The sequence below is a fragment of the Camelus dromedarius genome, chromosome 22 (assembly GCF_036321535.1).
Source record: "Camelus dromedarius isolate mCamDro1 chromosome 22, mCamDro1.pat, whole genome shotgun sequence".
In the NCBI taxonomy this organism is placed as follows: domain Eukaryota; kingdom Metazoa; phylum Chordata; class Mammalia; order Artiodactyla; family Camelidae; genus Camelus; species Camelus dromedarius.
In genome coordinates this window covers 5131810-5203898 of record NC_087457.1, presented here as the reverse complement: position 1 = coordinate 5203898, position 72089 = coordinate 5131810, and positions in this window count along the sequence as shown.

Genomic DNA, 72089 nt, shown 5'->3' with positions numbered 1-72089 from the left:
AACAGACTGAGAAACCAGAGTAAAAGTTTCTCCTGCAACCCGTTCCCTTTGTGCTAGATGAACGAACGTCTCTCCACATGCTCAGTTCTGAGAGATAAGTGTGCGTGAAAGCCATCCTTCAACTAGCTTGTTGGGAACACATAGTTTCTTTTCACTTGCAAAATCCACTCCATACATATATATGGGAATGTACGAGCTCCAACTCGGTTTTACAGTGAAAACTGCAGGAACTTCAATCCGGCACTAGGAAACAGACTGAGAAACCAGATTAAAAGTTTCTCCTGCAACCCCTTATCTTTGTGCTAGATGAACGAACGTCTCTCCACATGCTCAGTTCTGAGAGATAAGTGTGTGTTAAAGCCGTCCTTCACCTAGCTTGTTGGGAACACAAAGTTTCTTTTCACTAGCAAACCCCACTCCATATATATATATGGGGAGGTATTAGCTCCAACTCGGTTTTACAGTGCAAACTGCAGGAACTTCAAACCGGCACTAGGAAACAGACTGAGAAACCAGAGTATAAGTTTCTCCAGCAAACCGTTCCCTTTGTGCTAGATGAACGAACGTCTCTCCACATGCTCAGTTCTGAGAGACAAGTGTGTGTGAAAGCCGTACTTCACCTAGCTTGTTGGGAACACAAAGTTTCTTTTCACTTGCATACTCCAATCCATACATATATATGGGGAGGTACTTGCTCCAACTCGGTTTTACAGTGAAAACTGCAGGAACTTCAAACCGGCACAAGGAAACAGACTGAGAAACCAGAGTAAAAGTTTCTCCTGCAACCCGTTCCCTTTGTGCTAGATGAACGAACGTCTCTCCACATGCTCAGTTCTGAGAGATAAGTGCGTGTGAGAGCCGTCCTTCACCTAGCTTGTTGGGAACACAAAGATCTTTTCAGTTGCAAAATCCACTCCATACATATATATGGGAAGTTACGAGCTCCAACTCGTTTTACAGATAAAACTGCAGGAACTTCAAACCGGCACAAGGAAACAGACTGAGATACCAGAGTAAAAGTATGTCCTGCAACCCGTTCCCTTTGTGCTAGATGAAAGAATGTCTCTCCACATGCTCAGTTCTGAGAGATAAGTGTGTGTGAAAGCCGTCCTTCACCTAGCTTGTTGGGAAAAGAAAGTTCTTTTCAGTTGCAAACACCATTCCATACATATATATGGGAAGGTACGAGCTCCAACTCGGTTTTACAGTGAAAACTGCAGGAACTTGAAACCGGCACTAGGAAACAGTCTGAGATACCAGAGTAAAAGTTTCTCCTGCAACCCGTTCCCTTTTTGCTAGATGAACGAAGGTCTCGCCACATGCTCAGTTCTGAGAGACAAGTGTGTGTGAAAGTCGTCCTTCACCTAGCTTGTTGGGAACAAAAAGTTTCTTTTACTTGCAAACTCCACTCCATACATATATATGGGGAGGTACTAGCTCCAACTCGGTTTTACAGTGAAAACTGCAGGAACTTCAAACCGGCACTAGGAAACAGACTGAAAAACCAGAGTAAAAGTTTCTCCTGTAACCCGTTATCTTTGTGCTAGATGAACGAACGTCTCTCCACATGCTCAGTTCTGATAGATATGTGTGTGTGAAAGCCGTCCTTCACCTAGCTTGTTGGGAACACAAAGTTTCTTTACACTTGCAAACCCCACCTATACATATATATGGGTAGGTTTAGCTCCAACTTGGTTTTACAGTGCAAACGGCAGGAACTTTAAACCGGCACTAGGAAACAGACTGAGAAACCAGAGTATAAGTTTCTCCAGCAAACCGTTCCCTTTGTGCTAGATGAACGAACGTCTCTCCACATGCTCAGTTCTGAGAGATAAGTGTGTTTGAAGCCGTCCTTCACCTAGCTTGTTGGGAACACAAAGTTGTTTTCAGTTGCAAAATCCACTCCATACATATATATGGGGAGGTACGAGCTCCAACTCGCATTTACATTGAAAACTGCAGGAACTTCAAACTGGCACTAGGAAACAGACTGAGATACCTGAGAAAAAGTTTGTCCTGCAAACCGTTCCCTTTGTGCTAGATGAACGAACGTCTCTCCACATGCTCAGTTCTGAGAGACAAGTGTGTGTGAAAGCCGTACTTCACATAGCTTGTTGGGAACACAAAGATTCTTTTACATGCAAACTCCACTCCATACATATATATGGGGAGGTACTAGCTCCAACTCGGTTTTACAGTGAAAACTGCAGGAACTTCAAACCGGCACTAGGAAACAGACTGAAAAACCAGAGTAAAAGTTTCTCCTACAACCCGTTATCTTTGTGCTAGATGAACGAACGTCTCTCCACATGCTCAGTTCTGAGAGATATGTGTGTGTGAAAGCCGTCCTTCACCTAGCTTGTTGGGAACACAAAGTTTCTTTTCACTTGCAAACTCCACTCCATACATATATATGGGGAGGTTTAGCTCCAACTCGGTTTTACAGTGCAAACTGCAGGAACTTTAAACCGGCACTAGTAAACAGACTGAGAAACCAGAGTAAAAGTTTCTCCTGCAAACCGTTCCCTTTGTGCTAGATGAACGAACGTCTCTCCACATGCTCTGTTCTGAGAGATAAGTGTGTGTGAAAACCGTCCTTCAACTAGCTTGATGGGAACACAAAGTATCTTTTCACTTGCAAACTCCACTCCATACATATATATGGGGAAGTACTAGCTCCAACTCGATTTTACAGTGCAAACTGCAGGAACTTCAAACCGGCACTAGGAAACAGACTGAGAAACAAGAGTAAAAGTTTCTCCTGCAACCCATTCCCTTTGTGCAGGATGAACGAACGTCTCTCCACATGCTCAGTTCTGAGAGATATTTGTGTGTGAAAGCCGTCCTTCACCTAGCTTGTTGGGAACACAAAGTTACTTTTCACTTGCAAACTCCACTCCATACATATATATGGGGAGGTTTTGCTCCAACTCGGTTTTACAGTGCAAACTGCAGGAACTTTAAACAGGCACTAGTAAACAGAGTGAGAAACCAGAGTAAAAGTTTCTCCTGCAAACCGTTCCCTTTGTGCTAGATGAACGAACGTCTCTCCACATGCTCTGTTCTGAGAGATAAGTGTGTGTGAAAACCGTCCTTCAACTAGCTTGATGGGAACACAAAGTATCTTTTCACTTGCAAACTCCACTCCATACATATATATGGGTAGGTATTAGCTCCAAATCGGTTTTACAGTGCAAACTGCAGGAACATCAAACCGGCACTAGGAAACAGACTGAGAAACCAGAGTAAAAGTTTCTCCTGCAACCCGTTCCCTTTGTGCTAGATGAACGAATGTCTCTCCACATGCTCAGTTCTGAGAGATAAGTGTGTGTGAAAGCCGTCCTTCACCTAGCTTGTTGGGAACACAAAGTTTCTTTTCACTAGCAAACTCCACTCCATATATATATATGGGGAGGTATTAGCTCCATCTCGGTTTTACAGTGCAAACTGCAGGAACTTCAAACCGGCACTAGGAAACAGACTGAGAAACCAGAGTATAAGTTTCTCCAGCATACCGTTCCCTTTGTGCTAGATGAACGAACGTCTCGCCACATGCTCAGTTCTGAGAGATAAGTGTGTGTGAAAGTCGTCCTTCAACTAGCTTGTTGGGAACAAAAAGTTTCTTTTACTTGCAAACTCCACTCCATACATATATATGGGGAGGTACTAGCTCCAACTCGGTTTTACAGTGAAAACTGCAGGAACTTCAAACCGGCACTAGGAAACAGACTGAAAAACCAGAGTAAAAGTTTCTCCTGCAAACCGTTCCCTTTGTGCTAGATGAACGAACGTCTCTCCACATGCTCATTTCTGAGAGATAAGTGTGAGTGAAAGCCGTCCTTCACATAGCTTTTTGGGAACACAAAGTATCTTTTCACTTGCAAACTCCACTCCATACATATATATGGGGAGGTACTAGCTCCAACTCGGTTTTACAGTGAAAATTGCAGGAACTTCAAACCGGCACAAGGAAACAGACTGAGAAACCAGAGTAAAAGTTTCTCCTGCAACCCGTTCCCTTTGTGCTAGATGAACGAACGTCTCTCCACATGCTCAGTTCTGAGAGATAAGTGTGCGTGAAAGCCATCCTTCAACTAGCTTGTTGGGAACACATAGTTTCTTTTCTCTTGCAAACTCCACTCCATACATATATATGGGGATGTACGAGCTCCAACTCGGTTTTACAGTGAAAACTGCAGGAACTTCAATCCGGCACTAGGAAACAGACTGAGAAACCAGAGTAAAAGTTTCTCCTGCAACCCGTTATCTTCGTGCTAGATGAACGAACGTCTCTCCACATGCTCAGTTCTGAGAGATAAGTGTGTGTGAAAGCCGTCCTTCACCTAGCTTGTTGGGAACACAAAGTTTCTTTTCACTAGCAAACTCCACTCCATATATATATATGGGGAGGTATTAGCTCCATCTCGGTTTTACAGTGCAAACTGCAGGAACTTCAAACCGGCACTAGGAAACAGACTGAGAAACCAGAGTATAAGTTTCTCCAGCAAACCGTTCCCTTTGTGCTAGATGAACGAACGTCTCGCCACATGCTCAGTTCTGAGAGATAAGTGTGTGTGAAAGTCGTCCTTCAACTAGCTTGTTGGGAACAAAAAGTTTCTTTTACTTGCAAACTCCACTCCATACATATATATGGGGAGGTACTAGCTCCAACTCGGTTTTACAGTGAAAACTGCAGGAACTTCAAACCGGCACTAGGAAACAGACTGAAAAACCAGAGTAAAAGTTTCTCCTGCAAACCGTTCCCTTTGTGCTAGATGAACGAACGTCTCTCCACATGCTCAGTTCTGATAGATATGTGTGTGTGAAAGCCGTCCTTCACCTAGCTTGTTGGGAACACAAAGTTTCTTTTCACTTGCAAACTCCACCTATACATATATATGGGGAGGTTTAGCTCCAACTTGGTTTTACAGTGCAAACGGCAGGAACTTTAAACCGGCACTAGGAAACAGACTGGGAAACCAGAGTATAAGTTTCTCCAGCAAACCTTTCCCTTTGTGCTAGATGAACGAACGTCTCTCCACATGCTCAGTTCTGAGAGACAAGTGTGTGTGAAAGCCGTAATTCACCTAGCTTGTTGGGAACACAAAGTTTCTTTTCACTTGCAAACTCCACTCCATACATATATATGGGGAGGTACTTGCTCCAACTCGGTTTTACAGTGAAAACTGCAGGAACTTCAAACCGGCACTAGGAAACAGACTGAGAAACCAGAGTAAAATTTCTCCTGCAACCCGTTCCCTTTGTGCAAAATGAACGAACGTCTCTCCACATGCTCAGTTCTGAGAGATAAGTGTGTTTGAAAGCCGTCCTTCACCTAGGTTGTTGGGAACACAAAGTTGTTTTCAGTTGCAAAATCCAGTCCATACATATATATGGGGAGGTACGAGCTCCAACTCGCATTTACATTGAAAACTGCAGGAACTTCAAACTGGCACTAGGAAACAGACTGAGATACCTGAGAAAAAGTTTGTCCTGCAACCCGTTCCCTTTGTGCTAGATGAACGAATGTCTCTCCACATGCTCAGTTCTGAGAGATAAGTGTGTGTGAAAGCCGTCCTTCACCTAGATTGTTGGGAACAGAAAGTTCCTTTCAGTTGCAAACACCATTCCATACATATATATGGGAATGTACGAGCTCCAACTCGGTTTTACAGTGAAAACTGCAGGATCTTCAAACCGGAACAAGGAAACAGACTGAGATACCAGAGTAAAAGTTTCTCCTGCAACCCGTTCCCTTTGTGCTAGATGAACGAACGTCTCTCCACATGCTCAGTTCTGAGAGACAAGTGTGTGTGAAAGCCGTACTTCACATAGCTTGTTGGGAACACAAAGTTTCTTTTACATGCAAACTCCACTCCATACATATATATGGGGAGGTACTAGCTCCAACTCGGTTTTACAGTGAAAACTGCAGGAACTTCAAACCGGCACTAGGAAACAGACTGAGAAACCAGAGTAAAAGTTTCTCCTACAACCCGTTATCTTTGTGCTAGATGAACGAACGTCTCTCCACATGCTCTGTTCTGAGAGATAAGTGTGTGTGAAAACCGTCCTTCAACAAGCTTGATGGGAACACAAAGTATCTTTTCACTTGCAAACTCCACTCCATACATATATATGGGGAAGTACTAGCTCCAACTCGATTTTACAGTGCAAACTGCAGGAACTTCAAACAGGCACTAGGAAACAGACTGAGAAACAAGAGTAAAAGTTTCTCCTGCAACCCATTCCCTTTGTGCTAGATGAACGAACGTCTCTCCACATGCTCAGTTCTGAGAGATATTTGTGTGTGAAAGCCGTCCTTCACCTAGCTTGTTGGGAACACAAAGTTACTTTTCTCTTGCAAACTCCACTCCATAAATATATATGGGGAGGTACTAGCTCCAACTCGGTTTTAAAGTGCAAACTGCAGGAACTTCAAACCGGCACTAGGAAACAGACTGAGATACCAGAGTAAAAGTTTCTCCTGCAAACCGTTCCCTTTGTGCTAGATGAACGAACGTCTCTCCACATGCTCATTTCTGAGAGATAAGTGTGTGTGAAAGCCATCCTTCACCTAGCTTGTTGGGAACACAAAGTTTCTTTTCACTTGCAAACTCCACTCCATACATATATATGGGGAGGTACTAGCTCAAAAACGGTTTTACAGTGAAAACTGCAGGAACTTCAAACCGGCATTAGGAAACAGACTGAGAAACCAGAGTAAAAGTTTCTCCTGCAACCCGTTCCCTTTGTGCTAGATGAATGAACGTCTCTCCACATGCTCAGTTCTGAGAGATAAGTGTGTGTGAAAGCCGTCCTTCACCTAGCTTGTTGGGATCACAAAGTTCTTTTGAGTTGCAAAATCCACTCCATACATATATATGAGGAGGTACGAGCTCCAACTCGGTTTTACAGTGAAAACTGCAGGAACTTCAAACCGGCACTAGGAAACAGACTGAGAAACCAGAGTAAAAGTTTCTCCTGCAAACCGTTCCCTTTGTGCTAGATGAACGAACGTCTTTCCACATGCTCAGTTCTGAGAGATAAGTGTGTGTGAAAGCCGTCCTTCACCTAGCTTGTTGGGAACACATAGTTTCTTTTCTCTTGCAAACTCCACTCCATACATATATATGGGCAGATACTAGCTCCAACTCGGTTTTACAGTGCAAACTGCAGGGACTTCAAACCGGCACTAGGAAACAGACTGAGAAACGAGAGGAAAAGTTTCTGCTACAACCCATTCCCTTTGTGCTAGATGAACGAACGTCTCTACACATGCTCAGTTCTGAGAGATAAGTGTGTGTGAAAGCCGTCCTTCACCTAGTTTGTTGGGAACACATAGATTCTTTTCACTTGCAAACTCCACTCCATATATATATATGGGTAGGTTCTAATTCCAACTCGGTTTTAGAGTGAAAACTGCAGGAACTTCAAACCGGCACTAGGAAACAGACTGAGAAACCAGAGTAAAAGTTTCTCCTGCAACCCGTTCCCTTTGTGCTAGATGAACGAACGCCTCTCCACATGCTCAGTTCAGAGAGATAATTGTGTGTGAAAGCCGTCCTTCACCTAGCTTGTTGGGAACACAAAGTTTCTTTTCACTTGCAAACTTCACTCCATACATATATATGGGGAGGTATTAGCTCCAAATCGGTTTTACAGTGCAAACTGCAGGAACTTCAAACTGGCACTATGAAACAGACTGAGAAACCAGAGTAAAAGTTTCTCCTGCAATCCGTTATCTTTGTGCTAGATGAACGAATGTCTTTCCACATGCTCAGTTCTGAGAGATAAGTGTGTGTGAAAGCCGTCCTTCACCTAGCTTGTTGGGAACACAAAGTTCTTTTCAGTTGCAAACACCATTCCATACATATATATGGGAAGGTACGAGCTCCAACTCGGTTTTACAGTGCAAACTGCAGGAACTTCAAACCGGCACTAGGAAACAGACTGAGAAACCAGAGTAAAAGTTTCTCCTGCAACCCGATCCCTTTGTGCTAGATGAACGAACGTCTCTACACATGCTCAGTTCTGAGAGATAAGTGTGTGTGAAAGCCGTCCTTCACCTAGCTTGTTGGGAACACATAGTTTCTTTTCACTTGCAAACTCCACTCCATACATATATATGGGTAGGTACTAGCTCCAACTCGGTTTTACAGTGCAAACGGCAGGAACTTCAAACCGGCACTAGGAAACAGACTGAGAAACCAGAGTAAAAGTTTCTCCTGCAACCCGTTCCCTTTGTGCTAGATGAACGAACGTCTCTCCACATGCTCAGTTCTGAGAGATAAGTGTGTGTGAAAGCCGTCCTTCACCTAGCTTGTTGGGAACACAAAGTTCCTTTTCACTTGCAAACTCCACTCCATACATATATATGGGGAGGTACTAGCTCCAACTCGGTTTTACAGTGAAAATTGCAGGAACTTCAAACCGGCACAAGGAAACAGACTGAGAAACCAGAGTAAAAGTTTCTCCTGCAACCCGTTCCCTTTGTGCTAGATGAACGAACGTCTCTCCACATGCTCAGTTCTGAGAGATAAGTGTGCGTGAAAGCCATCCTTCAACTAGCTTGTTGGGAACACATAGTTTCTTTTCACTTGCAAACTCCACTCCATACATATATATGGGAATGTACGAGCTCCAACTCGGTTTTACAGTGAAAACTGCAGGAATTTCAATCCGGCAATAGGAAACAGACTGAGAAACCAGATTAAAAGTTTCTCCTGCAACCCGTTATCTTTGTGCTAGATGAACGAACGTCTCTCCACATGCTCAGTTCTGAGAGATAAGTGTGTGTGAAAGCCGTCCTTCACCTAGCTTGTTGGGAACACAAAGTTTCTTTTCACTAGCAAACTCCACTCCATATATATATATGGGTAGGTACTAGCTCCAACTCGGTTTTACAGTGCAAACGGCAGGAACTTCAAACCGGCACTAGGAAACAGACTGAGAAACCAGAGTAAAAGTTTCTCCTGCAACCCGTTCCCTTTGTGCTAGATGAACGAACGTCTCTCCACATGCTCAGTTCTGAGAGATAAGTGTGTGTGAAAGCCGTCCTTCACCTAGCTTGTTGGGAACACAAAGTTCCTTTTCACTTGCAAACTCCACTCCATACATATATATGGGGAGGTACTAGCTCCAACTCGGTTTTACAGTGAAAATTGCAGGAACTTCAAACCGGCACAAGGAAACAGACTGAGAAACCAGAGTAAAAGTTTCTCCTGCAACCCGTTCCCTTTGTGCTAGATGAACGAACGTCTCTCCACATGCTCAGTTCTGAGAGATAAGTGTGCGTGAAAGCCATCCTTCAACTAGCTTGTTGGGAACACATAGTTTCTTTTCACTTGCAAACTCCACTCCATACATATATATGGGAATGTACGAGCTCCAACTCGGTTTTACAGTGAAAACTGCAGGAATTTCAATCCGGCACTAGGAAACAGACTGAGAAACCAGATTAAAAGTTTCTCCTGCAACCCGTTATCTTTGTGCTAGATGAACGAACGTCTCTCCACATGCTCAGTTCTGAGAGATAAGTGTGTGTGAAAGCCGTCCTTCACCTAGCTTGTTGGGAACACAAAGTTTCTTTTCACTAGCAAACTACACTCCATATATATATATGGGGAGGTATTAGCTCCAACTCGGTTTTACAGTGCAAACTGCAGGAACTTCAAACCGGCACTAGGAAACAGACTGAGAAACCAGAGTATAAGTTTCTCCAGCAAACCGTTCCCTTTGTGCTAGATGAACGAACGTCTCTCCAAATGCTCAGTTCTGAGAGACAAGTGTGTGTGAAAGCCGTACTTAACCTAGCTTGTTGGGAACACAAAGTTTCTTTTCACTTGCATACCCCAATCCATACATATATATGGGGAGGTACTTGCTCGAACTCGGTTTTACAGTGAAAACTGCAGGAACTTCAAACCGGCACAAGGAAATAGACTGAGAAACCAGAGTAAAAGTTTCTCCTGCAACCCGTTCCCTTTGTGCTAGATGAACGAGCGTCTCTCCACATGCTCATTTCTGAGAGATAAGTGCGTGTGAGAGCCGTACTTCACCTAGCTTGTTGGGAACACAAAGTTCTTTTCAGTTGCAAAATCCACTCCATACATATATATGGGAAGGTACGAGCTCCAACTCGTTTTACAGATAAAACTGCAGGAACTTCAAACCGGCACTAGGAAACAGACTGAGAAACCAGAGTAAAAGTTTCTCCTGCAACCCGATCCCTTTGTGCTAGATGAACGAACGTCTCTACACATGCTCAGTTCTGAGAGATAAGTGTGTGTGAAAGCCGTCCTTCACCTAGTTTGTTGGGAACACATAGATTCTTTTCACTTGCAAACTCCACTCCATATATATATATGGGTAGGTTCTAATTCCAACTCGGTTTTAGAGTGAAAACTGCAGGAACTTCAAACCGGCACTAGGAAACAGACTGAGAAACCAGAGTAAAAGTTTCTCCTGCAACCCGTTCCCTTTGTGCTAGATGAACGAACGCCTCTCCACATGCTCAGTTCAGAGAGATAATTGTGTGTGAAAGCCGTCCTTCACCTAGCTTGTTGGGAACACAAAGTTTCTTTTCACTTGCAAACTTCACTCCATACATATATATGGGGAGGTATTAGCTCCAAATCGGTTTTACAGTGCAAACTGCAGGAACTTCAAACTGGCACTATGAAACAGACTGAGAAACCAGAGTAAAAGTTTCTCCTGCAATCCGTTATCTTTGTGCTAGATGAACGAATGTGTTTCCACATGCTCAGTTCTGAGAGATAAGTGTGTGTGAAAGCCGTCCTTCACCTAGCTTGTTGGGAACACAAAGTTCTTTTCAGTTGCAAACACCATTCCATACATATATATGGGAAGGTACGAGCTCCAACTCGGTTTTACAGTGCAAACTGCAGGAACTTCAAACCGGCACTAGGAAACAGACTGAGAAACCAGAGTAAAAGTTTCTCCTGCAACCCGTTCCTTTTGTGCTAGATGAACGAACGTCTCTACACATGCTCAGTTCTGAGAGATAAGTGTGTGTGAAAGCCGTCCTTCACCTAGCTTGTTGGGAACACATAGTTTCTTTTCACTTGCAAACTTCACTCCATACATATATATGGGTAGGTACTAGCTCCAACTCGGTTTTACAGTGCAAACGGCAGGAACTTCAAACCGGCACTAGGAAACAGACTGAGAAACCAGAGTAAAAGTTTCTCCTGCAACCCGTTCCCTTTGTGCTAGATGAACGAACGTCTCTCCACATGCTCAGTTCTGAGAGATAAGTGTGTGTGAAAGCCGTCCTTCACCTAGCTTGTTGGGAACACAAAGTTCCTTTTCACTTGCAAACTCCACTCCATACATATATATGGGGGGGTACTAGCTCCAACTCGGTTTTACAGTGAAAATTGCAGAAACTTCAAACCGGCACAAGGAAACAGACTGAGAAACCAGAGTAAAAGTTTCTCCTGCAACCCGTTCCCTTTGTGCTAGATGAACGAACGTCTCTCCACATGCTCAGTTCTGAGAGATAAGTGTGCGTGAAAGCCATCCTTCAACTAGATTGTTGGGAACACATAGTTTCTTTTCACTTGCAAACTCCACTCCATACATATATATGGGAATGTACGAGCTCCAACTCGGTTTTACAGTGAAAACTGCAGGAATTTCAATCCGGCAATAGGAAACAGACTGAGAAACCAGATTAAAAGTTTCTCCTGCAACCCGTTATCTTTGTGCTAGATGAACGAACGTCTCTCCACATGCTCAGTTCTGAGAGATAAGTGTGTGTGAAAGCCGTCCTTCACCTAGCTTGTTGGGAACACAAAGTTTCTTTTCACTAGCAAACTCCACTCCATATATATATATGGGTAGGTACTAGCTCCAACTCGGTTTTACAGTGCAAACGGCAGGAACTTCAAACCGGCACTAGGAAACAGACTGAGAAACCAGAGTAAAAGTTTCTCCTGCAACCCGTTCCCTTTGTGCTAGATGAACGAACGTCTCTCCACATGCTCAGTTCTGAGAGATAAGTGTGTGTGAAAGCCGTCCTTCACCTAGCTTGTTGGGAACACAAAGTTCCTTTTCACTTGCAAACTCCACTCCATACATATATATGGGGAGGTACTAGCTCCAACTCGGTTTTACAGTGAAAATTGCAGGAACTTCAAACCGGCACAAGGAAACAGACTGAGAAACCAGAGTAAAAGTTTCTCCTGCAACCCGTTCCCTTTGTGCTAGATGAACGAACGTCTCTCCACATGCTCAGTTCTGAGAGATAAGTGTGCGTGAAAGCCATCCTTCAACTAGCTTGTTGGGAACACATAGTTTCTTTTCACTTGCAAACTCCACTCCATACATATATATGGGAATGTACGAGCTCCAACTCGGTTTTACAGTGAAAACTGCAGGAATTTCAATCCGGCACTAGGAAACAGACTGAGAAACCAGATTAAAAGTTTCTCCTGCAACCCGTTATCTTTGTGCTAGATGAACGAACGTCTCTCCACATGCTCAGTTCTGAGAGATAAGTGTGTGTGAAAGCCGTCCTTCACCTAGCTTGTTGGGAACACAAAGTTTCTTTTCACTAGCAAACTCCACTCCATATATATATATGGGGAGGTATTAGCTCCAACTCGGTTTTACAGTGCAAACTGCAGGAACTTCAAACCGGCACTAGGAAACAGACTGAGAAACCAGAGTATAAGTTTCTCCAGCAAACCGTTCCCTTTGTGCTAGATGAACGAACGTCTCTCCAAATGCTCAGTTCTGAGAGACAAGTGTGTGTGAAAGCCGTACTTAATCTAGCTTGTTGGGAACACAAAGTTTCTTTTCACTTGCATACCCCAATCCATACATATATATGGGGAGGTACTTGCTCGAACTCGGTTTTACAGTGAAAACTGCAGGAACTTCAAACCGGCACAAGGAAATAGACTGAGAAACCAGAGTAAAAGTTTCTCCTGCAACCCGTTCCCTTTGTGCTAGATGAACGAGCGTCTCTCCACATGCTCAGTTCTGAGAGATAAGTGCGTGTGAGAGCCGTACTTCACCTAGCTTGTTGGGAACACAAAGTTCTTTTCAGTTGCAAAATCCACTCCATACATATATATGGGAAGGTACGAGCTCCAACTCGTTTTACAGATAAAACTGCAGGAACTTCAAACCGGCACTAGGAAACAGACTGAGAAACCAGAGTAAAAGTTTCTCCTGCAACCCGATCCCTTTGTGCTAGATGAACGAACGTCTCTACACATGCTCAGTTCTGAGAGATAAGTGTGTGTGAAAGCCGTCCTTCACCTAGTTTGTTGGGAACACATAGATTCTTTTCACTTGCAAACTCCACTCCATATATATATATGGGTAGGTTCTAATTCCAACTCGGTTTTAGAGTGAAAACTGCAGGAAATTCAAACCGGCACTAGGAAACAGACTGAGAAACCAGAGTAAAAGTTTCTCCTGCAACCCGTTCCCTTTGTGCTAGATGAACGAACGCCTCTCCACATGCTCAGTTCAGAGAGATAATTGTGTGTGAAAGCCGTCCTTCACCTAGCTTGTTGGGAACACAAAGTTTCTTTTCACTTGCAAACTTCACTCCATACATATATATGGGGAGGTATTAGCTCCAAATCGGTTTTACAGTGCAAACTGCAGGAACTTCAAACTGACACTATGAAACAGACTGAGAAACCAGAGTAAAAGTTTCCCCTGCAATCCGTTATCTTTGTGCTAGATGAACGAATGTCTTTCCACATGCTCAGTTCTGAGAGATAAGTGTGTGTGAAAGCCGTCCTTCACCTAGCTTGTTGGGAACACAAAGTTCTTTTCAGTTGCAAACACCATTCCATACATATATATGGGAAGGTACGAGCTCCAACTCGGTTTTACAGTGCAAACTGCAGGAACTTCAAACCGGCACTAGGAAACAGACTGAGAAACCAGAGTAAAAGTTTCTCCTGCAACCCGTTCCCTTTGTGCTAGATGAACGAACGTCTCTACACATGCTCAGTTCTGAGAGATAAGTGTGTGTGAAAGCCGTCCTTCACCTAGCTTGTTGGGAAAACATAGTTTCTTTTCACTTGCAAACTCCACTCCATACATATATATGGGTAGGTACTAGCTCCAACTCGGTTTTACAGTGCAAACGGCAGGAACTTCAAACCGGCACTAGGAAACAGACTGAGAAACCAGAGTAAAAGTTTCTCCTGCAACCCGTTCCCTTTGTGCTAGATGAACGAACGTCTCTCCACATGCTCAGTTCTGAGAGATAAGTGTGTGTGAAAGCCGTCCTTCACCTAGCTTGTTGGGAACACAAAGTTCCTTTTCACTTGCAAACTCCACTCCATACATATATATGGGGAGGTACTAGCTCCAACTCGGTTTTACAGTGAAAATTGCAGGAACTTCAAACCGGCACAAGGAAACAGACTGAGAAACCAGAGTAAAAGTTTCTCCTGCAACCCGTTCCCTTTGTGCTAGATGAACGAACGTCTCTCCACATGCTCAGTTCTGAGAGATAAGTGTGCGTGAAAGCCATCCTTCAACTAGCTTGTTGGGAACACATAGTTTCTTTTCACTTGCAAACTCCACTCCATACATATATATGGGAATGTACGAGCTCCAACTCGGTTTTACAGTGAAAACTGCAGGAATTTCAATCCGGCAATAGGAAACAGACTGAGAAACCAGATTAAAAGTTTCTCCTGCAACCCGTTATCTTTGTGCTAGATGAACGAACGTCTCTCCACATGCTCAGTTCTGAGAGATAAGTGTGTGTGAAAGCCGTCCTTCACCTAGCTTGTTGGGAACACAAAGTTTCTTTTCACTAGCAAACTCCAATCCATATATATATATGGGTAGGTACTAGCTCCAACTCGGTTTTACAGTGCAAACGGCAGGAACTTCAAACCGGCACTAGGAAACAGACTGAGAAACCAGAGTAAAAGTTTCTCCTGCAACCCGTTCCCTTTGTGCTAGATGAACGAACGTCTCTCCACATGCTCAGTTCTGAGAGATAAGTGTGTGTGAAAGCCGTCCTTCACCTAGCTTGTTGGGAACACAAAGTTCTTTTTCACTTGCAAACTCCACTCCATACATATATATGGGGAGGTACTAGCTCCAACTCGGTTTTACAGTGAAAATTGCAGGAACTTCAAACCGGCACAAGGAAACAGACTGAGAAACCAGAGTAAAAGTTTCTCCTGCAACCCGTTCCCTTTGTGCTAGATGAACGAACGTCTCTCCACATGCTCAGTTCTGAGAGATAAGTGTGCGTGAAAGCCATCCTTCAACTAGCTTGTTGGGAACACATAGTTTCTTTTCACTTGCAAACTCCACTCCATACATATATATGGGAATGTACGAGCTCCAACTCGGTTTTACAGTGAAAACTGCAGGAATTTCAATCCGGCACTAGGAAACAGACTGAGAAACCAGATTAAAAGTTTCTCCTGCAACCCGTTATCTTTGTGCTAGATGAACGAACGTCTATCCACATGCTCAGTTCTGAGAGATAAGTGTGTGTGAAAGCCGTCCTTCACCTAGCTTGTTGGGAACACAAAGTTTCTTTTCACTAGCAAACTCCACTCCATATATATATATGGGGAGGTATTAGCTCCAACTCGGTTTTACAGTGCAAACTGCAGGAACTTCAAACCGGCACTAGGAAACAGACTGAGAAACCAGAGTATAAGTTTCTCCAGCAAACCGTTCCCTTTGTGCTAGATGAACGAACGTCTCTCCAAATGCTCAGTTCTGAGAGACAAGTGTGTGTGAAAGCCGTACTTAACCTAGCTTGTTGGGAACACAAAGTTTCTTTTCACTTGCATACCCCAATCCATACATATATATGGGGAGGTACTTGCTCGAACTCGGTTTTACAGTGAAAACTGCAGGAACTTCAAACCGGCACAAGGAAATAGACTGAGAAACCAGAGTAAAAGTTTCTCCTGCAACCCGTTCCCTTTGTGCTAGATGAACGAGCGTCTCTCCACATGCTCAGTTCTGAGAGATAAGTGCGTGTGAGAGCCGTACTTCACCTAGCTTGTTGGGAACACAAAGTTCTTTTCAGTTGCAAAATCCACTCCATACATATATATGGGAAGGTACGAGCTCCAACTCGTTTTACAGATAAAACTGCAGGAACTTCAAACCGGCACTTGGAAACAGACTGAGATACCAGAGTAAAAGTATGTCCTGCAACCCGTTCCCTTTGTGCTAGATGAACGAACGCCTCTCCACATGCTCAGTTCAGAGAGATAAGTGTGTGTGAAAGCCGTCCTTCACCTAGCTTGTTGGGAACACAAAGTTTCTTTTCACTTGCAAACTCCACTCCATACATATATATGGGGAGGTATTAGCTCCAAATCGGTTTTACAGTGCAAACTGCAGGAACTTCAAACCGGCACTAGGAAACAGACTGAGAAACCAGAGTAAAAGTTTCTCCTGCAATCCGTTATTTTTGTGCTAGATGAACGAATGTCTCTCCACATGCTCAGTTCTGAGAGATAAGTGTGTGTGAAAGCCGTCCTTCACCTAGCTTGTTGGGAACAGAAAGTTCTTTTCAGTTGCAAACACCATTCCATACATATATATGGGAAGGTACGAGCTCCAACTCGGTTTTACAGTGCAAACTGCAGGAACTTCAAACCGGCACTAGGAAACAGACTGAGAAACCAGAGTAATAGTTTCTCCTGCAACCCGATCCCTTTGTGCTAGATGAACGAACGTCTCTACACATGCTCAGTTCTGAGAGATAAGTGTGTGTGAAAGCCGTCCTTCACCTAGCTTGTTGGGAACACATAGTTTCTTTTCACTTGCAAACTCCACTCCATACATATATATGGGGAGGTACTAGCTCCAACTCGGTTTTACAGTGCAAACGGCAGGAACTTCAAACCGGCACTAGGAAACAGACTGAGAAACCAGAGTAAAAGTTTCTCCTGCAACCCGTTCCCTTTGTGCTAGATGAAAGAACGTCTCTCCACGTGCTCAGTTCTGAGAGATAAGTGTGTGTGAAAGCCGTCCTTCACCTAGCTTGTTGGGGACACAAAGTTCCTTTTCACTTGCAAACTCCACTCCATACATATATATGGGGAGGTACTAGCTCCAACTCGGTATTACAGTGCAAATTGCAGGAACTTCAAACCGGCACTAGGAAACAGACTGAGAAACCACAGTAAAAGTTTCTCCTGCAAACCGTTCCCTTTGTGCTAGATGAACGAACGTCTCTCCACATGCTCATTTCTGAGAGATAAGTGTGAGTGAAAGCCGTCCTTCACATAGCTTGTTGGGAACACAAAGTATCTTTTCACTTGCAAACTCCACTCCATACATATATATGGGGAGGTACTAGCTCCAACTCGGTTTTACAGTGAAAATTGCAGGAACTTCAAACCGGCACAAGGAAACAGACTGAGAAACCAGAGTAAAAGTTTCTCCTGCAAACCGTTCCCTTTGTGGTAGATGAACGAATGTCTCTCCACATGCTCAGTTCTGAGAGATAAGTGTGCGTGAAAGCCATCCTTCAACTAGCTTGTTGGGAACACATAGTTTCTTTTCACTTGCAAACTCCACTCCATACATATATATGGGAATGTACGAGCTCCAACTCGGTTTTACAGTGAAAACTGCAGGAACTTCAATCCGGCACTAGGAAACAGACTGAGAAACCAGAGTATAAGTTTCTCCAGCAAACCGTTCCCTTTGTGCTAGATGAACGAACGTCTCTCCACATGCTCAGTTCTGAGAGACAAGTGTGTGTGAAAGCCGTACTTCACCTAGCTTGTTGGGAACACAAAGTTTCTTTTCACTTGCATACTCCAATCCATACATATATATGGGGAGGTACTTGCTCCAACTCGGTTTTACAGTGAAAACTGCAGGAACTTCAAACCGGCACAAGGAAACAGACTGAGAAACCAGAGTAAAAGTTTCTCCTGCAACCCGTCCCTTTGTGCTAGATGAACGAACGTCTCTCCACATGCTCAGTTCTGAGAGATAAGTGCGTGTGAGAGCCGTCCTTCACCTAGCTTGTTGGGAACACAAAGTTCTTTTCAGTTGCAAAATCCACTCCATACATATATATGGGAAGGTACGAGCTCCAACTCGTTTTACAGATAAAACTGCAGGAACTTCAAACCGGCACTAGGAAACAGACTGAGATACCAGAGTAAAAGTATGTCCTGCAACCCGTTCCCTTTGTGCTAGATGAAAGAATGTCTCTCCACATGCTCAGTTCTGAGAGATAAGTGTGTGTGAAAGCCGTCCTTCACCTAGCTTGTTGGGAAAAGAAAGTTCTTTTCAGTTGCAAACACCATTCCATACATATATATGGGTAGGTACGAGCTCCAACTCGGTTTTACAGTGAAAACTGCAGGAACTTGAAACCGGCACTAGGAAACAGTCTGAGATACCAGAGTAAAAGTTTCTCCTGCAACCCGTTCCCTTTTTGCTAGATGAACGAAGGTCTCGCCACATGCTCAGTTCTGAGAGAGAAGTGTGTGTGAAAGTCGTCCTTCACCTAGCTTGTTGGGAACAAAAAGTTTCTTTTACTTGCAAACTCCACTCCATACATATATATGGGGAGGTACTAGCTCCAACTCGGTTTTACAGTGAAAACTGCAGGAACTTCAAACCGGCACTAGGAAACAGACTGAAAAACCAGAGTAAAAGTTTCTCCTGCAACCCGTTATCTTTTTGCTAGATGAACGAACGTCTCTCCACATGCTCAGTTCTGATAGATATGTGTGTGTGAAAGCCGTCCTTCACCTAGCTTGTTGGGAAGACAAAGTTTATTTCACTTGCAAACCCCACCTATACATATATATGGGGAGGTTTATCTCCAACTTGGTTTTACAGTGCAAACTGCAGGAACTTTAAACCGGCACTAGGAAACAGACTGAGAAACCAGAGTATAAGTTTCTCCAGCAAACATTTCCCTTTGTGCTAGATGAACGAACGTCTCTCCACATGCTCAGTTCTGAGAGACAAGTGTGTGTGAAAGCCGTACTTCACCTAGCTTGTTGGGAACACAAAGTTTCTTTTCACTTGCATACTCCACTCCATACATATATATGGGGAGGTACTTGCTCCAACTCGGTTTTACAGTGAAAACTGCAGGAACTTCAAACTGGCACAAGGAAACAGACTGAGAAACCAGAGTAAAAGTTTCTCCTGCAACCCGTTCCCTTTGTGCTAGATGAACGAACGTCTCTCCACATGCTCAGTTCTGAGAGATAAGTGTGTGTGAAAGCCGTCCTTCACCTAGCTTGTTGGGAAAAGAAAGTTCTTTTCAGTTGCAAACACCATTCCATACATATATATGGGAAGGTACGAGCTCCAACTCGGTTTTACAGTGAAAACTGCAGGAACTAGAAACCGGCACTAGGAAACAGTCTGAGATACCAGAGTAAAAGTTTCTCCTGCAACCCGTTCCCTTTGTGCTAGATGAACGAACGTCTCTCCACATGCTCAGTTCTGATAGATATGTGTGTGTGAAAGCCGTCCTTCACCTAGCTTGTTGGGAACACAAAGTTTCTTTTCACTTGCAAACTCCACTCCATACATATATATGGGGAGGTACTTGCTCCAACTCGGTTTTACAGTGAAAACTGCAGGAACTTCAAACTGGCACTAGGAAACAGACTGAGAAACCAGAGTAAAATTTCTCCTGCAACCCGTTCCCTTTGTGCAAAATGAACGAACGTCTCTCAACATGCTCAGTTCTGAGAGATAAGTGTGTTTGAAAGCCGTCCTTCACCTAGCTTGTTGGGAACACAAAGTTGTTTTAGGTTGCAAAATCCACTCCATACATATATATGGGGAGGTACGAGCTCCAACTCGCATTTACATTGAAAACTGCAGGAACTTCAAACTGGCACTAGGAAACAGACTGAGATACCTGAGAAAAAGTTTGTCCTGCAACCCGTTCCCTTTGTGCTAGATGAACGAATGTCTCTCCACATGCTCAGTTCTGAGAGATAAGTGTGTGTGAAAGCCGTCCTTCACCTAGATTGTTGGGAACAGAAAGTTCCTTTCAGTTGCAAACATCATTCCATACATATATATGGGAATGTACGAGCTCCAACACGGTTTTACAGTGAAAACTGCAGGATCTTCATACCGGAACAAGGAAACAGACTGAGATACCAGAGTAAAAGTTTCTCCTGCAACCCGTTCCCTTTGTGCTAGATGAACGAACGTCTCTCCACATGCTCAGTTCTGAGAGACAAGTGTGTGTGAAAGCCGTACTTCACATAGCTTGTTGGGAACACAAAGTTTCTTTTACATGCAAACTCCACTCCATACATATATATGGGGAGGTACTAGCTCCAACTCGGTTTTACAGTGAAAACTGCAGGAACTTCAAACCGGCACTAGGAAACAGACTGAAAAACCAGAGTAAAAGTTTCTCCTGCAACCCGTTATCTTTTTGCTAGATGAACGAACGTCTCTCCACATGCTCAGTTCTGATAGATATGTGTGTGTGAAAGCCGTCCTTCACCTAGCTTGTTGGGAAGACAAAGTTTATTTCACTTGCAAACCCCACCTATACATATATATGGGGAGGTTTATCTCCAACTTGGTTTTACAGTGCAAACTGCAGGAACTTTAAACCGGCACTAGGAAACAGACTGAGAAACCAGAGTATAAGTTTCTCCAGCAAACATTTCCCTTTGTGCTAGATGAACGAACGTCTCTCCACATGCTCAGTTCTGAGAGACAAGTGTGTGTGAAAGCCGTACTTCACCTAGCTTGTTGGGAACACAAAGTTTCTTTTCACTTGCATACTCCACTCCATACATATATATGGGGAGGTACTTGCTCCAACTCGGTTTTACAGTGAAAACTGCAGGAACTTCAAACTGGCACAAGGAAACAGACTGAGAAACCAGAGTAAAAGTTTCTCCTGCAACCCGTTCCCTTTGTGCTAGATGAACGAACGTCTCTCCACATGCTCAGTTCTGAGAGATAAGTGTGTGTGAAAGCCGTCCTTCACCTAGCTTGTTGGGAAAAGAAAGTTCTTTTCAGTTGCAAACACCATTCCATACATATATATGGGAAGGTACGAGCTCCAACTCGGTTTTACAGTGAAAACTGCAGGAACTAGAAACCGGCACTAGGAAACAGTCTGAGATACCAGAGTAAAAGTTTCTCCTGCAACCCGTTCCCTTTGTGCTAGATGAACGAACGTCTCTCCACATGCTCAGTTCTGATAGATATGTGTGTGTGAAAGCCGTCCTTCACCTAGCTTGTTGGGAACACAAAGTTTCTTTTCACTTGCAAACTCCACTCCATACATATATATGGGGAGGTACTTGCTCCAACTCGGTTTTACAGTGAAAACTGCAGGAACTTCAAACTGGCACTAGGAAACAGACTGAGAAACCAGAGTAAAATTTCTCCTGCAACCCGTTCCCTTTGTGCAAAATGAACGAACGTCTCTCAACATGCTCAGTTCTGAGAGATAAGTGTGTTTGAAAGCCGTCCTTCACCTAGCTTGTTGGGAACACAAAGTTTCTTTTCACTTGCAAACTCCACTCCATACATATATATGGGGAGGTTTAGCTCCAACTCGGTTTTACAGTGCAAACTGCAGGAACTTTAAACCGGCACTAGTAAACAGACTGAGAAACCAGAGTAAAAGTTTCTCCTGCAAACCGTTCCCTTTGTGCTAGATGAACGAACGTCTCTCCACATGCTCTGTTCTGAGAGAAAAGTGTGTGTGAAAACCGTCCTTCAACTAGCTTGATGGGAACACAAAGTATCTTTTCACTTGCAAACTCCACTCCATACATATATATGAGGAAGTACTAGCTCCAACTCGATTTTACAGTGCAAACTGCAGGAACTTCAAACAGGCACTAGGAAACAGACTGAGAAACAAGAGTAAAAGTTTCTCCTGCAACCCATTCCCTTTGTGCTAGATGAACGAACGTCTCTCCACATGCTCAGTTCTGAGAGATATTTGTGTGTGAAAGCCGTCTTTCACCTAGCTTGTTGGGAACACAAAGTTACTTTTCACTTGCAAACTCAACTCCATAAATATATATGGGGAGGTACTAGCTCCAACTCAGTTTTACAGTGCAAACTGCAGGAACTTCAAACCGGCACTAGGAAACAGACTGAGATACCAGAGTAAAAGTTTCTCCTGCAAACCGTTCCCTTTGTGCTAGATGAACGAACGTCTCTCCACATGCTCATTTCTGAGAGATAAGTGTGTGTGAAAGCCATCCTTCACCTAGCTTGTTGGGAACACAAAGTTTCTTTTCACTTGCAAACTCCACTTCATACATATATATGGGGAGGTACTAGCTCAAAAACGGTTTTACAGTGAAAACTGCAGTAACTTCAAACCGGCATTAGGAAACAGACTGAGAAACCAGAGTAAAAGTTTCTCCTGCAACCCGTTCCCTTTGTGCTAGATGAACGAACGTCTCTCCACATGCTCAGTTCTGAGAGATAAGTGTGTGTGAAAGCCGTCCTTCACCTAGCTTGTTGGGAACACAAAGTTTCTTTTCTCTTGCAAACTCCACTCCAAACATATATATGGGCAGATACTAGCTCCAACTCGGTTTTACAGTGCAAACTGCAGGAACTTCAAACCGGCACTAGGAAACAGACTGAGAAACCAGAGGAAAATTTTCTGCTACAACCCATTCCCTTTGTGCTAGATGAACGAACGTCTCTCCACATGCTCAGTTCTGAGAGATGAGTGTGTGTGAAAGCCGTACTTCACATAGCTTGTTGGGAACACAAAGTTTCTTTTAACTTGCAAACCCCAATCCATACAAATATATGGGGAGGTACGAGCTCCAACTCGGTTTAAGAGTGAAAACTGCAGGAAATTCAAATCGGCACTAGGAAACAGACTGAGATACCAGAGTAAAAGTTTCCCCTGCATCCCGTTCCCTTTGTGCTAGATGAACGAACGTCTCTCCACATGCTCAGTTCTGAGAGATAAGTGTGTGTGAAAGCCGTCCTTCACCTAGCTTGTTGGGAACACAAAGTTTCTTTTCACTTGCAAACTCCACTCCATACATATATATGGGGAGGTATTAGCTCCAAATCGGTTTTACAGTGCAAACTGCAGGAACTTCAAACTGGCACTATGAAACAGACTGAGAAACCAGAGTAAAAGTTTCTCCTGCAATCCGTTATCTTTGTGCTAGATGAACGAATGTCTCTCCACATGCTCAGTTCTGAGAGATAAGTGTGTGTGAAAGCCGTCCTTCACCTAGCTTGTTGGGAACAGAAAGTTCTTTTCAGTTGCAAACACCATTCCATACATATATATGGGAAGGTACGAGCTCCAACTCGGTTTTACAGTGAAAACTGCAGGAACTTCAAACCGGCACAAGGAAACAGATTGAGAAACCAGAGTAAAAGTTTCTCCTGCAACCCGTTCCCTTTGTGCTAGATGAACGAACGTCTCTCCACATGCTCAGTTCTGAGAGATAAGTGCGTGTGAGAGCCGTCCTTCACCTAGCTTGTTGGGAACACAAAGTTCTTTTCAGTTGCAAAATCCACTCCATACATATATATGGGAAGGTACGACCTCCAACTCGTTTTACAGATAAAACTGCAGGAACTTCAAACCGGCACTAGGAAACAGACTGAGATACCAGAGTAAAAGTATGTCCTTCAACCCGTTCCCTTTGTGCTAGATGAACGAACGCCTCTCCACATGCTCAGTTCAGAGAGATAAGTGTGTGTGAAAGCCGTCCTTCACCTAGCTTGTTGGGAACACAAAGTTTCTTTTCACTTGCAAACTCCACTCCATACATATATATGGGGAGGTATTAGCTCCAAATCGGTTTTACAGTGCAAACTGCAGGAACTTCAAACTGGCACTATGAAACAGACTGAGAAACCAGAGTAAAAGTTTCTCCTGCAATCCGTTATCTTTGTGCTAGATGAACGAATGTCTCTCCACATGCTCAGTTCTGAGAGATAAGTGTGTGTGAAAGCCGTCCTTCACCTAGCTTGTTGGGAACAGAAAGTTCTTTTCAGTTGCAAACACCATTCCATACATATATATGGGAAGGTACGAGCTCCAACTCGGTTTTACAGTGCAAACTGCAGGAACTTCAAACCGGCACTAGGAAACAGACTGAGAAACCAGAGTAAAAGTTTCTCCTGCAACCCGTTCCCTTTGTGCTAGATGAACGAACGTCTCTACACATGCGCAGTTCTGAGAGATAAGTGTGTGTGAAAGCCGTCCTTCACCTAGCTTGTTGGGAACACATAGTTTCTTTTCACTTGCAAACTCCACTCCATACATATATATGGGGAGGTACTAGCTCCAACTCGGTTTTACAGTGCAAACGGCAGGAACTTCAAACCGGCACTAGGAAACAGACTGAGAAACCAGAGTAAAAGTTTCTCCTGCAACCCGTTCCCTTTGTGCTAGATGAACGAACGTCTCTCCACATGCTCAGTTCTGAGAGATAAGTGTGTGTGAAAGCCGTCCTTCACCTAGCTTGTTGGGAACACAAAGTTCCTTTTCACTTGCAAACTCCACTCCATACATATATATGGGGAGGTACTAGCTCCAACTCGGTATTACAGTGCAAATTGCAGGAACTTCAAACCGGCACTAGGAAACAGACTGAGAAACCAGAGTAAAAGTTTCTCCTGCAAACCGTTCCCTTTTTGCTAGATGAACGAACGTCTCTCCACATGCTCATTTCTGAGAGATAAGTGTGAGTGAAAGCCGTCCTTCACATAGCTTGTTGGGAACACAAAGTATCTTTTCACTTGCAAACTCCACTCCATACATATATATGGGGAGGTACTAGCTCCAACTCGGTTTTACAGTGAAAATTGCAGGAACTTCAAACCGGCACAAGGAAACAGACTGAGAAACCAGAGTAAAAGTTTCTCCTGCAACCCGTTCCCTTTGTGCTAGATGAACGAACGTCTCTCCACATGCTCAGTTCTGAGAGATAAGTGTGCGTGAAAGCCATCCTTCAACTAGCTTGTTGGGAACACATAGTTTCTTTTCACTTGCAAACTCCACTCCATACATATATATGGGAATGTACGAGCTCCAACTCGGTTTTACAGTGAAAACTGCAGGAACTTCAATCCGGCACTAGGAAACAGACTGAGAAACCAGATTAAAAGTTTCTCCTGCAACCCGTTATCTTTGTGCTAGATGAACGAACGTCTCTCCACATGCTCAGTTCTGAGAGATAAGTGTGTGTGAAAGCCGTCCTTCACCTAGCTTGTTGGGAACACAAAGTTTCTTTTCACTAGCAAACTCAACTCCATATATATATATGGGGAGGTATTAGCTCCAACTCGGTTTTACAGTGCAAACTGCAGGAACTTCAAACCGGCACTAGGAAACAGACTGAGAAACCAGAGTATAAGTTTCTCCAGCAAACCGTTCCCTTTGTGCTAGATGAACGAACGTCTCTCCACATGCTCAGTTCTGAGAGACAAGTGTGTGTGAAAGCCGTACTTCACCTAGCTTGTTGGGAACACAAAGTTTCTTTTCACTTGCATACACCAATCCATACATATATATGGGGAGGTACTTGCTCCAACTCGGTTTTACAGTGAAAACTGCAGGAACTTCAAACCGGCACAAGGAAACAGACTGAGAAACCAGAGTAAAAGTTTCTCCTGCAACCCGTTCCCTTTGTGCTAGATGAACGAACGTCTCTCCACATGCTCAGTTCTGAGAGATAAGTGCGTGTGAGAGCCGTCCTTCACCTAGCTTGTTGGGAACACAAAGTTCTTTTCAGTTGCAAAATCCACTCCATACATATATATGGGAAGGTACGAGCTCCAACTCGTTTTACAGATAAAACTGCAGGAACTTCAAACCGGCACTAGGAAACAGACTGAGATACCAGAGTAAAAGTATGTCCTGCAACCCGTTCCCTTTGTGCTAGATGAAAGAATGTCTCTCCACATGCTCAGTTCTGAGAGATAAGTGTGTGTGAAAGCCGTCCTTCACCTAGCTTGTTGGGAAAAGAAAGTTCTTTTCAGTTGCAAACACCATTCCATACATATATATGGGAAGGTACGAGCTCCAACTCGGTTTTACAGTGAAAACTGCAGGAACGTGAAACCGGCACTAGGAAACAGTCTGAGATACCAGAGTAAAAGTTTCTCCTGCAACCCGTTCCCTTTTTGCTAGATGAACGAAGGTCTAGTCACATGCTCAGTTCTGAGAGATAAGTGTGTGTGAAAGTCGTCCTTCACCTAGCTTGTTGGGAACAAAAAGTTTCTTTTACTTGCAAACTCCACTCCATACATATATATGGGGAGGTACTAGCTCCAACTCGGTTTTACAGTGAAAACTGCAGGAACTTTAAACCGGCACTAGGAAACAGACTGAAAAACCAGAGTAAAAGTTTCTCCTGTAACCCGTTATCTTTGTGCTAGATGAACGAACGTCTCTCCACATGCTCAGTTCTGATAGATATGTGTGTGTGAAAGCCGTCCTTCACCTAGCTTGTTGGGAACACAAAGTTTCTTTTCACTTGCAAACCCCACCTATACATATATATGGGGAGGTTTAGCTCCAACTTGGTTTTACAGTGCAAACGGCAGGAACTTTAAACCGGCACTAGGAAACAGACTGAGAAACCAGAGTATAAGTTTCTCCAGCAAACCGTTCCCTTTGTGCTAGATGAACGAACGTCTCTCCACATGCTCAGTTCTGAGAGATAAGTGTGTTTGAAGCCGTCCTTCACCTAGCTTGTTGGGAACACAAAGTTGTTTTCAGTTGCAAAATCCACTCCATACATATATATGGGGAGGTACGATCTCCAACTCGCATTTACATTGAAAACTGCAGGAACTTCAAACTGGCACTAGGAAACAGACTGAGATACCTGAGAAAAAGTTTGTCCTGCAACCCGTTCCCTTTGTGCTAGGTGAACGAATGTCTCTCCACATGCTCAGTTCTCAGAGATAAGTGTGTGTGAAAGCCGTCCTTCACCTAGATTGTTGGGAACAGAAAGTTCCTTTCAGTTGCAAACACCATTCCATACATATATATGGGAATGTACGAGCTCCAACTCGGTTTTACAGTGAAAACTGCAGGATCTTCAAACCGGAACAAGGAAACAGACTGAGATACCAGAGTAAAAGTTTCTCCTGCAACCCGTTCCCTTTGTGCTAGATGAACGAACGTCTCTCCACATGCTCAGTTCTGAGAGACAAGTGTGTGTGAAAGCCGTACTTCACCTAGCTTGTTGGGAACAAAAAGTTTCTTTTACTTGCAAACTCCACTCCATACATATATATGGGGAGGTACTAGCTCCAACTCGGTTTTACAGTGAAAACTGCAGGAACTTTAAACCGGCACTAGGAAACAGACTGAAAAACCAGAGTAAAAGTTTCTCCTGTAACCCGTTATCTTTGTGCTAGATGAACGAACGTCTCTCCACATGCTCAGTTCTGATAGATATGTGTGTGTGAAAGCCGTCCTTCACCTAGCTTGTTGGGAACACAAAGTTTCTTTTCACTTGCAAACCCCACCTATACATATATATGGGGAGGTTTAGCTCCAACTTGGTTTTACAGTGCAAACGGCAGGAACTTTAAACCGGCACTAGGAAACAGACTGAGAAACCAGAGTATAAGTTTCTCCAGCAAACCGTTCCCTTTGTGCTAGATGAACGAACGTCTCTCCACATGCTCAGTTCTGAGAGATAAGTGTGTTTGAAGCCGTCCTTCACCTAGCTTGTTGGGAACACAAAGTTGTTTTCAGTTGCAAAATCCACTCCATACATATATATGGGGAGGTACGATCTCCAACTCGCATTTACATTGAAAACTGCAGGAACTTCAAACTGGCACTAGGAAACAGACTGAGATACCTGAGAAAAAGTTTGTCCTGCAACCCGTTCCCTTTGTGCTAGGTGAACGAATGTCTCTCCACATGCTCAGTTCTGAGAGATAAGTGTGTGTGAAAGCCGTCCTTCACCTAGATTGTTGGGAACAGAAAGTTCCTTTCAGTTGCAAACACCATTCCATACATATATATGGGAATGTACGAGCTCCAACTCGGTTTTACAGTGAAAACTGCAGGATCTTCAAACCGGAACAAGGAAACAGACTGAGATACCAGAGTAAAAGTTTCTCCTGCAACCCGTTCCCTTTGTGCTAGATGAACGAACGTCTCTCCACATGCTCAGTTCTGAGAGACAAGTGTGTGTGAAAGCCGTACTTCACATAGCTTGTTGGGAACACAAAGTTTCTTTTACATGCAAACTCCACTCCATACATATATATGGGGAGGTACTAGCTCCAACTCGGTTTTACAGTGAAAACTGCAGGAACTTCAAACCGGCACTAGGAAACAGACTGAAAAACCAGAGTAAAAGTTTCTCCTACAACCCGTTATCTTTGTGCTAGATGAACGAACGTCTCTCCACATGCTCAGTTCTGATAGATATGTGTGTGTGAAAGCCGTCCTTCACCTAGCTTGTTGGGAACACAAAGTTTCTTTTCACTTGCAAACCCCACCTATACATATATATGGGGAGGTTTAGCTCCAACTTGGTTTTACAGTGCAAACGGCAGGAACTTTAAACCGGCACTAGGAAACAGACTGAGAAACCAGAGTATAAGTTTCTCCAGCAAACCGTTCCCTTTGTGCTAGATGAACGAACGTCTCTCCACATGCTCAGTTCTGAGAGATAAGTGTGTTTGAAGCCGTCCTTCACCTAGCTTGTTGGGAACACAAAGTTGTTTTCAGTTGCAAAATCCACTCCATACATATATATGGGGAGGTACGATCTCCAACTCGCATTTACATTGAAAACTGCAGGAACTTCAAACTGGCACTAGGAAACAGACTGAGATACCTGAGAAAAAGTTTGTCCTGCAACCCGTTCCCTTTGTGCTAGGTGAACGAATGTCTCTCCACATGCTCAGTTCTCAGAGATAAGTGTGTGTGAAAGCCGTCCTTCACCTAGCTTGTTGGGAACACAAAGTTCCTTTTCACTTGCAAACTCCACTCCATAAATATATATGGGGAGGTACTAGCTCCAACTCGGTTTTACAGTGCAAACTGCAGGAACTTCAAACCGGCACTAGGAAACAGACTGAGATACCAGAGTAAAAGTTTCTCCTGCAAACCGTTCCCTTTGTGCTAGATGAACGAACGTCTCTCCACATGCTCATTTCTGAGAGATAAGTGTGTGTGAAAGCCATCATTCACCTAGCTTGTTGGGAACACAAAGTTTCTTTTCACTTGCAAACTCCACTCCATTCATATATATGGGGAGGTACTAGCTCAAAAACGGTTTTACAGTGAAAATTGCAGGAACTTCAAACCGGCATTAGGAAACAGACTGAGAAACCAGAGTAAAAGTTTCTCCTGCAACCCGTTCCCTTTGTGCTAGATGAACGAACGTCTCTCCACATGCTCAGTTCTGAGAGATAAGTGTGTGTGAAAGCCGTCCTTCACCTAGCTTGTTGGGATCACAAAGTTCTTTTGAGTTGCAAAATCCACTTCATACATATATATGAGGAGGTACGAGCTCCAACTCGGTTTTAAAGTGAAAACTGCAGGAACTTCAAACCGGCACTAGGAAACAGACTGAGAAACCAGAGTAAAAGTTTCTCCTGCATCCCGTTCCCTTTGTGCTAGATGAACGAACGTCTCTCCACATGCTCAGTTCTGAGATATAAGTGTGTGTGAAAGCCGTCCTTCACCTAGTTTGTTGGGAACACATAGATTCTTTTCACTTGCAAACTCCACTCCATATATATATATGGGTAGGTTCTAATTCCAACTCGGTTTTAGAGTGAAAACTGCAGGAACTTCAAACCGGCACTAGGAAACAGACTGAGAAACCAGAGTAAAAGTTTCTCCTGCAACCCGTTCCCTTTGTGCTAGATGAACGAACGTCTCTCCACATGCTCAGTTCTGAGAGATAAGTGTGTGTGAAAGCCGTCCTTCACCTAGCTTGTTGGGAACACAAAGTTTCTTTTCACTTGCAAACTCCACTACATACATATATATGGGGAGGTATTAGCTCCAAATCGGTTTTACAGTGCAAACTGCAGGAACATCAAACCGGCACTAGGAAACAGACTGAGAAACCAGAGTAAAAGTTTCTCCTGCAACCCGTTCCATTTGTGCTAGATGACCGAACGTCTCTCAACATGCTCATTTCTGAGAGATAAGTGTGTGTGAAAGCCGTCCTTCACCTAGCTTGTTGGGAACACAAAGTTTCTTTTCACTTGCAAACTCCACTCCATACATATATATGGGGAGATACTAGCTCCAACTCGGTTTTGCAGTGCAAACTGCAGGAACTTCAAACCGGCACTAGTAAACAGACTGAGAAACCAGAATAAAAGTTTCTCCTACAAACCATTCCCTTTGTGCTAGATGAACGAACGTCTCTCCACATGCTCAGTTCTGAGAGATGAGTGTGTGTGAAAACCGTCTTTCACATAGCTTGTTGGGAACACAATGTTTCTTTTCACTTGCAAACTCCACTCCATACATATATATGGGGAGGTACTAGCTCCAACTCGGATTTACAGTGCAAACTGCAGGAACTTCAAAACGGCACTAGGAAACAGACTGAGAAACCAGAGTAAAAGTTTCTCCTGCATCCCTTTCCCTTTGTGCTAGATGAACGAACGTCTCTCCACATGCTCATTTCTGAGAGATAAGTGTGTGTGAAGCCGTCCTTCACCTAGCTTGTTGGGAACACAAAGTTTCTTTTAACTTGCAAACCCCAATCCATACAAATATATGGGGAGGTACGAGCTCCAACTCGGTTTTAGAGTGAAAACTGCAGGAAATTCAAATCGGCACTAGGAAACAGACTGAGATACCAGAGTAAAAGTTTCTCCTGCATCCCGTTCCCTTTGTGCTAGATGAACGAACGTCTCTCCACATGCTCATTTCTGAGAGATAAGTGTGTGTGAAAGCCGTCCTTCACCTAGCTTGTTTGGAACACAAAGTTTCTTTTCACTTGCAAACTCCACTCCATACATATATATGGGGAGGTATTAGCTCCAAATCTGTTTTACAGTGCAAACTGCAGGAACTTCAAACCGGCACTAGGAAACAGACTGAGAAACCAGAGGAAAAGTTTCTCCTACAACCCATTCCCTTTGTGCTAGATGAACGAACGTCTCTCAACATGCTCAGTTCTGAGAGATGAGTGTGTGTGAAAGCCGTCCTTCACATAGCTTGTTGGGAACACAAAGTTTCTTTTAACTTGCAAACCCCAATCCATACAAATATATGGGGAGGTACGAGCTCCAACTCGGTTTAAGAGTGAAAACTGCAGGAAATTCAAATCGGCACTAGGAAACAGACTGAGATACCAGAGTAAATGTTTCTCCTGCATCCCGTTCCCTTTGTGCTAGATGAACGAACGTCTCTCCACATGCTCAGTTCTGAGAGATAAGTGTGTGTGAAAGCCGTCCTTCACCTAGTTTGTTGGGAACACATAGATTCTTTTCACTTGCAAACTCCACTCCATATATATATATGGGTAGGTTCTAATTCCAACTCGATTTTAGAGTGAAAACTGCAGGAACTTCAAACCGGCACTAGGAAACAGACTGAGAAACCAGAGTAAAAGTTTCTCCTGCAACCCGTTCCCTTTGTGCTAGATGAACGAACGCCTCTCCACATGCTCAGTTCAGAGAGATAAGTGTGTGTGAAAGCCGTCCTTCACCTAGCTTGTTGGGAACACAAAGTTTCTTTTCACTTGCAAACTCCACTCCATACATATATATGGGGAGGTATTAGCTCCAAATCGGTTTTACAGTGCAAACTGCAGGAACAACAAACCGGCACTAGGAAACAGACTGAGAAACCAGAGTAAAAGTTTCTCCTGCAACCCGTTCCATTTGTGCTAGATGACCGAACGTCTCTCCACATGCTCAGTTCTGAGAGATAAGTGTGTGTGAAAGCCGTCCTTCACCTAGCTTGTTGGGAACACAAAGTTTCTTTTCACTTGCAAACTCCACTCCATACATATATATGGGGAGATACTAGCTCCAACTCGGTTTTGCAGTGCAAACTGCAGGAACTTCAAACCGGAACAAGGAAACAGACTGAGATACCAGAGTAAAAGTTTCTCCTGCAACCCGTTCCCTTTGTGCTAGATGAACGAACGTCTCTCCACATGCTCAGTTCTGAGAGACAAGTGTGTGTGAAAGCCGTACTTCACCTAGCTTGTTGGGAACAAAAAGTTTCTTTTACTTGCAAACTCCACTCCATACATATATATGGGGAGGTACTAGCTCCAACTCGGTTTTACAGTGAAAACTGCAGGAACTTTAAACCGGCACTAGGAAACAGACTGAAAAACCAGAGTAAAAGTTTCTCCTGTAACCCGTTATCTTTGTGCTAGATGAACGAACGTCTCTCCACATGCTCAGTTCTGATAGATATGTGTGTGTGAAAGCCGTCCTTCACCTAGCTTGTTGGGAACACAAAGTTTCTTTTCACTTGCAAACCCCACCTATACATATATATGGGGAGGTTTAGCTCCAACTTGGTTTTACAGTGCAAACGGCAGGAACTTTAAACCGGCACTAGGAAACAGACTGAGAAACCAGAGTATAAGTTTCTCCAGCAAACCGTTCCCTTTGTGCTAGATGAACGAACGTCTCTCCACATGCTCAGTTCTGAGAGATAAGTGTGTTTGAAGCCGTCCTTCACCTAGCTTGTTGGGAACACAAAGTTGTTTTCAGTTGCAAAATCCACTCCATACATATATATGGGGAGGTACGATCTCCAACTCGCATTTACATTGAAAACTGCAGGAACTTCAAACTGGAACTAGGAAACAGACTGAGATACCTGAGAAAAAGTTTGTCCTGCAACCCGTTCCCTTTGTGCTAGGTGAACGAATGTCTCTCCACATGCTCAGTTCTCAGAGATAAGTGTGTGTGAAAGCCGTCCTTCACCTAGATTGTTGGGAACAGAAAGTTCCTTTCAGTTGCAAACACCATTCCATACATATATATGGGAATGTACGAGCTCCAACTCGGTTTTACAGTGAAAACTGCAGGATCTTCAAACCGGAACAAGGAAACAGACTGAGATACCAGAGTAAAAGTTTCTCCTGCAACCCGTTCCCTTTGTGCTAGATGAACGAACGTCTCTCCACATGCTCAGTTCTGAGAGACAAGTGTGTGTGAAAGCCGTACTTCACCTAGCTTGTTGGGAACAAAAAGTTTCTTTTACTTGCAAACTCCACTCCATACATATATATGGGGAGGTACTAGCTCCAACTCGGTTTTACAGTGAAAACTGCAGGAACTTTAAACCGGCACTAGGAAACAGACTGAAAAACCATAGTAAAAGTTTCTCCTGTAACCCGTTATCTTTGTGCTAGATGAACGAACGTCTCTCCACATGCTCAGTTCTGATAGATATGTGTGTGTGAAAGCCGTCCTTCACCTAGCTTGTTGGGAACACAAAGTTTCTTTTCACTTGCAAACCCCACCTATACATATATATGGGGAGGTTTAGCTCCAACTTTGTTTTACAGTGCAAACGGCAGGAACTTTAAACCGGCACTAGGAAACAGACTGAGAAACCAGAGTATAAGTTTCTCCAGCAAACCGTTCCCTTTGTGCTAGATGAACGAACGTCTCTCCACATGCTCAGTTCTGAGAGATAAGTGTGTTTGAAGCCGTCTTTCACCTAGCTTGTTGGGAACACAAAGTTGTTTTCAGTTGCAAAATCCACTCCATACATATATATGGGGAGGTACGATCTCCAACTCGCATTTACATTGAAAACTGCAGGAACTTCAAACTGGCACTAGGAAACAGACTGAGATACCTGAGAAAAAGTTTGTCCTGCAACCCGTTCCCTTTGTGCTAGGTGAACGAATGTCTCTCCACATGCTCAGTTCTCAGAGATAAGTGTGTGTGAAAGCCGTCCTTCACCTAGATTGTTGGGAACAGAAAGTTCCTTTCAGTTGCAAACACCATTCCATACATATATATGGGAATGTACGAGCTCCAACTCGGTTTTACAGTGAAAACTGCAGGATCTTCAAACCGGAACAAGGAAACAGACTGAGATACCAGAGTAAAAGTTTCTCCTGCAACCCGTTCCCTTTGTGCTAGATGAACGAACGTCTCTCCACATGCTCAGTTCTGAGAGACAAGTGTGTGTGAAAGCCGTACTTCACATAGCTTGTTGGGAACACAAAGTTTCTTTTACATGCAAACTCCACTCCATACATATATATGGGGAGGTACTAGCTCCAACTCGGTTTTACAGTGAAAACTGCAGGAACTTCAAACCGGCACTAGGAAACAGACTGAAAAACCAGAGTAAAAGTTTCTCCTACAACCCGTTATCTTTGTGCTAGATGAACGAACGTCTCTCCACATGCTCAGTTCTGAGAGATATGTGTGTGTGAAAGCCGTCCTTCACCTAGCTTGTTGGGAACACAAAGTTTCTTTTCACTTGCAAACTCCACTCCATACATATATATGGGTAGGTTTAGCTCCAACTCGGTTTTACAGTGCAAACTGCAGGAACTTTAAACCGGCACTAGTAAACAGACTGAGAAACCAGAGTAAAAGTTTCTCCTGCAAACCGTTCCCTTTGTGCTAGATGAACGAACGTCTCTCCACATGCTCTGTTCTGAGAGATAAGTGTGTGTGAAAACCGTCCTTCAACTAGCTTGATGGGAACACAAAGTATCTTTTCACTTGCAAACTCCACTCCATACATATATATGGGGAAGTACTAGCTCCAACTCGATTTTACAGTGCAAACTGCAGGAACTTCAAACCGGCACTAGGAAACAGACTGAGAAACAAGAGTAAAAGTTTCTCCTGCAACCCATTCCCTTTGTGCTAGATGAACGAACGTCTCTCCACATGCTCAGTTCTGAGAGATATTTGTGTGTGAAAGCCGTCCTTCACCTAGCTTGTTGGGAACACAAAGTTACTTTCCACTTGCAAACTCCACTCCATAAATATATATGGGGAGGTACTAGCTCCAACTCGGTTTTACAGTGCAAACTGCAGGAACTTCAAACCGGCACTAGGAAACAGACTGAGATACCAGAGTAAAAGTTTCTCCTGCAAACCGTTCCCTTTGTGCTAGATGAACGAACGTCTCTCCACATGCTCATTTCTGAGAGATAAGTGTGTGTGAAAGCCATCATTCACCTAGCTTGTTGGGAACACAAAGTTTCTTTTCACTTGCAAACTCCACTCCATTCATATATATGGGGAGGTACTAGCTCAAAAACGGTTTTACAGTGAAAATTGCAGGAACTTCAAACCGGCATTAGGAAACAGACTGAGAAACCAGAGTAAAAGTTTCTCCTGCAACCCGTTCCCTTTGTGCTAGATGAACGAACGTCTCTCCACATGCTCAGTTCTGAGAGATAAGTGTGTGTGAAAGCCGTCCTTCACCTAGCTTGTTGGGATCACAAAGTTCTTTTGAGTTGCAAAATCCACTTCATACATATATATGAGGAGGTACGAGCTCCAACTCGGTTTTAAAGTGAAAACTGCAGGAACTTCAAACCGGCACTAGGAAACAGACTGAGAAACCAGAGTAAAAGTTTCTCCTGCATCCCGTTCCCTTTGTGCTAGATGAACGAACGTCTCTCCACATGCTCAGTTCTGAGATATAAGTGTGTGTGAAAGCCGTCCTTCACCTAGTTTGTTGGGAACACATAGATTCTTTTCACTTGCAAACTCCACTCCATATATATATATGGGTAGGTTCTAATTCCAACTCGGTTTTAGAGTGAAAACTGCAGGAACTTCAAACCGGCACTAGGAAACAGACTGAGATACCAGAGTAAAAGTTTCTCCTGCAACCCGTTCCCTTTGTGCTAGATGAACGAACGTCTCTCCACATGCTCAGTTCTGAGAGATAAGTGTGTGTGAAAACCGTCTTTCACATAGCTTGTTGGGAACACAATGTTTCTTTTCACTTGCAAACTCCACTCCATACATATATATGGGGAGGTACTAGCTCCAACTCGGATTTACAGTGCAAACTGCAGGAACTTCAAAACGGCACTAGGAAACAGACTGAGAAACCAGAGTAAAAGTTTCTCCTGCATCCCTTTCCCTTTGTGCTAGATGAACGAACGTCTCTCCACATGCTCATTTCTGAGAGATAAGTGTGTGTGAAGCCGTCCTTCACCTAGCTTGTTGGGAACACAAAGTTTCTTTTAACTTGCAAACCCCAATCCATACAAATATATGGGGAGGTACGAGCTCCAACTCGGTTTTAGAGTGAAAACTGCAGGAAATTCAAATCGGCACTAGGAAACAGACTGAGATACCAGAGTAAAAGTTTCTCCTGCATCCCGTTCCCTTTGTGCTAGATGAACGAACGTCTCTCCACATGCTCATTTCTGAGAGATAAGTGTGTGTGAAAGCCGTCCTTCACCTAGCTTGTTGGGAACACAAAGTTTCTTTTCACTTGCAAACTCCACTCCATACATATATATGGGGAGGTATTAGCTCCAAATCTGTTTTACAGTGCAAACTGCAGGAACTTCAAACCGGCACTAGGAAACAGACTGAGAAACCAGAGGAAAAGTTTCTCCTACAACCCATTCCCTTTGTGCTAGATGAACGAACGTCTCTCAACATGCTCAGTTCTGAGAGATGAGTGTGTGTGAAAGCCGTCCTTCACATAGCTTGTTGGGAACACAAAGTTTCTTTTAACTTGCAAACCCCAATCCATACAAATATATGGGGAGGTACGAGCTCCAACTCGGTTTAAGAGTGAAAACTGCAGGAAATTCAAATCGGCACTAGGAAAGAGACTGAGATACCAAAGTAAATGTTTCTCCTGCATCCCGTTCCCTTTGTGCTAGATGAACGAACGTCTCTCCACATGCTCAGTTCTGAGAGATAAGTGTGTGTGAAAGCCGTCCTTCACCTAGTTTGTTGGGAACACATAGATTCTTTTCACTTGCAAACTCCACTCCATATATATATATGGGTAGGTTCTAATTCCAACTCGATTTTAGAGTGAAAACTGCAGGAACTTCAAACCGGCACTAGGAAACAGACTGAGAAACCAGAGTAAAAGTTTCTCCTGCAACCCGTTCCCTTTGTGCTAGATGAACGAACGCCTCTCCACATGCTCAGTTCAGAGAGATAAGTGTGTGTGAAAGCCGTCCTTCACCTAGCTTGTTGGGAACACAAAGTTTCTTTTCACTTGCAAACTCCACTCCATACATATATATGGGGAGGTATTAGCTCCAAATCGGTTTTACAGTGCAAACTGCAGGAACAACAAACCGGCACTAGGAAACAGACTGAGAAACCAGAGTAAAAGTTTCTCCTGCAACCCGTTCCATTTGTGCTAGATGACCGAACGTCTCTCCACATGCTCAGTTCTGAGAGATAAGTGTGTGTGAAAGCCGTCCTTCACCTAGCTTGTTGGGAACACAAAGTTTCTTTTCACTTGCAAACTCCACTCCATACATATATATGGGGAGATACTAGCTCCAACTCGGTTTTGCAGTGCAAACTGCAGGAACTTCAAACCGGCACTAGGAAACAGACTGAGAAACCAGAATAAAAGTTTCTCCTACAAACCATTCCCTTTGTGCTAGATGAACGAACGTCTCTCCACATGCTCAGTTCTGAGAGATGAGTGTGTGTGAAAACCGTCTTTCACATAGCTTGTTGGGAACACAATGTTTCTTTTCACTTGCAAACTCCACTCCATACATATATATGGGGAGGTACTAGCTCCAACTCGGATTTACAGTGCAAACTGCAGGAACTTCAAAACGGCACTAGGAAACAGACTGAGAAACCAGAGTAAAAGTTTCTCCTGCATCCCTTTCCCTTTGTGCTAGATGAACGAACGTCTCTCCACATGCTCATTTCTGAGAGATAAGTGTGTGTGAAGCCGTCCTTCACCTAGCTTGTTGGGAACACAAAGTTTCTTTTAACTTGCAAACCCCAATCCATACAAATATATGGGGAGGTACGAGCTCCAACTCGGTTTTAGAGTGAAAACTGCAGGAAATTCAAATCGGCACTAGGAAACAGACTGAGATACCAGAGTAAAAGTTTCTCCTGCATCCCGTTCCCTTTGTGCTAGATGAACGAACGTCTGTCCACATGCTCAGTTCTGAGAGATAAGTGTGTGTGAAAGCCGTCCTTCACCTAGCTTGTTGGGAACACAAAGTTTCTTTTCACTTGCAAACTCCACTCCATACTTATATATGGGGAGGTATTAGCTCCAAATCTGTTTTACAGTGCAAACTGCAGGAACTTCAAACCGGCACTAGGAAACAGACTGAGAAACCAGAGGAAAAGTTTCTCCTACAACCCATTCCCTTTGTGCTAGATGAACGAACGTCTCTCAACATGCTCAGTTCTGAGAGATGAGTGTGTGTGAAAGCCGTCCTTCACATAGCTTGTTGGGAACACAAAGTTTCTTTTAACTTGCAAACCCCAATCCATACAAATATATGGGGAGGTACGAGCTCCAACTCGGTTTAAGAGTGAAAACTGCAGGAAATTCAAATCGGCACTAGGAAACAGACTGAGATACCAGAGTAAATGTTTCTCCTGCATCCCGTTCCCTTTGTGCTAGATGAACGAACGTCTCTCCACATGCTCAGTTCTGAGAGATAAGTGTGTGTGAAAGCCGTCCTTCACCTAGTTTGTTGGGAACACATAGATTCTTTTCACTTGCAAACTCCACTCCATATATATATATGGGTAGGTTCTAATTCCAACTCGATTTTAGAGTGAAAACTGCAGGAACTTCAAACCGGCACTAGGAAACAGACTGAGAAACCAGAGTAAAAGTTTCTCCTGCAACCCGTTCCCTTTGTGCTAGATGAACGAACGCCTCTCCACATGCTCAGTTCAGAGAGATAAGTGTGTGTGAAAGCCGTCCTTCACCTAGCTTGTTGGGAACACAAAGTTTCTTTTCACTTGCAAACTCCACTCCATACATATATATGGGGAGGTACTAGCTCCAACTCGGATTTACAGTGCAAACTGCAGGAACTTCAAAACGGCACTAGGAAACAGACTGAGAAACCAGAGTAAAAGTTTCTCCTGCATCCCTTTCCCTTTGTGCTAGATGAACGAACGTCTCTCCACATGCTCATTTCTGAGAGATAAGTGTGTGTGAAGCCGTCCTTCACCTAGCTTGTTGGGAACACAAAGTTTCTTTTAACTTGCAAACCCCAATCCATACAAATATATGGGGAGGTACGTGCTCCAACTCAGTTTTAGAGTGAAAACTGCAGGAAATTCAAATCGGCACTAGGAAACAGACTGAGATACCAGAGTAAAAGTTTCTCCTGCATCCCGTTCCCTTTGTGCTAGATGAACGAACGTCTCTCCACATGCTCAGTTCTGAGAGATAAGTGTGTGTGAAAGCCGTCCTTCACCTAGCTTGTTGGGAACACAAAGTTTCTTTTCACTTGCAAACTCCACTCCATACATATATATGGGGAGGTACTAGCTCCAACTCGGTATTACAGTGCAAATTGCAGGAACTTCAAACCGGCACTAGGAAACAGACTGAGAAACCAGAGTAAATGTTTCTCCTGCATCCCGTTCCATTTATGCTAGATGAACGAACTTCTCTCCACATGCTCAGTTCTGAGAGAAAAGTGTGTGTTAAAGCCATTCTTCACCTAGCTTGTTGGGAACACATAGTTTCTTTTCAGTTGCAAACTCCACTCCATACATATATATGGGGATGTACGAGCTCCAACTCGGTTTTACAGTGAAAACTGCAGGAACTTCAAACCGGCACTAGGAAACAGACTGAGAAACCAGAGTAAAAGTTTCTCCTGCAACCCGTTCCCATTGTGCTAGATGAACGAACGTCTCTCCACATGCTCAGTTCTGAGAGATAAGTGTGCGTGAAAGCCATCCTTCAACTAGCTTGTTGGGAACACATAGTTTCTTTTCAGTTGCAAACTCCACCCCATACATATATATGGGGATGTACGAGCTCCAAATCGGTTTTACAGTGAAAACTGCAGGAACTTCAATCCGGCACTAGGAAACAGACTGAGAAACCAGAGTAAAAGTTTCCCCTGCAACCCGTTATCTTTGTGCTAGATGAACGAACGTCTCTCCACATGCTCAGTTCTGAGAGATAAGTGTGTGTGAAAGCCGTCCTTCACCTAGCTTGTTGGGAACACAAAGTTTCTTTTCACTTGCAAACTCCACTCCATACATATATATGGGGAGGTACTAGCACCAACTCGGTTTTACAGTGCAAACTGCAGGAAATTCAAACCGGCACTAGGAAACAGACTGAGAAACCACAGTAAAAGTTTCTCCTGCAACCCGTTCCCTTTGTGCTAGATGAACGAACGTCTCTCCACATGCTAAATTCTGAGATATAAGTGTGTGTGAAAGCCGTCCTTCACCTAGCTTGTTGGGAACACAAAGTTTCTTTTCACTTGCAAACTCCACTCCATACATATATATGGGGATGTACTAGCTCCAACTCGGTTTTACAGTGAAAACTGCAGGAACTTTAAACCGGCACTAGGAAACAGACTGAGAAATCAGAGTAAAATTTTCTCCTGCAACCCGTTCCCTTTGTGCTAGATGAACGAACGTCTCTCCACATGCTCAGTTCTGAGAGATAAGTGTGGGTGAAAGCCAACCTTCAACTAGCTTGTTGGGAACACATAGTTTCTTTTCAGTTGCAAAATACACTCCATACATATATATGGGGAGGTACGAGTTCCAACTCGGTTTTACAGTGAAAACTGCAGGAACTTCAAACCGGCACAAGGAAACAGACTGAGAAACCAGAGTAAAAGTTTCTCCTGCAACCCGTTCCCTTTGTGCTAGATGAACGTACGTCTCTCCACATGCTAAATTCTGAGATATAAGTGTGTGTGAAAGCCGTCCTTCACCTAGCTTGTTGGGAACACATAGATTCTTTTCACTTGCAAACTCCACTCCATATATATATACGGGTAGGTTCTAATTCCAACTCGGTTTTAGAGTGAAAACTGCAGGAACTTCAAAACGGCACTAGGAAACAGACTGAGAAGCCAGAGTAAAAGTTTCTCCTGCAATCCGTTATCTTTGTGCTAGATGAACGAATGTCTCTCCACATGCTCAGTTCTGAGAGATAAGTGTGTGTGAAAGCCGTCCTTCACCTAGCTTGTTGGGAACAGAAAGTTCTTTTCAGTTGCAAACACCATTCCATACATATATATGGGAAGGTACGAGCTCCAACTCGGTTTTACAGTGCAAACTGCAGGAACTTCAAACCGGCACTAGGAAACAGACTGAGAATCCAGAGTAAAAGTTTCTCCTGCAACCCGTTCCCTTTGTGCTAGATGAACGAACGTCTCTCCACATGCTCAGTTCTGAGAGATAAGTGTGTGTGAAGCCGTCCTTCACCTAGCTTGTTGGGAACACAAAGTTTCTTTTAACTTGCAAACCCCAATCCATACAAATATATGGGGAGGTACGAGCTCAAACTCGGTTTTAGAGTGAAAACTGCAGGAAATTCAAATCGGCACTAGGAAACAGACTGAGATACCAGAGTAAAAGTTTCTCCTGCATCCCGTTCCCTTTGTGCTAGATGAACGAACGTCTCTCCACATGCTCAGTTCTGACAGATAAGTGTGTGTGAAAGCCGTCCTTCACCTAGCTTGTTGGGAACACAAAGTTTCTTTTCACTTGCAAACTCCACTCCATACATATATATGGGGAGGTACTAGCTCCAACTCGGTTTTACAGTGCAAACTGCAGGAACTTCAAACCGGCACTAGGAAACAGACTGAGAAACCAGAGTAAAAGTTTCTCCTGCAATCCGTTATCTTTGTGCTAGATGAACGAATGTCTCTCCACATGCTCAGTTCTGAGAGATAAGTGTGTGTGAAAGCCATTCTTCAACTAGCTTGTTGGGAACACATAGTTTCTTTTCACTTGAAAACTCCACTCCATACATATATATGGGAAGGTACGAGCTCCAACTCTGTTTTACAGTGAAAACTGCAGGAACATCAAACCGGCACTAGGAAACAGACAGAGATACCGGAGTAAAAGTTTCTTCTGCAAACCGTTCCCTTTATGCTAGATGAACGAACTTCTCTCCACATGCTCAGTTCTGAGAGATAAGTGTGTGTTAAAGCCATTCTTCACCTAGCTTGTTGGGAACACATAGTTTCTTTTCAGTTGCAAACTCCACTCCATACATATATATGGGGATGTACGAGCTCCAACTCGGTTTTACAGTGAAATCTGCAGGAACTTCAAACCGGCACTAGGAAACAGACTGAGAAACCAGAGTAAAAGTTTCTCCTGCAACCCGTTCCCTTTGTGCTAGATGAACGAATGTCTCTCCACATGCTCAGTTCTGAGAGATAAGTGTGTGTGAAAGCCGTCCTTCACCTAGCTTGTTGGGAACACAAAGTTTCTTTTCTCTTGCAAACTCCACTCCATACATATATATGGGGAGGTACTAGCTACAACTCTGTTTTACAGTGCAAACTGCAGGAACTTCAAACCGGCACTAGGAAACAGACTGAGAAACCAGAGTAAAAGTTTCTCCTGCAACCCGTTCCCTTTGTGCTAGATGAACGAAAGTCTCTCCACATGCTCAGTTCTGAGAGATGAGTGTGTGTGAAATCCGTCCTTCACCTAGCTTGTTGGGAACACAAAGTTTCTTTTCACTTGCAAACTCCACTCCATACATATATATGGGGAGGTACTAGCTCCAAAACCATTTTACAGTGCAAACTTCAGGAACTTCAAACCGGCATTAGGAAACAGACTGAGAAACCAGAGTAAAAGTTTCTCCTGCAAACCGTTCCCTTTGTGCTAGATGAACGAACGTCTCTCCACATGCTCAGTTCTGAGAGATAAGTGTGTGTGAAAGCCGTCCTTCACCTAGCTTGTTGGGAACACAAAGTTTCTTTTCACTTGCAAAATCCACTCCATACATATATATGGGGAGGTACTAGCTCCAACTCGGTTTTACAGTGAAAACTGCAGGAACTTCAAACCGGCACTAGGAAACAGACTGAGAAACCAGAGTAAAAGTTTCTCCTGCAAACCGTTCCCTTTGTGCTAGATGAACGAACGACTCTCCACATGCTCAGTTCAGAGAGATAAGTGTGTTTGAAAGCCGTACTTCACCTAGCTTGTTGGGAACACAATCTTTCTTTTCACTTGCAAACTCCACTCCATACATATATATGGGGATGTACAAGCTCCAACTCGGTTTTACAGTGCAAACTGCAGGAACTTCAAACCGGCACTAGGAAACAGTCTGAGAAACCAGAGTAAAAGTTTCTCCTTCAACCCGTTCCCTTTGTGCTAGATGAACGAAAGTCTCTCCACATGCTCAGTTCTGAGAGATAAGTGTGTGTGAAAGCCGTCCTTCACCTAGCTTGTTGGGAACACAAAGATCCTTTTCACTTGCAAACTTCACTCCATAAATATATATGGGGAGGTACTAGCTCCAACTCGGTTTTACAGTGCAAAATGCAGGAACTTCAAACCGGCACTAGGAAACAGACTGAGAATCCAGAGTAAAAGTTTCTCCTGCAACCCGTTCCCTTTGTGCTAGATGAACGAACGTCTCTCCACATGCTCAGTTCTGAGAGATAAGTGTGTGTGAAGCCGTCCTTCACCTAGCTTGTTGGGAACACAAAGTTTCTTTTAACTTGCAAACCCCAATCCATACAAATATATGGGGAGGTACGAGCTCAAACTCGGTTTTAGAGTGAAAACTGCAGGAAATTCAAATCGGCACTAGGAAACAGACTGAGATACCAGAGTAAAAGTTTCTCCTGCATCCCGTTCCCTTTGTGCTAGATGAACGAACGTCTCTCCACATGCTCAGTTCTGACAGATAAGTGTGTGTGAAAGCCGTCCTTCACCTAGCTTGTTGGGAACACAAAGTTTCTTTTCACTTGCAAACTCCACTCCATACATATATATGGGGAGGTACTAGCTCCAACTCGGTTTTACAGTGCAAACTGCAGGAACTTCAAACCGGCACTAGGAAACAGACTGAGAAACCAGAGTAAAAGTTTCTCCTGCAATCCGTTATCTTTGTGCTAGATGAACGAATGTCTCTCCACATGCTCAGTTCTGAGAGATAAGTGTGTGTGAAAGCCATTCTTCAACTAGCTTGTTGGGAACACATAGTTTCTTTTCACTTGAAAACTCCACTCCATACATATATATGGGAAGGTACGAGCTCCAACTCTGTTTTACAGTGAAAACTGCAGGAACATCAAACCGGCACTAGGAAACAGACAGAGATACCGGAGTAAAAGTTTCTTCTGCAAACCGTTCCCTTTATGCTAGATGAACGAACTTCTCTCCACATGCTCAGTTCTGAGAGATAAGTGTGTGTTAAAGCCATTCTTCACCTAGCTTGTTGGGAACACATAGTTTCTTTTCAGTTGCAAACTCCACTCCATACATATATATGGGGATGTACGAGCTCCAACTCGGTTTTACAGTGAAATCTGCAGGAACTTCAAACCGGCACTAGGAAACAGACTGAGAAACCAGAGTAAAAGTTTCTCCTGCAACCCGTTCCCTTTGTGCTAGATGAACGAATGTCTCTCCACATGCTCAGTTCTGAGAGATAAGTGTGTGTGAAAGCCGTCCTTCACCTAGCTTGTTGGGAACACAAAGTTTCTTTTCTCTTGCAAACTCCACTCCATACATATATATGGGGAGGTACTAGCTACAACTCTGTTTTACAGTGCAAACTGCAGGAACTTCAAACCGGCACTAGGAAACAGACTGAGAAACCAGAGTAAAAGTTTCTCCTGCAACCCGTTCCCTTTGTGCTAGATGAACGAAAGTCTCTCCACATGCTCAGTTCTGAGAGATGAGTGTGTGTGAAATCCGTCCTTCACCTAGCTTGTTGGGAACACAAAGTTTCTTTTCACTTGCAAACTCCACTCCATACATATATATGGGGAGGTACTAGCTCCAAAACCATTTTACAGTGCAAACTTCAGGAACTTCAAACCGGCATTAGGAAACAGACTGAGAAACCAGAGTAAAAGTTTCTCCTGCAAACCGTTCCCTTTGTGCTAGATGAACGAACGTCTCTCCACATGCTCAGTTCTGAGAGATAAGTGTGTGTGAAAGCCGTCCTTCACCTAGCTTGTTGGGAACACAAAGTTTCTTTTCACTTGCAAAATCCACTCCATACATATATATGGGGAGGTACTAGCTCCAACTCGGTTTTACAGTGAAAACTGCAGGAACTTCAAACCGGCACTAGGAAACAGACTGAGAAACCAGAGTAAAAGTTTCTCCTGCAAACCGTTCCCTTTGTGCTAGATGAACGAACGACTCTCCACATGCTCAGTTCAGAGAGATAAGTGTGTTTGAAAGCCGTACTTCACCTAGCTTGTTGGGAACACAATCTTTCTTTTCACTTGCAAACTCCACTCCATACATATATATGGGGATGTACAAGCTCCAACTCGGTTTTACAGTGCAAACTGCAGGAACTTCAAACCGGCACTAGGAAACAGTCTGAGAAACCAGAGTAAAAGTTTCTCCTTCAACCCGTTCCCTTTGTGCTAGATGAACGAAAGTCTCTCCACATGCTCAGTTCTGAGAGATAAGTGTGTGTGAAAGCCGTCCTTCACCTAGCTTGTTGGGAACACAAAGATCCTTTTCACTTGCAAACTTCACTCCATAAATATATATGGGGAGGTACTAGCTCCAACTCGGTTTTACAGTGCAAAATGCAGGAACTTCAAACCGGCACTAGGAAACAGACTGAGAAACCAGAGTAAAAGTTTCTCCTGCAATCCGTTCCCTTTGTGCTAGATGAACGAACGACTCTCCACATGCTCATTTCTGAGAGATAAGTGTGAGTGAAAGCCGTCCATCACATAGCTTGTTGGGAACACAAAGTATCTTTTCACTAGCAAACTCCACTCCATACATATATATGGGGAGGTACTAGCTCCAACTCGGTTTTACAGTGAAAACTGCAGGAACTTCAAACCGGCACTAGGAAACAGACTGAGAAACCAGAGTAAAAGTTTCTCCTGCAAACCGTTCCATTTGTGCTAGATGAACGAACGTCTCTCCACATGCTCAGTTCTGAGAGATAAGTGTGCGTGAAAGCCATCCTTCAACTAGCTTGTTGGGAACACATAGTTTCTTTTCAGTTGCAAACTCCACCCCATACATATATATGGGGATGTACGAGCTCCAAATCGGTTTTACAGTGAAAACTGCAGGAACTTCAATCCGGCACTAGGAAACAGACTGAGAAACCAGAGTAAAAGTTTCTCCTGCAACCCGTTATCTTTGTGCTAGATGAACGAACGTCTCTCCACATGCTCAGTTCTGAGAGATAAGTGTGTGTGAAAGCCGTCCTTCACCTAGCTTGTTGGGAACACAAAGTTTCTTTTCACTTGCAAACTCCACTCCATACATATATATGGGGAGGTACTAGCACCAACTCGGTTTTACAGTGCAAACTGCAGGAAATTCAAACCGGCACTAGGAAACAGACTGAGAAACCAGAGTAAAAGTTTCTCCTGCAACCCGTTCCCTTTGTGCTAGGTGAACGAACGCCTCTCCACATGCTCAGTTCAGAGAGATAAGTGTGTGTGAAAGCCGTCCTTCACCTAGCTTGTTGGGAACACAAAGTTTCTTTTCACTTGCAAACTCCACTCCATACATATATATGGGGAGGTATTAGCTCCAAATCGGTTTTACAGTGCAAACTGCAGGAATATCAAACCGGCACTAGGAAACAGACTGAGAAACCAGAGTAAAAGTTTCTCCTGCAACCCGTTCCATTTGTGCTAGATGACCGAACGTCTCTCCACATGCTCATTTCTGAGAGATAAGTGTGTGTGAAGCCGTCCTTCCCCTAGCTTGTTGGGAACACAAAGTTTCTTTTAACTTGCAAACCCCAATCCATACAAATATATGGGGAGGTACGAGCTCCAACTCGGTTTTAGAGTGAAAACTGCAGGAAATTCAAATCGGCACTAGGAAACAGACTGAGATACCAGAGTAAAAGTTTCTCCTGCATCCCGTTCCCTTTGTGCTAGATGAACGAACGTCTCTCCACATGCTCAGTTCTGAGAGATAAGTGTGTGTGAAAGCCGTCCTTCACCTAGCTTGTTTGGAACACAAAGTTTCTTTTCACTTGCAAACTCCACTCCATACATATATATGGGGAGGTACTAGCTCCAACTCGGTTTTACAGTGCAAACTGCAGGAACTTCAAACCGGCACTATGAAACAGAATGAGAAACCAGAGTAAAAGTTTCTCCTGCAATCCGTTATCTTTGTGCTAGATGAACGAATGTCTCTCCACATGCTCAGTTCTGAGAGATAAGTGTGTGTGAAAGCCGTCCTTCACCTAGCTTGTTGGGAACAGAAAGTTCTTTTCAGTTGCAAACACCATTCCATACATATATATGGGAAGGTACGAGCTCCAACTCGGTTTTACTGTGCAAACTGCAGGAACTTCAAACCGGCACTAGGAAACAGACTGAGAAACCAGAGTAAAAGTTTCTCCTGCAACCCGTTCCCTTTGTGCTAGATGAACGAACGTCTCTCCACATGCTCAGTTCTGAGAGATAAGTGTGTGTGAAAGCCGTCCTTCACCTAGCTTGTTGGGAACACATAGTTTCTTTTCACTTGCAAACTCCACTCCATACATATATATGGGGAGGTACTAGCTCCAACTCGGTTTTACAGTGCAAACTGCAGGAACTTCAAACGGGCACTAGGAAACAGACTGAGAAACCAGAGTAAAAGTTTCTCCTGCAACCCGTTCCCTTTGTGCTAGATGAACGAACGTCTCTCCACATGTTCACTTCTGAGAGATAAGTGTGTGTGAAAGCCGTCCTTCTCCTAGCTTGTTGGGAACACAAAGTTCCTTTTCACTTGCAAACTCCACTCCATACATATATATGGGGAGGTACTAGCTCCAACTCGGTATTACAGTGCAAACTGCAGGAACTTCAAACCGGCACTAGGAAACAGACTGAGAAACCAGAGTAAATGTTTCCCCTGCAACCCGTTCCCTTTGTGCTAGATGAACGAACGTCTCTCCACTTGCTCAGTTCTGAGAGATAAGTGTGTGTGAAAGCCATTCTTCAACTAGCTTGTTGGGAACACATAGTTTCTTTTCACTTGCAAACTCCACTCCATACATATATATGGGAAGGTACGAGCTCCAACTCGGTTTTACAGTGAAAACTGCAGGAACATCAAACCGGCACTAGGAAACAGACTGAGATACCAGAGTAAAAGTTTCTCCTGCAACCCGTTCCCTTTATGCTAGATGAACGAACTTCTCTCCACATGCTCAGTTCTGAGAGATAAGTGTGTGTTAAAGCCATTCTTCACCTAGCTTGTTGGGAACACATAGTTTCTTTTCAGTTGCAAACTCCACTCCATACATATATATGGGGATGTACGAGCTCCAACTCGGTTTTACAGTGAAAACTGCAGGAACTTCAAACCGGCACTAGGAAACAGACTGAGAAACCAGAGTAAAAGTTTCTCCTGCAACCCGTTCCCTTTGTGCTAGATGAACGAACGTCTCTCCACATGCTCAGTTCTGAGAGATAAGTGTGTGTGAAAGCCGTCCTTCACCTAGCTTGTTGGGAACACATAGTTTCTTTTCTCTTGCAAACTCCACTCCATACATATATATGGGGAGGTACTAGCTCCAACTCGGTTTTACAGTGAAAACTGCAGGAACTTCAAACCGGCACTAGGAAACAGACTGAGAAAACAGGGTAAAAGTTTCTCCTGCAAACCGTTCCCTTTGTGCTAGATGAACGAAAGTCTCTCCACATGCTCAGTTCTGAGAGATGAGTGTGTGTGAAAGCCGTCCTTCACCTAGCTTGTTGGGAACACAAAGTTTCTTTTCACTTGCAAACTCCACTCCATACATATATATGGGGAGGTACTAGTTCCAAAACGGTTTTAGAGTGCAAACTTCAGAAACTTCAAACCGGCATTAGGAAACAGACTGAGAACCCAGAGTAATAGTTTCTCCTGCAACCGTTCCCTTTGTGCTAGATGAACGAACGTCTCTCCACATGCTCAGTTCTGAGAGATAAGTGTGTGTGAAAGCCGTCCTTCACCTAGCTTGTTGGGAACACAAAGTTTCTTTTCACTTGCAAACTCCACTCCATACATATATATGGGGAGGTACTAGCTCCAACTCGGTTTTACAGTGCAAACTGCAGGAACTTCAAACCGGCACTAGGAAACAGACTGAGAAACCAGAGTAAAAGTTTCTCCTGCAACCCGTTCCCTTTGTGCTAGATGAACGAAAGTCTCTCCACATGCTCAGTTCTGAGAGATAAGTGTGTGTGAAAGCCGTCCTTCACCTAGCTTGTTGGGAACACAAAGATCCTTTTCACTTGCAAACTCCACTCCATACATATATATGGGGAGGTACTAGCTCCAACTCGGTTTTACAGTGCAAAATGCAGGAACTTCAAACCGGCACTAGGAAACAGACTGAGAATCCAGAGTAAAAGTTTCTCCTGCAACCCGTTCCCTTTGTGCTAGATGAACGAACGTCTCTCCACATGCTCAGTTCTGAGAGATAAGTGTGTGTGAAGCCGTCCTTCACCTAGCTTGTTGGGAACACAAAGTTTCTTTTAACTTGCAAACCCCAATCCATACAAATATATGGGGAGGTACGAGCTCAAACTCGGTTTTAGAGTGAAAACTGCAGGAAATTCAAATCGGCACTAGGAAACAGACTGAGATACCAGAGTAAAAGTTTCTCCTGCATCCCGTTCCCTTTGTGCTAGATGAACGAACGTCTCTCCACATGCTCAGTTCTGAGAGATAAGTGTGTGTGAAAGCCGTCCTTCACCTAGCTTGTTGGGAACACAAAGTTTCTTTTCACTTGCAAACTCCACTCCATACATATATATGGGGAGGTACTAGCTCCAACTCGGTTTTACAGTGCAAACTGCAGGAACTTCAAACCGGCACTATGAAACAGACTGAGAAACCAGAGTAAAAGTTTCTCCTGCAATCCGTTATCTTTGTGCTAGATGAACGAATGTCTCTCCACATGCTCAGTTCTGAGAGATAAGTGTGTGTGAAAGCCGTCCTTCACCTAGCTTGTTGGGAACAGAAAGTTCTTTTCAGTTGCAAACACCATTCCATACATATATATGGGAAGGTACGAGCTCCAACTCGGTTTTACAGTGCAAACTGCAGGAACTTCAAACCGGCACTAGGAAACAGACTGAGAATCCAGAGTAAAAGTTTCTCCTGCAAACCGTTCCCTTTGTGCTAGATGAACGAAAGTCTCTCCACATGCTCAGTTCTGAGAGATAAGTGTGTGTGAAAGCCGTCCTTCACCTAGCTTGTTGGGAACACAAAGATCCTTTTCACTTGCAAACTCCACTCCATACATATATATGGGGAGGTACTAGCTCCAACTCGGTTTTACAGTGCAAAATGCAGGAACTTCAAACCGGCACTAGGAAACAGACTGAGAATCCAGAGTAAAAGTTTCTCCTGCAACCCGTTCCCTTTGTGCTAGATGAACGAACGTCTCTCCACATGCTCAGTTCTGAGAGATAAGTGTGTGTGAAAGCCGTCCTTCACCTAGCTTGTTGGGAACACAAAGTTTCTTTTCACTTGCAAACTCCACTCCATACATATATATGGGGAGGTACTAGCTCCAACTCGGTTTTACAGTGCAAACTGCAGGAACTTCAAACCGGCACTATGAAACAGAATGAGAAACCAGAGTAAAAGTTTCTCCACAATCCGTTATCTTTGTGCTAGATGAACGAATGTCTCTCCACATGCTCAGTTCTGAGAGATAAGTGTGTGTGAAAGCCGTCCTTCACCTAGCTTGTTGGGAACAGAAAGTTCTTTTCAGTTGCAAACACCATTCCATACATATATATGGGAAGGTACGAGCTCCAACTCGGTTTTACAGTGCAAACTGCAGGAACTTCAAACCGGCACTAGGAAACAGACTGAGAATCCAGAGTAAAAGTTTCTCCTGCAACCCGTTCCCTTTGTGCTAGATGAACGAACGTCTCTCCACATGCTCAGTTCTGAGAGATAAGTGTGTGTGAAGCCGTACTTCACCTAGCTTGTTGGGAACACAAAGTTTCTTTTAACTTGCAAACCCCAATCCATACAAATATATGGGGAGGTACGAGCTCAAACTCGGTTTTAGAGTGAAAACTGCAGGAAATTCAAATCGGCACTAGGAAACAGACTGAGATACCAGAGTAAAAGTTTCTCCTGCATCCCGTTCCCTTTGTGCTAGATGAACGAACGTCTCTCCACATGCTCAGTTCTGAGAGATAAGTGTGTGTGAAAGCCGTCCTTCACCTAGCTTGTTGGGAACACAAAGTTTCTTTTCACTTGCAAACTCCACTCCATACATATATATGGGGAGGTACTAGCTCCAACTCGGTTTTACAGTGCAAACTGTAGGAACATCAAACCGGCACTATGAAACAGACTGAGAAACCAGAGTAAAAGTTTCTCCTGCAATCCGTTATCTTTGTGCTAGATGAACGAATGTCTCTCCACATGCTCAGTTCTGAGAGATAAGTGTGTGTGAAAGCCGTCCTTCACCTAGCTTGTTGGGAACAGAAAGTTCTTTTCAGTTGCAAACACCATTCCATACATATATATAGGAAGGTACGAGCTCCAACTCGGTTTTACAGTGCAAACTGCAGGAACTTCAAACCGGCACTAGGAAACAGACTGAGAATCCAGAGTAAAAGTTTCTCCTGCAACCCGTTCCCTTTGTGCTAGATGAACGAACGTCTCTCCACATGCTCAGTTCTGAGAGATAAGTGTGTGTGAAAGCCGTCCTTCACCTAGCTTGTTGGGAACACAAAGTTTCTTTTCACTTGCAAACTCCACTCCATACATATATATGGGGAGGTACTAGCTACAACTCGGTTTTACAGTGCAAACTGCAGGAACTTCAAACCGGCACTAGGAAACAGACTGAGAAACCAGAGTAAAAGTTTCTCCTGCAACCCGTTCCCTTTGTGCTAGATGAACGAACGTCTCTCCACATGCTCACTTCTGAGAGATAAGTGTGTGTGAAAGCCGTCCTTCACCTAGCTTGTTGGGAACACAAAGTTCCTTTTCACTTGCAAACTCCACTCCATAAATATATATGGGGAGGTACTAGCTCCAACTCGGTTTTACAGTGAAAACTGCAGGAACTTCAAACCGGCACTAGGAAACAGACTGAGAAACCAGAGTAAATGTTTCTCCTGCAACCCGTTCCCTTTGTGCTAGATGAACGAACGTCTCTCCACATGCTCAGTTCTGAGAGATAAGTGTGCGTGAAAGCCATTCTTCAACTAGCTTGTTGGGAACACATAGTTTCTTTTCACTTGCAAACTCCACTCCATACATATATATGGGAAGGTACGAGCTCCAACTCTGTTTTACAGTGAAAACTGCAGGAACATCAAACCGGCACTAGGAAACAGACTGAGATACCAGAGTAAAAGTTTCTTCTGCAACCCGTTCCCTTTATGCTAGATGAACGAACTTCTCTCCACATGCTCAGTTCTGAGAGATAAGTGTGTGTTAAAGCCATTCTTCACCTAGCTTGTTGGGAACACATAGTTTCTTTTCAGTTGCAAACTCCACTCCATACATATATATGGGGATGTACGAACTCCAACTCGGTTTTACAGTGAAAACTGCAGGAACTTCAAACCGGCACTAGGAAACAGACTGAGAAACCAGAGTAAAAGTTTCTCCTGCAACCCGTTCCCTTTGTGCTAGATGAACGAATGTCTCTCCACATGCTCAGTTCTGAGAGATAAGTGTGTGTGAAAGCCGTCCTTCACCTAGCTTGTTGGGAACACAAAGTTTCTTTTCTCTTGCAAACTCCACTCCATACATATATATGGGGAGGTACTAGCTACAACTCTGTTTTACAGTGCAAACTGCAGGAACTTCAAACCGGCACTAGGAAACAGACTGAGAAACCAGAGTAAAAGTTTCTCCTGCAACCCGTTCCCTTTGTGCTAGATGAACGAAAGTCTCTCCACATGCTCAGTTCTGAGAGATGAGTGTGTGTGAAATCCGTCCTTCACCTAGCTTGTTGGGAACACAAAGTTTCTTTTCACTTGCAAACTCCACTCCATACATATATATGGGGAGGTACTAGCTCCAAAACCATTTTACAGTGCAAACTTCAGGAACTTCAAACCAGAATTAGGAAACAGACTGAGAAACCAGAGTAAAAGTTTCTCCTGCAAACCGTTCCCTTTGTGCTAGATGAACGAACGTCTCTCCACATGCTCAGTTCTGAGAGATAAGTGTGTGTGAAAGCCGTCCTTCACCTAGCTTGTTGGGAACACAAAGTTTCTTTTCACTTGCAAAATCCACTCCATACATATATATGGGGAGGTACTAGCTCCAACTCGGTTTTACAGTGAAAACTGCAGGAACTTCAAACCGGCACTAGGAAACAGACTGAGAAACCAGAGTAAAAGTTTCTCCTGCAAACCGTTCCCTTTGTGCTAGATGAACGAACGACTCTCCTCATGCTCAGTTCAGAGAGATAAGTGTGTTTGAAAGCCGTACTTCACCTAGCTTGTTGGGAACACAATGTTTCTTTTCACTTGCAAACTCCACTCCATACATATATATGGGGATGTACAAGTTCCAACTCGGTTTTACAGTGCAAACTGCAGGAACTTCAAACCGGCACTAGGAAACAGTCTGAGAAACCAGAGTAAAAGTTTCTCCTTCAACCCGTTCCCTTTGTGCTAGATGAACGAAAGTCTCTCCACATGCTCAGTTCTGAGAGATAAGTGTGTGTGAAAGCCGTCCTTCACCTAGCTTGTTGGGAACACAAAGATCCTTTTCACTTGCAAACTCCACTCCATAAATATATATGGGGAGGTACTAGCTCCAACTCGGTTTTACAGTGCAAAATGCAGGAACTTCAAACCGGCACTAGGAAACAGACTGAGAAACCAGAGTAAAAGTTTCTCCTGCAAACCGTTCCATTTGTGCTAGATGAACGAACGTCTCTCCACATGCTCAGTTCTGCGAGATAAGTGTGCGTGAAAGCCATCCTTCAACTAGCTTGTTGGGAACACATAGTTTCTTTTCAGTTGCAAACTCCACCCCATACATATATATGGGGATGTACGAGCTCCAAATCGGTTTTACAGTGAAAACTGCAGGAACTTCAATCCGGCACTAGGAAACAGACTGAGAAACCAGAGTAAAAGTTTCTCCTGCAACCCGTTATCTTTGTGCTAGATGAACGAACGTCTCTCCACATGCTCAGTTCTGAGAGATAAGTGTGTGTGAAAGCCGTCCTTCACCTAGCTTGTTGGGAACACAAAGTTTCTTTTCACTTGCAAACTCCACTCCATACATATATATGGGGAGGTACTAGCACCAACTCGGTTTTACAGTGCAAACTGCAGGAAATTCAAACCGGCACTAGGAAACAGACTGAGAAACCAGAGTAAAAGTTTCTCCTGCAACCCGTTCCCTTTGTGCTAGGTGAACGAACGCCTCTCCACATGCTCAGTTCAGAGAGATAAGTGTGTGTGAAAGCCGTCCTTCACCTAGCTTGTTGGGAACACAAAGTTTCTTTTCACTTGCAAACTCCACTCCATACATATATATGGGGAGGTATTAGCTCCAAATCGGTTTTACAGTGCAAACTGCAGGAATATCAAACCGGCACTAGGAAACAGACTGAGAAACCAGAGTAAAAGTTTCTCCTGCAACCCGTTCCATTTGTGCTAGATGACCGAACGTCTCTCCACATGCTCATTTCTGAGAGATAAGTGTGTGTGAAGCCGTCCTTCCCCTTGCTTGTTGGGAACACAAAGTTTCTTTTAACTTGCAAACCCCAATCCATACAAATATATGGGGAGGTACGAGCTCCAACTCGGTTTTAGAGTGAAAACTGCAGGAAATTCAAATCGGCACTAGGAAACAGACTGAGATACAAGTGTAAAAGTTTCTCCTGCATCCCGTTCCCTTTGTGCTAGATGAACGAACGTCTCTCCACATGCTCAGTTCTGAGAGATAAGTGTGTGTGAAAGCCGTCCTTCACCTAGCTTGTTGGGAACACAAAGTTTCTTTTCACTTGCAAACTCCACTCCATACATATATATGGGGAGGTACTAGCTCCAACTCGGTTTTACAGTGCAAACTGCAGGAACTTCAAACCGGCACTATGAAACAGAATGAGAAACCAGAGTAAAAGTTTCTCCTGCAATCCGTTATCTTTGTGCTAGATGAACGAATGTCTCTCCACATGCTCAGTTCTGAGAGATAAGTGTGTGTGAAAGCCGTCCTTCACCTAGCTTGTTGGGAACAGAAAGTTCTTTTCAGTTGCAAACACCATTCCATACATATATATGGGAAGGTACGAGCTCCAACTCGGTTTTACAGTGCAAACTGCAGGAACTTCAAACCGGCACTAGGAAACAGACTGAGAAACCAGAGTAAAAGTTTCTCCTGCAACCCGTTCCCTTTGTGCTAGATGAACGAACGTCTCTCCACATGTTCACTTCTGAGAGATAAGTGTGTGTGAAAGCCGTCCTTCTCCTAGCTTGTTGGGAACACAAAGTTCCTTTTCACTTGCAAACTCCACTCCATACATATATATGGGGAGGTACTAGCTCCAACTCGGTATTACAGTGCAAATTGCAGGAACTTCAAACCGGCACTAGGAAACAGACTGAGAAACCAGAGTAAATGTTTCCCCTGCAACCCGTTCCCTTTGTGCTAGATGAACGAACGTCTCTCCACTTGCTCAGTTCTGAGAGATAAGTGTGTGTGAAAGCCATTCTTCAACTAGCTTGTTGGGAACACATAGTTTCTTTTCACTTGCAAACTCCACTCCATACATATATATGGGAAGGTACGAGCTCCAACTCGGTTTTACAGTGAAAACTGCAGGAACATCAAACCGGCACTAGGAAACAGACTGAGATACCAGAGTAAAAGTTTCTCCTGCAACCCGTTCCCTTTATGCTAGATGAACGAACTTCTCTCCACATGCTCAGTTCTGAGAGATAAGTGTGTGTTAAAGCCATTCTTCACCTAGCTTGTTGGGAACACATAGTTTCTTTTCACTTGCAAACTCCACTCCATACATATATATGGGGATGTACGAGCTCCAACTCGTTTTTACAGTGAAAACTGCAGGAACTTCAAACCGGCACTAGGAAACAGACTGAGAAACCAGAGTAAAAGTTTCTCCTGCAACCCGTTCCCTTTGTGCTAGATGAACGAACGTCTCTCCACATGCTCAGTTCTGAGAGATAAGTGTGTGTGAAAGCCGTCCTTCACCTAGCTTGTTGGGAACACAAAGTTTCTTTTCTCTTGCAAACTCCACTCCATACATATATATGGGGAGGTACTAGCTCCAACTCGGTTTTACAGTGCAAACTGCAGGAACTTCAAACCGGCACTAGGAAACAGACTGAGAAAACAGAGTAAAAGTTTCTCCTGCAACCCGTTCCCTTTGTGCTAGATGAACGAAAGTCTCTCCACATGCTCAGTTCTGAGAGATGAGTGTGTGTGAAAGCCGTCCTTCACCTAGCTTGTTGGGAACACAAAGTTTCTTTTCACTTGCAAACTCCACTCCATACATATATATGGGGAGGTACTAGTTCCAAAACGGTTTTAGAGTGCAAACTTCAGGAACTTCAAACCGGCATTAGGAAACAGACTGAGAACCCAGAGTAATAGTTTCTCCTGCAACCGTTCCCTTTGTGCTAGATGAACGAACGTCTCTCCACATGCTCAGTTCTGAGAGATAAGTGTGTGTGAAAGCCGTCCTTCACCTAGCTTGTTGGGAACACAAAGTTTCTTTTCACTTGCAAACTCCACTCCATACATATATATGGGGAGGTACTAGCTCCAACTCGTTTTTACAGTGAAAACTGCAGGAACTTCAAACCGGCACTAGGAAACAGACTGAGAAACCAGAGTAAAAGTTTCTCCTGCAAACCGTTCCCTTTGTGCTAGATGAACGAACGACTCTCCACATGCTCAGTTCAGAGAGATAAGTGTGTTTGAAAGCCGTACTTCACCTAGCTTGTTGGGAACACAAAGTTTATTTTCACTTGCAAACTCCACTCCATACATATATATGGGGAGGTACAGCTCCAACTCGGTTTTACAGTGCAAACTGCAGGAACTTCAAACCGGCACTAGGAAACAGACTGAGAAACCAGAGTAAAAGTTTCTCCTGCAACCCGTTCCCTTTGTGCTAGATGAACGAAAGTCTCTCCACATGCTCAGTTCTGAGAGATAAGTGTGTGTGAAAGCCGTCCTTCACCTAGCTTGTTGGGAACACAAAGATCCTTTTCACTTGCAAACTCCACTCCATACATATATATGGGGAGGTACTAGCTCCAACTCGGTTTTACAGTGCAAAATGCAGGAACTTCAAACCGGCACTAGGAAACAGACTGAGAAACCAGAGTAAAAGTTTCTCCTGCAACCCGTTCCCTTTGTGCTAGATGAACGAACGACTCTCCACATGCTCATTTCTGAGAGATAAGTGTGAGTGAAAGCAGTCCTTCACATAGCTTGTTGGGAACACAAAGTATCTTTTCACTTGCAAACTCCACTCCATACATATATATGGGGAGGTACTAGCTCCAACTCGGTTTTACAGTGAAAACTGCAGGAACTTCAAACCGGCACTAGGAAACAGACTGAGAAACCAGAGTAAAATTTCTCCTGCAAACCGTTCCCTTTGTGCTAGATGAACGAACTTCTCTCCACATGCTCAGTTCTGAGAGATAAGTGTGTGTGAAAGCCATTCTTCAACTAGCTTGTTGGGAACACATAGTTTCTTTTCACTTGCAAACTCCACTCCATACATATATATGGGAAGGTACGAGCTCCAACTCGGTTTTACAGTGAAAACTGCAGGAACTTCAAACCGGCACTAGGAAACAGTCTGAGATACCAGAGTAAAAGTTTCTCCTGCAACCCGTTCCCTTTATGCTAGATGAACGAACTTCTCTCCACATGCTCAGTTCTGAGAGATAAGTGTGTGTTAAAGCCATTCTTCACCTAGCTTGTTGGGAACACATAGTTTCTTTTCAGTTGCAAACTCCACTCCATACATATATATGGGGAGGTACTAGCTCCAACTCGGTTTTACAGTGCAAACTGCAGGAACTTCAAACCGGCACTATGAAACAGAATGAGAAACCAGAGTAAAAGTTTCTCCTGCAATCCGTTATCTTTGTGCTAGATGAACGAATGTCTCTCCACATGCTCAGTTCTGAGAGATAAGTGTGTGTGAAAGCCGTCCTTCACCTAGCTTGTTGGGAACAGAAAGTTCTTTTCAGTTGCAAACACCATTCCATACATATATATGGGAAGGTACGAGCTCCAACTCGGTTTTACAGTGCAAACTGCAGGAACTTCAAACCGGCACTAGGAAACAGACTGAGAAACCAGAGTAAAAGTTTCTCCTGCAACCCGTTCCCTTTGTGCTAGATGAACGAACGTCTCTCCACATGCTCAGTTCTGAGAGATAAGTGTGTGTGAAAGCCGTCCTTCACCTAGCTTGTTGGGAACACATAGTATCTTTTCACTTGCAAACTCCACTCCATACATATATATGGGGAGGTACTAGCTCCAACTCGGTTTTACAGTGCAAACTGCAGGAACTTCAAACCGGCACTAGGAATCAGACTGAGAAACCAGAGTAAAAGTTTCTCCTGCCACCCGTTCCCTTTGTGCTAGATGAACGAACGTCTCTCCACATGCTCACTTCTGAGAGATAAGTGTGTGTGAAAGCCGTCCTTCACCTAGCTTGTTGGGAACACAAAGTTCCTTTTCAATTGCAAACTCCACTCCATACATATATATGGGGAGGTACTAGCTCCAACTCGGTATTACAGTGCAAATTGCAGGAACTTCAAACCGGCACTAGGAAACAGACTGAGAAACCAGAGTAAATGTTTCTCCTGCAACCCGTTCCCTTTTTGCTAGATGAACGAACGTCTCTCCACATGCTCAGTTCTGAGAGATAAGTGTGTGTGAAAGCCATTCTTCAACTAGCTTGTTGGGAACACATAGTTTCTTTTCACTTGCAAACTCCACTCCATACATATATATGGGAAGGTACGAGCTCCAACTCGGTTTTACAGTGCAAACTGCAGGAACTTCAAACCGGCACTAGGAAACAGACTGAGAAACCAGAGTAAAAGTTTCTCCTGCAACCCGTTCCCTTTGTGCTAGATGAACGAACGTCTCTCCACATGCTCAGTTCTGAGAGATAAGTGTGTGTGAAAGCCGTCCTTCACCTAGTTTGTTGGGAACACATAGTATCTTTTCACTTGCAAACTCCACTCCATACATATATATGGGGAGGTACTAGCTCCAACTCGGTTTTACAGTGCAAACTGCAGGAACTTCAAACCGGCACTAGGAAACACACTGAGAAACCAGAGTAAAAGTTTCTCCTGCAACCCGTTCCCTTTGTGCTAGATGAACGAACGTCTCTCCACATGCTCACTTCTGAGAGATAAGTGTGTGTGAAAGCCGTCCTTCACCTAGCTTGTTGGGAACACAAAGTTCCTTTTCACTTGCAAACTCCACTCCATACATATATATGGGGAGGTACTAGCTCCAACTCGGTTTTACAGTGCAAACTGCAGGAACTTCAAACCGGCACTAGGAAACAGACTGAGAAACCAGAGTAAAAGTTTCTCCTGCAAACCGTTCCCTTTGTGCTAGATGAACGAACGTCTCTCCACATGCTCAGTTCTGAGAGATAAGTGTGTGTGAAAGCCATTCTTCAACTAGCTTGTTGGGAACACATAGTTTCTTTTCACTTGCAAACTCCACTCCATACATATATATGGGAAGCTACGAGCTCCAACTCGGTTTTACAGTGAAAACTGCAGGAACTTCAAACCGGCACTAGGAAACAGACTGAGATACCAGAGTAAAAGTTTCTCCTGCAACCCGTTCCCTTTATGCTAGATGAACGAACTTCTCTCCACATGCTCAGTTCTGAGAGATAAGTGTGTGTGAAAGCCGTCCTTCACCTAGCTTGTTGGGAACACATAGTATCTTTTCACTTGCAAACTCCACTCCATACATATATATGGGGAGGTACTAGCTCCAACTCGGTTTTACAGTGCAAACTGCAGGAACTTCAAACCGGCACTAGGAAACAGACTGAGAAACCAGAGTAAAAGTTTCTCCTGCAACCCGTTCCCTTTGTGCTAGATGAACGAACGTCTCTCCACATGCTCACTTCTGAGAGATAAGTGTGTGTGAAAGCCGTCCTTCACCTAGCTTGTTGGGAACACAAAGTTCCTTATCACTTGCAAACTCCACTCCATACATATATATGGGGAGGTACTAGCTCCAACTCGGTATTACAGTGCAAATTGCAGGAACTTCAAACCGGCACTAGGAAACAGACTGAGAAACCAGAGTAAATGTTTCTCCTGCAACCCGTTCCCTTTTTGCTAGATGAACGAACGTCTCTCCACATGCTCAGTTCTGAGAGATAAGTGTGTGTGAAAGCCGTCCTTCACCTAGCTTGTTGGGAACACAAAGTTCCTTTTCACTTGCAAACTCCACTCCATACATATATATGGGGAGGTACTAGCTCCAACTCGGTATTACAGTGCAAATTGCAGGAACTTCAAACCGGCACTAGGAAACAGACTGAGAAACCAGAGTAAATGTTTCTCCTGCAACCCGTTCCCTTTGTGCTAGATGAACGAACGTCTCTCCACATGCTCACTTCTGAGAGATAAGTGTGTGTGAAAGCCGTCCTTCACCTAGCTTGTTGGGAACACAAAGTTCCTTTTCACTTGCAAACTCCACTCCATACATGTATATGGGGAGGTACTAGCTCCAACTCGGTATTACAGTGCAAATTGCAGGAACTTCAAACCGGCACTAGGAAACAGACTGAGAAACCAGAGTAAATGTTTCTCCTGCAACCCGTTCCCTTTTTGCTAGATGAACGAACGTCTCTCCACATGCTCAGTTCTGAGAGATAAGTGTGTGTGAAAGCCATTCTTCAACTAGCTTGTTGGGAACACATAGTTTCTTTTCACTTGCAAATTCCACTCCATACATATATATGGGAAGGTACGAGCTCCAACTCGGTTTTACAGTGCAAACTGCAGGAACTTCAAACCGGCACTAGGAAACAGACTGAGAAACCAGAGTAAAAGTTTCTCCTGCAACCCGTTCCCTTTGTGCTAGATGAACGAACGTCTCTCCACATGCTCAGTTCTGAGAGATAAGTGTGTGTGAAAGCCGTCCTTCACCTAGCTTGTTGGGAACACATAGTATCTTTTCACTTGCAAACTCCATTCCATACATATATATGCGGAGGTACTAGCTCCAACTCGGTTTTACAGTGCAAACTGCAGGAACTTCAAACCGGCACTAGGAAACAGACTGAGAAACCAGAGTAAAAGTTTCTCCTGCAACCCGTTCCCTTTGTGCTAGATGAACGAACGTCTCTCCACATGCTCACTTCTGAGAGATAAGTGTGTGTGAAAGCCGTCCTTCACCTAGCTTGTTGGGAACACAAAGTTCCTTTTCATTTGCAAACTCCACTCCATACATATATATGGGGAGGTACTAGCTCCAACTCGGTTTTACAGTGCAAACTGCAGGAACTTCAAACCGGCACTAGGAAACAGACTGAGAAACCAGAGTAAAAGTTTCTCCTGCAAACCGTTCCCTTTGTGCTAGATGAACGAACGTCTCTCCACATGCTCAGTTCTGAGAGATAAGTGTGTGTGAAAGCCATTCTTCAACTAGCTTGTTGGGAACACATAGTTTCTTTTCACTTGCAAACTCCACTCCATACATATATATGGGAAGGTACGAGCTCCAACTCGGTTTTACAGTGAAAACTGCAGGAACTTCAAACCGGCACTAGGAAACAGACTGAGATACCAGAGTAAAAGTTTCTCCTGCAACCCGTTCCCTTTATGCTAGATGAACGAACTTCTCTCCACATGCTCAGTTCTGAGAGATAAGTGTGTGTTAAAGCCGTTCTTCACCTAGCTTGTTGGGAACACATAGTTTCTTTTCAGTTGCAAACTCCACTCCATACATATATATGGGGAGGTACTAGCTCCAACACGGTTTTACAGTGCAAACTGCAGGAACTTCAAACCGGCACTATGAAACAGAATGAGAAACCAGAGTAAAAGTTTCTCCTGCAATCCGTTATCTTTGTGCTAGTTGAAGGAATGTCTCTCCACATGCTCAGTTCTGAGAGATAAGTGTGTGTGAAAGCCGTCCTTCACCTAGCTTGTTGGGAACAGAAAGTTCTTTTCAGTTGCAAACACCATTCCATACATATATATGGGAAGGTACGAGCTCCAACTCGGTTTTACAGTGCAAACTGCAGGAACTTCAAACAGGCACTAGGAAACAGACTGAGAAACCAGAGTAAAAGTTTCTCCTGCAACCCGTTCCCTTTGTGCTAGATGAACGAACGTCTCTCCACATGCTCAGTTCTGAGAGATAAGTGTGTGTGAAAGCCGTCCTTCACCTAGCTTGTTGGGAACACATAGTATCTTTTCACTTGCAAACTCCACTCCATACATATATATGGGGAGGTACTAGCTCCAACTCGGTTTTACAGTGCAAACTGCAGGAACTTCAAACCGGCACTAGGAATCAGACTGAGAAACCAGAGTAAAAGTTTCTCCTGCAACCCGTTCCCTTTGTGCTAGATGAACGAACGTCTCTCCACATGCTCAGTTCTGAGAGATAAGTGTGTGTGAAAGCCGTCCTTCACCTAGCTTGTTGGGAACACAAAGTTCCTTTTCACTTGCAAACTCCACTCCATACATATATATGGGGAGGTACTAGCTCCAACTCGGTATTACAGTGCAAATTGCAGGAACTTCAAACCGGCACTAGGAAACAGACTGAGAAACCAGAGTAAATGTTTCTCCTGCAACCCGTTCCCTTTTTGCTAGATGAACGAACGTCTCTCCACATGCTCAGTTCTGAGAGATAAGTGTGTGTGAAAGCCATTCTTCAACTAGCTTGTTGGGAACACATAGTTTCTTTTCACTTGCAAACTCCACTCCATACATATATATGGGAAGGTACGAGCTCCAACTCGGTTTTACAGTGCAAACTGCAGGAACTTCAAACCGGCACTAGGAAACAGACTGAGAAACCAGAGTAATAGTTTCTCCTGCAAACCGTTCCCTTTGTGCTAGATGAACGAACGTCTCTCCACATGCTCAGTTCTGAGAGATAAGTGTGTGTGAAAGCCGTCCTTCACCTAGCTTGTTGGGAACACATAGTATCTTTTCACTTGCAAACTCCACTCCATACATATATAAGGGGAGGTACTAGCTCCAACTCGGTTTTACAGTGCAAACTGCAGGAACTTCAAACCGGCACTAGGAAACAGACTGAGAAACCAGAGTAAAAGTTTCTCCTGCAACCCGTTCCCTTTGTGCTAGATGAACGAACGTCTCTCCACATGCTCACTTCTGAGAGATAAGTGTGTGTGAAAGCCGTCCTTCACCTAGCTTGTTGGGAACACAAAGTTCCTTTTCACTTGCAAACTCCACTCCATACATATATATGGGGAGGTACTAGCTCCAACTCGGTTTTACAGTGCAAACTGCAGGAACTTCAAACCGGCACTAGGAAACAGACTGAGAAACCAGAGTAAAAGTTTCTCCTGCAAACCGTTCCCTTTGTGCTAGATGAACGAACGTCTCTCCACATGCTCAGTTCTGAGAGATAAGTGTGTGTGAAAGCCATTCTTCAACTAGCTTGTTGGGAACACATAGTTTCTTTTCACTTGCAAACTCCACTCCATACATATATATGGGAAGGTACGAGCTCCAACTCGGTTTTACAGTGAAAACTGCAGGAACTTCAAACCGGCACTAGGAAACAGACTGAGATACCAGAGTAAAAGTTTCTCCTGCAACCCGTTCCCTTTATGCTAGATGAACGAACTTCTCTCCACATGCTCAGTTCTGAGAGATAAGTGTGTGTGAAAGCCGTCCTTCACCTAGCTTGTTGGGAACACATAGTATCTTTTCACTTGCAAACTCCACTCCATACATATATATGGGGAGGTACTAGCTCCAACTCGGTTTTACAGTGCAAACTGCAGGAACTTCAAACCGGCACTAGGAAACAGACTGAGAAACCAGAGTAAAAGTTTCTCCTGCAACCCGTTCCCTTTGTGCTAGATGAACGAACGTCTCTCCACATGCTCACTTCTGAGAGATAAGTGTGTGTGAAAGCCGTCCTTCACCTAGCTTGTTGGGAACACAAAGTTCCTTTTCACTTGCAAACTCCACTCCATACATATATATGGGGAGGTACTAGCTCCAACTCGGTATTACAGTGCAAATTGCAGGAACTTCAAACCGGCACTAGGAAACAGACTGAGAAACCAGAGTAAATGTTTCTCCTGCAACCCGTTCCCTTTTTGCTAGATGAACGAACGTCTCTCCACATGCTCAGTTCTGAGAGATAAGTGTGTGTGAAAGCCGTCCTTCACCTAGCTTGTTGGGAACACAAAGTTCCTTTTCACTTGCAAACTCCACTCCATACATATATATGGGGAGGTACTAGCTCCAACTCGGTATTACAGTGCAAATTGCAGGAACTTCAAACCGGCACTAGGAAACAGACTGAGAAACCAGAGTAAATGTTTCTCCTGCAACCCGTTCCCTTTTTGCTAGATGAACGAACGTCTCTCCACATGCTCAGTTCTGAGAGATAAGTGTGTGTGAAAGCCATTCTTCAACTAGCTTGTTGGGAACACATAGTTTCTTTTCACTTGCCAACTCCACTCCATACATATATATGGGAAGGTACGAGCTCCAACTCGGTTTTACAGTGAAAACTGCAGGAACTTCAAACCGGCACTAGGAAACAGACTGAGATACCAGAGTAAAAGTTTCTCCTGCAACCCGTTCCCTTTATGCTAGATGAACGAACTTCTCTCCACATGCTCAGTTCTGAGAGATAAGTGTGTGTTAAAGCCATTCTTCACCTAGCTTGTTGGGAACACATAGTTTCTTTTCAGTTGCAAACTCCACTCCATACATATATATGGGGAGGTACTAGCTCCAACTCGGTTTTACAGTGCAAACTGCAGGAACTTCAAACCGGCACTATGAAACAGAATGAGAAACCAGAGTAAAAGTTTCTCCTGCAATCCGTTATCTTTGTGCTAGATGAACGAACGTCTCTCCACATGCTCACTTCTGAGAGATAAGTGTGTGTGAAAGCCGTCCTTCACCTAGCTTGTTGGGAACACAAAGTTCCTTTTCACTTGCAAACTCCACTCCATACATATATATGGGGAGGTACTAGCTCCAACTCGGTATTACAGTGCAAATTGCAGGAACTTCAAACCGGCACTAGGAAACAGACTGAGAAACCAGAGTAAATGTTTCTCCTGCAACCCGTTCCCTTTGTGCTAGATGAACGAACGTCTCTCCACATGCTCACTTCTGAGAGATAAGTGTGTGTGAAAGCCGTCCTTCACCTAGCTTGTTGGGAACACAAAGTTCCTTTTCACTTGCAAACTCCACTCCATACATGTATATGGGGAGGTACTAGCTCCAACTCGGTATTACAGTGCAAATTGCAGGAACTTCAAACCGGCACTAGGAAACAGACTGAGAAACCAGAGTAAATGTTTCTCCTGCAACCCGTTCCCTTTTTGCTAGATGAACGAACGTCTCTCCACATGCTCAGTTCTGAGAGATAAGTGTGTGTGAAAGCCATTCTTCAACTAGCTTGTTGGGAACACATAGTTTCTTTTCACTTGCAAACTTTACTCCATACATATATATGGGAAGGTACGAGCTCCAACTCGGTTTTACAGTGCAAACTGCAGGAACTTCAAACCGGCACTAGGAAACAGACTGAGAAACCAGAGTAAAAGTTTCTCCTGCAACCCTTTCCCTTTGTGCTAGATGAACGAACGTCTCTCCACATGCTCAGTTCTGAGAGATAAGTGTGTGTGAAAGCCATTCTTCAACTAGCTTGTTGGGAACACATAGTTTCTTTTCACTTGCAAACTCCACTCCATACATATATATGGGAAGGTACGAGCTCCAACTCGGTTTTACAGTGAAAACTGCAGGAACTTCAAACCGGCACTAGGAAACAGACTGAGATACCAGAGTAAAAGTTTCTCCTGCAACCCTTTCCCTTTATGCTAGATGAACGAACTTCTCTCCACATGCTCAGTTCTGAGAGATAAGTGTGTGTTAAAGCCATTCTTCACCTAGCTTGTTGGGAACACATAGTTTCTTTTCAGTTGCAAACTCCACTCCATACATATATATGGGGAGGTACTAGCTCCAACTCGGTTTTACAGTGCAAACTGCAGGAACTTCAAACCGGCACTATGAAACAGAATGAGAAACCAGAGTAAAAGTTTCTCCTGCAACCCGTTCCCTTTGTGCTAGATGAACGAACGTCTCTCCACATGCTCAGTTCTGAGAGATAAGTGTGTGTGAAAGCCGTCCTTCACCTAGCTTGTTGGGAACACATAGTATCTTTTCACTTGCAAACTCCACTCCATACATATATATGGGGAGGTACTAGCTCCAACTCGGTTTTACAGTGCAAACTGCAGGAACTTCAAACCGGCACTAGGAAACAGACTGAGAAACCAGAGTAAAAGTTTCTCCTGCAACCCGTTCCCTTTGTGCTAGATGAACGAACGTCTCTCCACATGCTCAGTTCTGAGAGATAAGTGTGTGTGAAAGCCGTCCTTCACCTAGCTTGTTGGGAACACATCATTCCTTTTCACTTGCAAACTCCACTCCATACATATATATGGGGAGGTACTAGCTCCAACTCGGTATTACAGTGCAAATTGCAGGAACTTCAAACCGGCACTAGGAAACAGACTGAGAAACCAGAGTAAAAGTTTCTCCTGCAACCCGTTCCCTTTGTGCTAGATGAACGAACGTCTCTCCACATGCTCAGTTCTGAGAGATAAGTGTGTGTGAAAGCCGTCCTTCACCTAGCTTGTTGGGAACACATAGTATCTTTTCACTTGCAAACTCCACTCCATACATATATATGGGGAGGTACTAGCTCCAACTCGGTTTTACAGTGCAAACTGCAGGAACTTCAAACCGGCACTAGGAAACAGACTGAGAAACCAGAGTAAAAGTTTCTCCTGCAACCCGTTCCCTTTGTGCTAGATGAACGAACGTCTCTCCACATGCTCACTTCTGAGAGATAAGTGTGTGTGAAAGCCGTCCTTCACCTAGCTTGTTGGGAACACAAAGTTCCTTTTCACTTGCAAACTCCACTCCATACATATATATGGGGAGGTACTAGCTCCAACTCGGTTTTACAGTGCAAACTGCAGGAACATCAAACCGGCACTAGGAAACAGACTGAGAAACCAGAGTAAAAGTTTCTCCTGCAGACCGTTCCCTTTGTGCTAGATGAACGAACGTCTCTCCACATGCTCAGTTCTGAGAGATAAGTGTGTGTGAAAGCCATTCTTCAACTAGCTTGTTGGGAACACATAGTTTCTTTTCACTTGCAAACTCCACTCCATACATATATATGGGAAGGTACGAGCTCCAACTCGGTTTTACAGTGAAAACTGCAGGAACTTCAAACCGGCACTAGGAAACAGACTGAGATACCAGAGTAAAAGTTTCTCCTGCAACCCGTTCCCTTTATGCTAGATGAACGAACTTCTCTCCACATGCTCAGTTCTGAGAGATAAGTGTGTGTTAAAGCCATTCTTCACCTAGCTTGTTGGGAACACATAGTTTCTTTTCAGTTGCAAACTCCACTCCATACATATATATGGGGAGGTACTAGCTCCAACTCGGTTTTACAGTGCAAACTGCAGGAACTTCAAACCGGCACTATGAAACAGAATGAGAAACCAGAGTAAAAGTTTCTCCTGCAATCCGTTATCTTTGTGCTAGATGAACGAATGTCTCTCCACATGCTCAGTTCTGAGAGATAAGTGTGTGTGAAAGCCGTCCTTCACCTAGCTTGTTGGGAACAGAAAGTTCTTTTCAGTTGCAAACACCATTCCATACATATATATGGGAAGGTACGAGCTCCAACTCGGTTTTACAGTGCAAACTGCAGGAACTTCAAACCGGCACTAGGAAACAGACTGAGAAACCAGAGTAAAAGTTTCTCCTGCAACCCGTTCCCTTTGTGCTAGATGAACGAACGTCTCTCCACATGCTCAGTTCTGAGAGATAAGTGTGTGTGAAAGCCGTACTTCACCTAGCTTGTTGGGAACACATAGTATCTTTTCACTTGCAAACTCCACTCCATACATATATATGGGGAGGTACTAGCTCCAACTCGGTTTTACAGTGCAAACTGCAGGAACTTCAAACCGGCACTAGGAAACAGACTGAGAAACCAGAGTAAAAGTTTCTCCTGCAACCCGTTCCCTTTGTGCTAGATGAACGAACGTCTCTCCACATGCTAAATTCTGAGATATAAGTGTGTGTGAAAGCCGCCCTTCACATAGCTTGTTGGGAACACAAAGTTTCTTTTCACTTGCAAACTCCACTCCATACATATATATGGGGAGGTACTAGCTCCAACTCGGTTTTACAGTGAAAACTGCAGGAACTTTAAACCGGCACTAGGAAACAGACTGAGAAATCAGAGTAAAATTTTCTCCTGCAACCCGTTCCCTTTGTGCTAGATGAACGAACGTCTCTCCACATGCTCACTTCTGAGAGATAAGTGTGTGTGAAAGCCGTCCTTCACCTAGCTTGTTGGGAACACAAAGTTTCTTTTCACTTGCAAACTCCACTCCATACATATATATGGGGAGGTACTAGCTCCAACTCGGTATTACAGTGCAAACTGCAGGAACTTCAAACCGGCACTAGGAAACAGACTGAGAAACCAGAGTAAAAGTTTCTCCTGCAACCCGTTCCCTTTGTGCTAGATGAACGAACGTCTCTCCACATGCTCAGTTCTGAGAGATAAGTGTGTGTGAAAGCCGTCCTTCACCTAGCTTGTTGGGAACACATAGTATCTTTTCACTTGCAAACTCCACTCCATACATATATATGGGGAGGTACTAGCTCCAACTCGGTTTTACAGTGCAAACTACAGGAACTTCAAACCGGCACTAGGAAACAGACTGAGAAACCAGAGTAAAAGTTTCTCCTGCAACCCGTTCCCTTTGTGCTAGATGAACGAACGTCTCTCCACATGCTCAGTTCTGAGAGATAAGTGTGTGTGAAAGCCATTCTTCAACTAGCTTGTTGGGAACACATAGTTTCTTTTCACTTGCAAACTCCACTCCATACATATATATGGGAAGGTACGAGCTCCAACTCGGTTTTACAGTGAAAACTGCAGGAACTTCAAACCGGCACTAGGAAACAGACTGAGATACCAGAGTAAAAGTTTCTCCTGCAACCCGTTCCCTTTATGCTAGATGAACGAACTTCTCTCCACATGCTCAGTTCTGAGAGATAAGTGTGTGTTAAAGCCATTCTTCACCTAGCTTGTTGGGAACACATAGTTTCTTTTCAGTTGCAAACTCCACTCCATACATATATATGGGGAGGTACTAGCTCCAACTCGGTTTTACAGTGCAAACTGCAGGAACTTCAAACCGGCACTATGAAACAGAATGAGAAACCAGAGTAAAAGTTTCTCCTGCAATCCGTTATCTTTGTGCTAGATGAACGAATGTCTCTCCACATGCTCAGTTCTGAGAGATAAGTGTGTGTGAAAGCCGTCCTTCACCTAGCTTGTTGGGAACAGAAAGTTCTTTTCAGTTGCAAACACCATTCCATACATATATATGGGAAGGTACGAGCTCCAACTCGGTTTTACAGTGCAAACTGCAGGAACTTCAAACCGGCACTAGGAAACAGACTGAGAAACCAGAGTAAAAGTTTCTCCTGCAACCCGTTCCCTTTGTGCTAGATGAACGAACGTCTCTCCACATGCTCAGTTCTGAGAGATAAGTGTGTGTGAAAGCCGTCCTTCACCTAGCTTGTTGGGAACACAAAGTTCCTTTTCACTTGCAAACTCCACTCCATACATATATATGGGGAGGTACTAGCTCCAACTCGGTATTACAGTGCAAATTGCAGGAACTTCAAACCGGCACTAGGAAACAGACTGAGAAACCAGAGTAAATGTTTCTCCTGCAACCCGTTCCCTTTTTGCTAGATGAACGAACGTCTCTCCACATGCTCAGTTCTGAGAGATAAGTGTGTGTGAAAGCCATTCTTCAACTAGCTTGTTGGGAACACATAGTTTCTTTTCACTTGCAAACTCCACTCCATACATATATATGGGAAGGTACGAGCTCCAACTCGGTTTTACAGTGCAAACTGCAGGAACTTCAAACCGGCACTAGGAAACAGACTGAGAAACCAGAGTAAAAGTTTCTCCTGCAACCCGTTCCCTTTGTGCTAGATGAACGAACGTCTCTCCACATGCTCAGTTCTGAGAGATAAGTGTGTGTGAAAGCCGTCCTTCACCTAGCTTGTTGGGAACACATAGTATCTTTTCACTTGCAAACTCCACTCCATACATATATATGGGGAGGTACTAGCACCAACTCGGTTTTACAGTGCAAACTGCAGGAACTTCAAACCGGCACTAGGAAACAGACTGAGAAACCAGAGTAAAAGTTTCTCCTGCAACCCGTTCCCTTTGTGCTAGATGAACGAACGTCTCTCCACATGCTCACTTCTGAGAGATAAGTGTGTGTGAAAGCCGTCCTTCACCTAGCTTGTTGGGAACACAAAGTTCCTTTTCACTTGCAAACTCCACTCCTTACATATATATGGGGAGGTACTAGCTCCAACTCGGTTTTACAGTGCAAACTGCAGGAACTTCAAACCGGCACTAGGAAACAGACTGAGAAACCAGAGTAAAAGTTTCTCCTGCAAACCGTTCCCTTTGTGCTAGATGAACGAACGTCTCTCCACATGCTCAGTTCTGAGAGATAAGTGTGTGTTAAAGCCATTCTTCACCTAGCTTGTTGGGAACACATAGTTTCTTTTCAGTTGCAAACTCCACTCCATACATATATATGGGGAGGTACTAGCTCCAACTCGGTTTTACAGTGCAAACTGCAGGAACTTCAAACCGGCACTATGAAACAGAATGAGAAACCAGAGTAAAAGTTTCTCCTGCAATCCGTTATCTTTGTGCTAGATGAACGAACGTCTCTCCACATGCTCACTTCTGAGAGATAAGTGTGTGTGAAAGCCGTCCTTCACCTAGCTTGTTGGGAACACAAAGTTCCTTTTCACTTGCAAACTCCACTCCATACATATATATGGGGAGGTACTAGCTCCAACTCGGTATTACAGTGCAAATTGCAGGAACTTCAAACCGGCACTAGGAAACAGACTGAGAAACCAGAGTAAATGTTTCTCCTGCAACCCGTTCCCTTTTTGCTAGATGAACGAACGTCTCTCCACATGCTCAGTTCTGAGAGATAAGTGTGTGTGAAAGCCATTCTTCAACTAGCTTGTTGGGAACACATAGTTTCTTTTCACTTGCAAACTCCACTCCATACATATATATGGGAAGGTACGAGCTCCAACTCGGTTTTACAGTGCAAACTGCAGGAACTTCAAACCGGCACTAGGAAACAGACTGAGAAACCAGAGTAAAAGTTTCTCCTGCAACCCGTTCCCTTTGTGCTAGATGAACGAACGTCTCTCCACATGCTAAATTCTGAGATATAAGTGTGTGTGAAAGCCGCCCTTCACATAGCTTGTTGGGAACACAAAGTTTCTTTTCACTTGCAAACTCCACTCCATACATATATATGGGGAGGTACTAGCTCCAACTCGGTTTTACAGTGAAAACTGCAGGAACTTTAAACCGGCACTAGGAAACAGACTGAGAAATCAGAGTAAAATTTTCTCCTGCAACCCGTTCCCTTTGTGCTAGATGAACGAACGTCTCTCCACATGCTCACTTCTGAGAGATAAATGTGTGTGAAAGCCGTCCTTCACCTAGCTTGTTGGGAACACAAAGTTCCTTTTCACTTGCAAACTCCACTCCATACATATATAAGGGGAGGTACTAGCTCCAACTCGGTATTACAGTGCAAATTGCAGGAACTTCAAACCGGC